This window comes from Henckelia pumila, chromosome 2 (assembly GCF_033568475.1).
Source record: "Henckelia pumila isolate YLH828 chromosome 2, ASM3356847v2, whole genome shotgun sequence".
Taxonomy (NCBI): domain Eukaryota; kingdom Viridiplantae; phylum Streptophyta; class Magnoliopsida; order Lamiales; family Gesneriaceae; genus Henckelia; species Henckelia pumila.
In genome coordinates, this window is record NC_133121.1 from 65,198,009 (window position 1) to 65,270,097 (window position 72,089).

General features: G+C 39.7%; 1 protein-coding gene across 1 annotated transcript; it reads right to left on the reverse strand.

Annotated features, from left to right (window-relative positions):
• Positions 1–21,489: 21,489 nt before the first annotated feature.
• Positions 21,490–47,971, reverse strand: LOC140877699 (uncharacterized). Its single transcript, XM_073281254.1, has 10 exons — positions 47,712–47,971; positions 47,575–47,647; positions 46,902–47,476; positions 46,674–46,776; positions 45,875–46,169; positions 45,456–45,625; positions 44,868–44,986; positions 44,548–44,664; positions 43,821–44,052; positions 21,490–21,612 (listed from the first exon to the last, which is right to left on the reverse strand). The coding sequence occupies exons 1-10, from the start codon at positions 47,969–47,971 to the stop codon at positions 21,490–21,492; spliced, it is 2,067 nt and encodes a 688-aa protein (XP_073137355.1).
• Positions 47,972–72,089: the final 24,118 nt, after the last annotated feature.

Here is a 72,089-nt window from a genome sequence, read left to right on the forward strand (position 1 = left end):
TAAACATGATTACATGATTAATATAATTATTATCGTTAATTATGGATACAAGTTACTACATTCTCCCCCACTTAAGAAATTTCGTCCTCAAAATTTAAGTCTAGAGGAAAAACATGAATAGTCAACCAAATGTTCTTTATTACAACTGAATAAGTACAAACTTGATACAAAGAAGTACAAAATCTCAAAATAACTCGGGGTGCTCGGCTCGCTTCCGGCTCTCTAACTCCCAAGTAGCTTCCTCTATACCTCTGCGCTGCCACTGTACCATCACCAATGGTATATGCTTGTTACGAAGTACCTTGTCCTTCCTGTCTAGAATCCGTAGGTGTCTTTCCACATACGATAGATCCTGATCTAATTGTACCTCGGTCAGATGCAAAATATGCGACTCATCCACCACGTACTGTGTCAACAAGGACACGTGGAACACATCGTGAATCCCCTAAAGATCTGGTGGCAATGCTAGATGATAGGCCACGTCCCCAACCTTCTCTAGAATATCGAAAGGACCAATAAATCTCGGTGTCAGCTTACCCTTGCGACCAAACCTCATCACCTTCCGGAAAGGTGATGCACGCAAGAATACATGCTCTCCTACCTCGAAATGTAACGGCCTCCGATGAGTGTTTGCGTAGCTAGCCTGTCGATCCTGGGCCGCCTTAATCTTGCATCGGATCAACTCCACTGCATCAGTCATCTGCTGAATCATCTGAGTACCCTCAACCTAACGCTCGCCAACCTCGTTCCAAAACAAAGGTGTACGACAATGAAGTCCATAAAGAGCCTCAAATGGTGCCATGCCAATGCTACGATGGAAACTATTGTTATAAGCGAACTCAAACAATGGTAAATGATCATGCCACGCTGGACCAAAATCCATCACTGCTGCGCGAAGCATATCCTCTAAAGTACGAATAGTATGCTCGGACTGTCCGTCTGTCTCTGGATGATAATCCGTACTCAAGCTCAAAGTAGTACCAAGGGCTCGCTAGAAACTACCCCAAAATCTCGAGGTGAATCTCGGATCTCTATCACTTACAATACTCAACGGAATTCCATGCAATCGAACAATCACCCGCACATACATTTGCGCCATCCTATCAAAGGTATAATCTAGGTTATAGGGAAGAAAATGCGCTGACTTCGATAATCGATCCACGATAACCCAAATAGCATCGCAATTCCTGGAATACATAGGAAAGTGGGAGACAAAATCCATCGTCACATGCTCCCACTTCCACTCAGGAATCTCTACACTGTGAAGTAACCCTCCGGGTCGTCTAAACTCTGCCTTGACTTGCTGACACACAAGGCATCGGTATACAAACTGATAGACACTGCGCTTCATCCCTTTCCACAAAAATCGTGTGCGAAGATCCTTATACATCTTCATGCTGCCTGGATGTACAGAAAATCGACTGCGGTTAGCTTGCGATAAGATCTCATCCCTCAAAGCAGAATCCTCGGGTACTACAACTCGACAAGAAAGACACAACAGACCGTCTCTTTGCAGATGAAAACCAGAAGTATTACCATCCTCAGCCAAATGGGTTAACTTCTGAGTCCTCTTATCAGAATTCTGAGCTTCCCGGATTCGTCGATACAAGGTTGGCTTTGCAAGCACAGAAGAAACACGAATCCTTTGTTTTTCTTTCTTATGACGGAATGTGAATCCCAAAGAACAACACTCCTCCACTGCCTTTGAAACTGAACTGGTACGAAGGGAACTCACATAGACTTTGCAACTAAGCGCATCAGCAACGCGGGGGTTCGATGAACCTGGCTGGTACTTGATCTCACAATCATAATCCTTCAACAGATCCATCCAACAACGCTGCCGCATGTTCAACTCAGCCTGAATGAATAGATACTACAAATTCTTATGACCGGTGAAGATCTCGAATCTTTCTCCGTACAAATAGTGACGCCATATCTTCAGAGCAAAGACAATGGCTGCAAGCTCTAGATCATGCACGGGATAGTTCTCCTCGTGAGTCTTCAACTGTCTGGAATCATACGCGATCACGTGGCCATTCTTAGTCAACACGCACCCCAAACCATGGAGAGAAGCATCAGTGTAGACTACAAACCCACCTGATCTAGACGGCAAAGAAAGAACTGGAGCTGTCGTCAATCGATGTCTCAACTCACAAACACTATCCTCACAAGCATCAGACCACACGAAAGAAGCATCTTTCTTCATCAACTGTGTCAAAGGCCTAGCTATCTGAAAGAAATTCTCCACAAAACGCCGGTAGTATCCTTCCAAACCAAGGAAACTATGAATCTCAGAAGTTGTAGTCGGACGTGGCCAATTCAGAATAGCCTCTATTTTGCTAGGGTCAACAGATACGCCCTCCTGAGAAATTACATGACTAAGGAATAAAACTCGGTAAATCCAGAAGTCACACTTGCTCAACTTCGCGTACAACTGTATCTCCCTCAAGACCTGGAGTACAGTGTAGAGATGGTAGGCATGCTCATCCATGCTGCGATAATAAACCAAGATATCATAGATGAACACTACCACGAACTTATCCAAAAATTCGCGGAACACCCTGTTCTTCAGATCCATAAAAACAGCTGGAGCATTCGTCAGACCAAACGGCATCACTAAAAACTCATAGTGTCCATACCGTGTACGAAATTCTGTCTTAGGAACATCCTCCTGTCGAATCGCAACTGATGATACCCAGACCAAATATCAATCTTCGAATAGATAGAAGTACCCTGCAACTGATCAAAGAGATGATCTATCCGCGGAATAGGATACTTATTCTTCACTGTCACTTGATTCAACTGACAGTAATTGATACAGAACCACATCGAACTGTAAGAGTGGGTGCCCAGTGAGCCAACTGTGTGGCTATGGGCTTTGTTGACTCTTTGTATAAACAATCTTTTGTTTAATATTATTTACACTTTTATGGCAATGACTTTATATTACTTCATATTGTTATATTGTGATATACTATTGTTGTTTTGATAAAGACCTTGAATATACTATAGTGTATGTAAGATGTGGTAGAACATGGAGATGTCTATCATGAAATACATCTTATAGTCACTGTATGTTCTAAAACCGTTCCTAGTCGATTGAGCCGTCCGATAATAAGGATAAGGATCGCTCGAGTTTGAGACTAGCATTTGCGATGCGGAGTACCACGTTTCATTGGTAGGGAACATGGAGATGTTCGAAGCATGCAAATGGATATTCATAGGATGAATAGTCGAACTACCCTATCCGGACTTTCCAAGTGGTTATCACTTATCGAGTGGATAAAGTCCGCGGTTTTGGTTGTACACCATTAGTCCTTACGACTTGAAACATCATGGAGACTCTATATGCTAGTACTGTGCTTTGACTCGTTTACCGACTCTGAGGGGGTCATCAGGTGTCGAGATTGGGTACAGTTACGACACATATAGGAGTCAATGCATTGTTGTCAAGGATTCACCACATACTTGCGAGTGTGGATATCCTATGCGATCTGAGGAGATATTAGTGTGACAAATCTCTGGCCAGAGTACTTGATGTGATTTAAGAAATGGTTTCTTAGTAGCACATGCGATGTCACTAATTTGATCTTCAAGATGTATTGCATAGTTATCGAATCTTGAGCGACTCTCGATATACCAATGGTTGTTGATTCGATCGGGATATTTGGATGAAGGGACCGTACTGTACGTTAACCAAAATCTACTGGTTCTTGTAGGCACTATCAGTGATACCTAGGGAATCATGGGGCGATGTTGCTAGGCGCTTTACCATGATTCGTTGGGCAAGTCGGAAAGTGTTGTTCCGAGTCACAAGGAGTTGTGAGCCCACGGCTAGCTGTATCCCTGAACCATTGAGGGTCACACAGTGTAATGGAGTTTTAATCCCCGTTGAGATAGTTAAATTTAAAGAGTTAAATTTAATGAACTAAGGAGTTGGACTTCTTAAATAAGAGTAAGGGAGTAGGATTTCCTAAAATGACATAGGGATGGACATTTTTGGAAACCACTGAATTCGGATTCAGGAAAATTTATTTTGACTTTAAAACGTGCAGAAATGGTTTCTGTGCACATTGGTGAAATCGTTTCATCAATCGGAGTCACGATGAATTTTATATTAATTTCTGAACGAGTGGGCTTTGCTTGTCGGGCCCCAGCTTATGACTAATGGGCCCTAAGGTGTTAGTGGCCTGCATTATAAATAAGTTATTTCAGTACAGAAATTACATACAAGAGGTCATAATTTTGAGAGACAAAATTTCGAAAACCCTAGCCCCTATTTCTCTCTCAATTCGGCCGATCACCCTCCCACTCTGTCAGAGAAAATTCCGGTCTGTGATTTTGAATCGCAGTAAGGAATAACGAATCAAATTCGTGTATTCTCTTCGCAGAAAACTTCTGATAGATTTTCTAGTGCAATCTATCAGAGGGATTAAACCTCTGTTCGTGGACCTGATTGAAGAGACAACAAGAGCAGAATTGTTCTGTTGGTGTCCATTAATCTCGTTGCGAGATTTGAGGTAAAATTTATTTAATTGTTATTTAAATTTTACACACACGTAATTCAATCGATGAACGGTTGATACCCATACCATGGAAACGTTCCATGAAAAATTTTTAAACTTCCGCTGCACCGGGTATCAATCGTAATTGGTCTGGGAACTCGCCAGTTTTCAACAGTGGTATCAAAGCCAGGTTGCTCAGATCAATCGATTGAATTAATCAATTGTACAAAATTTTTGAGTCTCGGTTTTTGAAACAAAATAAATATTTTAAATAAAAAAAAAAATTTTTTTTTTTCGGGGCAAAACCCGGGCAGCGATTGGATCGCTGCCCGGTGGGGCAGCAATTGTTGCTGCCCCGGGCGGCGCACGGCGCCGCCCAAAGGGGGCGCACGGCGCCGCCCAAGGCGGCGACCGTCGCCGCCCAGGGCGGCGCACGGCGCCGCCCAGGGCAGCGCTGTGCGCTGCCCAGCGCAGCGCTGGGCGCTGCGCAGGGCAGCGCTCGGCGCTGCCCAGGGGCGGCGCTCGGCGCCGCCCAGCGCAGCGCTGGGCGCTGCGCAGGGCGGCGCTCGGCGCCGCCCAGGGGCGGCGCCAGGCGCTGCCCTAAGGGGGCAGCCGGGCTGCCCCCGGCCCGCGCCCCGGGTGCGGGCCGGCCCGGGAGTGTCCCGGGCGGCCCGCGGGAAAAATTATATTTTTTATTAATTTTAATATTTAAAATTTTATTTTTGGTCCGGTCAAAAATTGTTTTTGATTGGTTCACGAGATTTCGGATCGAATTGTTCGAGTCCGTAAATTTTAAAATTGATTTTGGATAAATTTGAATATTTGGAAAATTTTAATATTTTATCCGTAAATTGAATTTTGAAATCAATTATTTTGGTACAATTGATGATAAGATATGATCTTATGATATATTAAGTAAAATATGATTTTATTTGTAAAATTGGATTTTATAGATAAAATATGATTTTATTTGATATGGAGATAAAATATGATTTTATATGTGAAATGAGATTTTATATATAAAATATGATTTTATCTTGTTTAAATTTGAATTGCCACAGCATGTTATCCAATAAATTAATTTTGAATTAAAAGTTATTGGATAAGGATGATCGATTGCCATGACCAATTTTGTAGGTGTATGTTAGGAATTTACATTTTGTCTTTATTGTTGTTGGTTTTATTAATGGGCCTGGTTTATGGCCCGATATGAATGTCATATGTAATAAAAGTGGGCTTGGTTTATAGCCCGTTCCCACCCCCTAAAAATGTATCCCCTACTTGTCATTGTTATTTATTGTAAATACATTAGATTTAGTGGGAGATCAAGATTTGAAGATGGTGGGCCCAGCAGACAATGAAGACTGAAGAAATGTAAATTGGAAGCATATGTAATAGGATTGCATTTGCATACTGCATATTACCTAGGATTGGACTAAGACCCGTGATTGGCAACCACGGGTCAATTAGAAATGGAATCGATCATCCTATATAATATGTGATATTATGATTGTATGCATGTTTAGACATAAATTGCGTGAATCCGGCAATGCATGCAATAAATTAAATATGATGAGACAAATATTTTTATAAATAAAATCCCTCATTTTAAATATGATTTAAAATTTATATCAAGATAAATAAAGGAAATTTAAATATTGTTTAAATGTTCCTACCTTCCATCAACGGTCAATGTATGTGATGCTACCTGCGGATACGGTCCGGCTCATATTATTGGGGGGGCCCGTCCGTCGGAAAGCTGTACATTGGATCGACAAATGTTGTAAGTTGGGTGGAACTCCCATGGGATCGGCTCATATTATTGGGGGATCCACATGGCGACCGTCTATCACAACTTAATATTGATGGGTCATCTTGACATGTCACTTTAAACGGCGTCATATTATTGGGCCCTTATTGGACATGAGGTAAACACATGGGGGTTGCTTTGGAAGCAATTGGGCTCTACCTTTTGAGAATTATGGTTGGCTGATATTATTCGGGACCATAAGTTTGTCAATTGGACTCCATGTTCTCACTAAGGAAAAAGTTTCCCGTTTTCACTAGAGGGTGGTGAAATCGTTAAAATAGTGGGAGTGAGATTCATAAAATTAAATTCGCCTATTTTATGTCTTAGTAAATTGTTAAACAATCATTGATATATGTCTGTTTTTCCTTTTCAGTATTTCATACAATGAATTCGCGAAATCCTTTATTCTCGATCCTCGAACAAAACAAGCTGACTGGCGCCAACTATACGGAATGGTTCCGGAAGTTGAAGATTGTCTTAACTTCGGAGAAAATGCTCTACGTGTTAGAGAAAGCACCTCCGAAGGAAGCACCAGCTGACATAAGTCCGGAGGAATTGGCCAAACTTGATACATGGTGTGACCATGACATCAAGACCAAATGCTATATGCAAGCCTCGATGTCTGATGAACTCCAGAGGCGATTTGAGGACACGGTGAATGCTGCTGACATTCACGCGCAACTCAAGGAACTTTTTGGGGCTCAGTCGAGGGCTGAAAGGTTCTCTACTGTTAAGGAGTTGATGACGTGCCGCATGCGTGAAGGGACTTCGGTCCGTGATCATGGGGTACGAGTGATTTGGCTCATACAGAAGTTAGTGACCCTTGATTTGGTGTTGGAGCATGAACTCAATGTGGACTTGCTGCTTCTATCTCTTCCTTCCTCATTTGATGGATTCGTGATAAATTTTAATATGAACAAGATAGAGGCCACCCTTGAAGAGATGGTCAATATGCTCGTTACATATGAATCCACACTTAAGAAGGATAAGCCAGCTTTCTTGGTGGGCTCCTCATCTTCTGCTAAGAAGGGGCCAAGTATGAAGGGCAAGAAACGTTCTGCCCCACCCAAGAAAGTGGAACCCGAGAAGAAGCAAAAGACAAAGGCTTCAAACAATGGAAAATCCAAGGATGTTTGCCATTACTGCAAGAAGCCGGGTCATTGGAAGCGCAACTGCAAGGAGTATCTTGAGCAGTTAGGAACTGCAAAGGGTATGTTCTATATCGAAATAAACATGTCACTTAATACAACTTCTTGGGTATTGGATACCGGATGTGGATCTCACATTTGCAATGATTTGCAGGTGATGACAAGAAGTCGCAGGCTTAGAATGGGTGAGACCCAGCTGAGGCTCGGGAATGGTTCCAGAGTTGAAGCTACGGCCATTGGAGATGTTTGTTTGATTTTGCAGAATGGTTTTAAATTATTGTTGAGAGATGTTTTATTTGTGCCAGATTTAATTAAAAACATTATTTCTATTTCTATGCTTGATAGAGATGGTTATTCTTGTAATTTTGTGAATGGGATTTGCAGTATTTACAAGAATGAATGTTTAATTGGAAATGGACAACTTGAAAACGATCTATATAATTTAAAACTAAAAGACGTTCCAGTGAATTGTATTGACAAACCGGCGACAACAAACAAAAGGAAAATCGATAGTCAAAACCCGGCAAACCTTTGGCACGCTAGACTAGGTCATATTTCCTCAAGGAGGATGAACAAGCTAGTGGGAGAGGGCATGTTTGATATGTCTGATATTAACTCTCTACCTACTTGTGAATTCTGCCTAAAAGGGAAAATGACTAAATCTCCTTTTAAGGGGAAGCCTGAGCGTAGTCAAAATCTGTTGGATTTGATCCATACAGATGTTTGTGGTCCATTTAGAGTAGGGACTCAACATGGCCACACCTACTTCATTACCTTTACTGATGATTATTCAAGGTATGGGTATTTATATTTAATGAAATATAAGTCTGAAGCATTTGAAAAGTTCAAAGAATTCAAGGCTGAAGTAGAAAACAAGCTAGGTAAAAGTATTAAAGCACTTCGATCGGATCGAGGTGGAGAATACTTGAGTACCGAGTTTTTGCACTATCTGAAAGAGAATGGGATTCTCTCTCAGTGGACTCCTCCTATGACACCACAGCTTAATGGTGTATCGGAGCGTCGTAATCGAACTTTGTTGGACATGGTTCGATCTATGATGAGCTTCACTGAGCTTCCACCTTCGTTTTGGGGCTATGCGCTTGAAACGGCGGTATTGTTGTTGAACAACGTCCACACTAAAGCAGTGGACAAAACACCATACGAGTTATGGAATGGCAAAGCTCCTAAGTATTCGTACTTGAGGATTTGGGGATGTCCTGCTTACGTGAAGCGGACAGTGGGAGATAAGTTGGATAGTCGATCCAGCTTGTGTTATTTTGTGGGGTATCCGAAGAATTCAATCGGATATTATTTCTATTATCCTGCTGAAACAAAGGTGTTTGTTTCACGGAATGCCACCTTCTTGGAGAAGGAGTTCTTATTGGATAAGAAAGGCGAGATGATGGAACTCGAAGAAGTTCGAGAAGAACCCGAAATACAAAATAACGATCCCACACCTCAGGAACCATTGCTGGACACGCCTGCACCTAGAAGATCCGAGAGGACTTCTAGACCTCCAGTTCGATATGGTCTTCTTCTTGAAGAGGGTCAAGATGAACCCGACATTGGATGTGATCCAAGAAGCTTCAAGGAAGCAATTTCTGATGCGGATTCGAATTTATGGCTTGAAGCTATGCAATCAGAATTGGATTCGATGCATACTAACCAAGTCTGGTCTTTAGTGGATCCTCCCGATGGAATTGTTCCAATAGGGTGTAAATGGATCTACAAAAGAAAGCTTGGGCCTGATGGTAAGGTATTGACCTACAAGGCGCGATTGGTGGCTAAAGGTTATACTCAAAGGCAAGGAGTTGACTATGACGAAACCTTTTCACCAGTTGCAATGTTCAAGTCCATAAGAATCCTTATTGCCATAGCTGCATGGTATGACTATGAGATATGGCAAATGGATGTGAAGACTGCTTTTCTTAATGAAGACATTAAGGAAGAAACCTATATGAAACAGCCTGAGGGGTACACATCCATGGGAAGCGAGCATAAGGTATGCAAGCTTCAGAGATCAATTTATGGTCTAAAACAAGCATCAAGAAGTTGGAACCAGAAATTTGATGAAACAATAAAAGATTTTGGTTTCATCAAGAACCCGGAGGAACCTTGCGTGTACAAGAAAGTAGTTAAGGATGCGGTGACATTCTTAGTACTTTATGTTGATGACATCCTACTCATTGGGAATGATGTAGGGATGTTACAGTCAACAAAGATATGGTTATCAGGTAGATTTTCGATGAAGGATTTGGGTGAGGCATCCTACATTCTTGGGATACAGATCTATAGGGATAGATCTAAGAGAATGATAGGACTCACTCAATCAACCTACATCGATACCATATTGAAACGGTTTTCAATGGATGGGTCCAAGAGAGGACATCTACCCATGTGTCATGGAGTTTCTCTATCCAAGTCTATGTGTCCCAAGACTGATGCAGAGATAGAGAATATGACACATGTACCATATGCGTCAGCTATAGGTAGTATCATGTATGGGATGATATCTACCAGACCGGATGTAGCATTTGCTCTGAGTGTCACGAGCAGATATCAGTCTAATCCTGGTCAGATGCATTGGAAAGCCGTGAAGGACATTCTTAAGTACTTGCGAAGGACTAAGAATATGTTCATGGTTTATGGAGGACGAGAACTCAAACTGGAAGGCTATACCGACTCTAGCTTCCAAAGTGATGTGGATGACTCGAAGTCAACCTCTGGATTTGTGTTCATGCTCAATGGTGGTGCTGTCTCTTGGAAGAGTTCCAAGCAGGACACCACAGCGGATTCCACCACTGAGGCTGAATACATTGCAGCATCAGCTGCTGCTAAAGAGGCCGTTTGGATGAGGAATTTCGTCCAAGAGTTGGGCGTCATTCCTGAATTTGTTGGTCCAGTCCCGGTGTACTGCGACAACACGGGTGCCGTTGCTCAAGCAAAGGAACCAAGGTCTCATCAAAGATCCAAACACGTACTGAGGAAATACCACATAATCCGGGAGATTGTGGAAAGAGGAGACATCAGTGTCGAACGAGTGGCCTCTGCAGACAATATCGCTGATCCACTTACTAAGCCTTTGCCAGGACCATTGTTTGACAAACATCGCGAAGCAATGGGTCTACGTAGTATGACTAGTTGGCTATAGGGCAAGTGGGAGATTGTAAGAGTGGGTGCCCAGTGAGCCAACTGTGTGGCTATGGGCTTTGTTGACTCTTTGTATAAACAATCTTTTGTTTAATATTATTTACACTTTTATGGCAATGACTTTATATTACTTCATATTGTTATATTGTGATATACTATTGTTGTTTTGATAAAGACCTTGAATATACTATAGTGTATGTAAGATGTGGTAGAACATGGAGATGTCTATCATGAAATACATCTTATAGTCACTGTATGTTCTAAAACCGTTCCTAGTCGATTGAGCCGTCCGATAATAAGGATAAGGATCGCTCGAGTTTGAGACTAGCATTTGCGATGCGGAGTACCACGTTTCATTGGTAGGGAACATGGAGATGTTCGAAGCATGCAAATGGATATTCATAGGATGAATAGTCGAACTACCCTATCCGGACTTTCCAAGTGGTTATCACTTATCGAGTGGATAAAGTCCGCGGTTTTGGTTGTACACCATTAGTCCTTACGACTTGAAACATCATGGAGACTCTATATGCTAGTACTGTGCTTTGACTCGTTTACCGACTCTGAGGGGGTCATCAGGTGTCGAGATTGGGTACAGTTACGACACATATAGGAGTCAATGCATTGTTGTCAAGGATTCACCACATACTTGCGAGTGTGGATATCCTATGCGATCTGAGGAGATATTAGTGTGACAAATCTCTGGCCAGAGTACTTGATGTGATTTAAGAAATGGTTTCTTAGTAGCACATGCGATGTCACTAATTTGATCTTCAAGATGTATTGCATAGTTATCGAATCTTGAGCGACTCTCGATATACCAATGGTTGTTGATTCGATCGGGATATTTGGATGAAGGGACCGTACTGTACGTTAACCAAAATCTACTGGTTCTTGTAGGCACTATCAGTGATACCTAGGGAATCATGGGGCGATGTTGCTAGGCGCTTTACCATGATTCGTTGGGCAAGTCGGAAAGTGTTGTTCCGAGTCACAAGGAGTTGTGAGCCCACGGCTAGCTGTATCCCTGAACCATTGAGGGTCACACAGTGTAATGGAGTTTTAATCCCCGTTGAGATAGTTAAATTTAAAGAGTTAAATTTAATGAACTAAGGAGTTGGACTTCTTAAATAAGAGTAAGGGAGTAGGATTTCCTAAAATGACATAGGGATGGACATTTTTGGAAACCACTGAATTCGGATTCAGGAAAATTTATTTTGACTTTAAAACGTGCAGAAATGGTTTCTGTGCACATTGGTGAAATCGTTTCATCAATCGGAGTCACGATGAATTTTATATTAATTTCTGAACGAGTGGGCTTTGCTTGTCGGGCCCCAGCTTATGACTAATGGGCCCTAAGGTGTTAGTGGCCTGCATTATAAATAAGTTATTTCAGTACAGAAATTACATACAAGAGGTCATAATTTTGAGAGACAAAATTTCGAAAACCCTAGCCCCTATTTCTCTCTCAATTCGGCCGATCACCCTCCCACTCTGTCAGAGAAAATTCCGGTCTGTGATTTTGAATCGCAGTAAGGAATAACGAATCAAATTCGTGTATTCTCTTCGCAGAAAACTTCTGATAGATTTTCTAGTGCAATCTATCAGAGGGATTAAACCTCTGTTCGTGGACCTGATTGAAGGCGTTCATCGGTTCCAGGGAGAGACAACAAGAGCAGAATTGTTCTGTTGGTGTCCATTAATCTCGTTGCGAGATTTGAGGTAAAATTTATTTAATTGTTATTTAAATTTTACACACACGTAATTCAATCGATGAACGGTTGATACCCATACCATGGAAACGTTCCATGAAAAATTTTTAAACTTCCGCTGCACCGGGTATCAATCGTAATTGGTCTGGGAACTCGCCAGTTTTCAACACGAACCATCCTTCTTCTTGACAAACAGCACTAGGGCTCCCAATGGCGAAACACTGGGTCGAATGTAGCCCTTATCCAGAATATCTTGCAATTGCTTCTGTAGCTCTTTCATCTCTGATGGCGCTAAACGGTAAGGAGCTTTGGAAATCGGTGTAGTCCCTGGCAGTAACTCAATGCCAAACTCGATCTCCCTCACTGGTGGTAAGCCTGGAATCTCCTCCAGAAACACATCAGGAAAATCACGAACCACTGGTATCTCCTGGATATCTGGCTCCCCTAAGGATGCGTCAATGACGTAAATAAGGTAGCCTTCCCCGCCAGACTCTAAAGCATGCCAAGCCTTCAGAGCAGAAACCACTGGCATCGGGGGTCGCGCTCCCTCACCATAGAAATACCAAGACTCGCCATCCTCTGGTCGAAAATGAACAAATCTTTTATAGAAATCCACTATCGCGCGGTAGGTAGTCAAGAGATCTATCCCAATGATGCAATCAAAATCCTCCATAGCTAGAACCATCAGGTTAGCACTAAGTTGATGCCCCTCAAAATCCAAAACACAACCCACAACTAGACTCTTGGCTAAAACCTCGCTACCCATAGGAGTACAAACTACTAGCAAGACGTCTAAAGGAATGAATGGAAACTTATACTTCTTAGCAAAACGTGCTGATATGAAATAATGTGATGCACCAGTATCAATCAAAACATATGCAAGAAATCCACATAAACTACAGATACCTGCAATCATCCAATCACTGTCAGCCTCTGCCTATTCCTTGTTAAGCGCAAAGACCTAACCCTGGGCACGTGGCCGCAAAGAAGAATGACCCCGAGAAGGAGTCTGAGCAGGCTGTCACTGAGACTGCTGCGGCTTCTAACGCTGCTACGAATACTACTGCTGATAAGGTGACTACTGATACTGATGTGGCTGAACAGATGCCTGAGAACCTCCTGAACCACCCGCTGCTCCAATCAGCATCGAACAATCCCTCTTCATGTGACCCTCCTGGACACACTGGAAACATGCACTGGTTGATCAACCACACTGTCCTGGAGGATTCCTGTGTCTGCACTGACTACATCGTTTTGGTCTCTGTCCTCCAAAATGATGCACTCCACTGGATCCAGATGAAGAAGAAGAAATACCTCCTATCTTCTTGAAAGACTGGCCCTTCGGACCCAAAGGACTAGAACTCGCTGGCCTGGAAGAAGAGAAGAGTCCCCTGTTCCTCCGAATACTATCCTTTTCTTGGCAACAACGGTCCACCAAGCCCTCGTAGGTCATATCACTGCCCACAACAACCATCCGATGAATCTCAGGTTTCAGGCCCTGAAGGAAATGGTCGTACTTCGCCATAGAACTATAAAAATGTGAGGAAAATAAGGTAGCAGAGCAAAGAATTTCTGCTGGTACTCCTCAATCGTCATCGTACCCTGTCGCAAACTCAGTAACTCACTGGCTTTCGCCTGTCGTAGAGCTGAAGGAAAATACAGTCTCTGATAAGCTGTATGGAACTCGACCCACGTAGTTGCTCCTCTCGCTGCGATGAATGATGCGGAAGTAGATCTCCACCACTTCCTCGTGCGTCCCTCAAGCATGAAGGCAAGAATCTCCATCCTATCCTCGTCTGTGCAACGGAACTCCTGAAAACACTGTCCATTCTCTCGAGCCAATCCTCCGCCTCCTCAGGAGTCTCACCTCCTGTCAAGGGCTTCGGTCTAACCTCCTTAAATCTGCGCATGCTCACTCGTCTGCGCTCCTCATGCTAGCCTCGACGATGTCTACGATCATTCGGATTGCCTCATCGACCACCGCCTCTGCTATCGTGGCTCTCATCGTACTCTGCCAACTGTTGCATAAGAATAGATAATTACTTAATCCGCTTTACTAAATTACCAGTGCAATGCGCTCTGATACCAAAAAGTGTAGTGACTCTTACCCGGATCCACTATCTAATCAGAGTTAATTAGCGCATGCAATAAAATATTAAAAGCGTAAAGAGCGGATAATCAAAATACAACAAATCCAATCGGCAGAATACAACCGACGATAACAAGAGTGTATAAATACCATTATACATACAAATCGAAGGTTCAGGGTAAACAAATCTCTACCCTCTAAAACCTCACTCTCGCGGATCCTTAATCCTGCTGAGAGCCGCCTGGACCTTCCAGCCTCAAACCTGTCCCGCCACAAGGTACACCACAATACCCAAACAAAGGGGCGTGAGAGATAACGCTCAATACATAAGCAATGATATATGTACAAATATGCGCACACAGATGATTTAAAAATCCCAGGTAAAACACTTTCTCATGGCGTCAGGAATATACAGTACCGGCTAGAGAGCGACTCCGCGGGGTTCTCATATATTCTATATCAAGGCTGAGCCAACCCATCCTGACCCGAATCCAAAACAGGATACAAGTCCTATATGAAAACTGTCATAACTGACTCGAGTCCAACATGAGATCACTGTTCCCTATGGAGACTGTCAATGAATCACATCTCTCAGGATGCAGTCACACGTAAAATCATGCATGTGCTAAGGCGGTAAAACTTGTTAAAACATGATAAAACATATAGCACATACTCATGCAACATACATGCAAATATATCATGCCGGCTATCTCGGTCAGTACTTACGTACCTCTAACACTGCTGGTCAAAACCTAGCTCCGCTGGTCTAGACTCCAAGTCTACTAGTCCAGTCTACTGCTACTCCATCCATCGTTAGCCCTTTGCTATCGATACCCTCAAAACTAGGCCACAGCTCTACTACGACGTCTAGATCGCTGCGGCACTTCCGGAATCCCGATAGGACACCTAGATCTCCCTAGATCTGAGTTAGAAGGCCTAGAAATCGAGAGAGAATAGAGGAAAGAGGTGCGAGAAATGAGCTCTCGGACCTTCTATTTATAGACACGGAACGAAACGTTCGTTCGCCATAGTTGCGTCCGTTCTGCCGAACGTTGCATCCGTTCCTCTTCTTTGCTTCCAATGTCCCATCAAGTGCGTAAGCAATGATGTCATCTTTCTAACGTCACAGATGACATCAATTGGCAGAACGTTGTTTCTGTTCCATGAACGTTGCTTCCGTTCCTGGTCACCCATCGAGCCTTTTCCGATCATTCTGAATCCTTTTTTGAAGTCCGTTAATCCAACAAAAACTTACTTAATCACGTATTAATAATTTTAAACATGATTACACGATTAATATACTTATTAATCGTTAATTATGGATACAAGTTACTACATCTGGACACCCCATTCGATGGGCCAGGTGCAGGTAGTGCGCCCAGCAACGTAGATTAGTCGGTAACTAGGGAGGATAGCAGGATTAGCTGTAGGTTTTATTGTTGATGAAATTTATTCGATTGGGTTGTATATCGAATTTATTTAACCGGTTGTATTCTACCGATCATCATTTATTTATGTTTTCCGCAGTGTATTCTGATTAGTATTAATTTCATGCTTAATTATGTTCTAATTCTCTTATTAGTGGTGGATCCGGGTTGGGTCGCTACAGGATCCTCTTGCAGATTTCCCTGGTGGTCTATGCTATACGGTGGCCTGAGAACCAAAACCATCTCCCCTAGCCTGTGGACAATCTTTATTCATATGTTCAATCTCCCTGCATCGGAAACATGCTCTTGCAGCCTTACGATACTTGTCAGTCGCATGATTCTTACCACAATGGTTACACTGACCCTTCCTTCCCAAATGCAACACTCCCCCAAATCCAAAGGAATTAGAATAAGCAGACTTCTTTAAAGACTGAGCATGGGGACCCAAAGAACTCGCGGGTCTAGACGAAGAAAAAGACATGTTACGGCGAATGCTATCCTCCGCCTGGTGACATTGACTAACCAATCCCTCATAAGTCATGTCATCACCAATAGATGCACGGTCATGGATTTCTGGATAAAGACCCTGGAGAAACAGACTGTAATTTTTCTCAGTGATGTAAAAAATCTGAGTACAATCGGGCAACAGCTCAAAGAACTTCTGCTGGTATTCGTCAATTGACAATGTGCCTTGCTTCAATCCTAGTAATTCACTCGCCTTTTTCTGTCAAAGGGTGGGAGGAAAATACAGCTTGTGAAAAGCTGTGCAAAATTCTTTCCAAGTAGCTACTCCTCGTGTCGTGATGAAGGGTGTAGATGTGGACCGCCACCATTTTTGAGCACGATCCTCTAGTAAGAAATTAAGAGTCTCCAATTTCTACTCCTCTATTTAGCGAAATTCTCAAAAATAGTTCTCCATGCGCTCTATCCAATTCTCTACATCTTCTGGAGACTTACCTCCAATGAACGGCTTATGACTCATCTACATGAATCGATGCATACTGAATTGTCTACGGTTATCATGGTGATGGTGATGACGGCCCCGACGATGCTCACGATCGTCCTCAACACCCCAACGTCTACCCACGCTCCCATGGCTGCTTGCATGATTTGAATTCTTAGGCACGAAAGGCAAACACGATTATAACAAATCGTACCCTCAATTCAATAGAAAAAGAAATCAAATAATTTGTTCCGATTTTTGAAACAAGTAAAAGGTTTTGGATCTCCACCACTAGTTTACAACGAAACTAGCAACAAATTATTAAAATAAAAAAAAACCAAAAATTCAATTGGACCTTCAAAAGAACCTGTCTTTGTCAACCCAAGTGAAAATCGATTGACAAACGCCACAAAGTTTTGACACTTTGATAAGTTTGATTTGATGCATAGAAAAAGCTTCAACAAAATTCTAGGGAGAATTTTTAATTGATGAATATAAAAAATCTGCCATTGTTCAAAATAATGAATTTATTGTATTTATATTACAACACAAAAAGCTATAAAATAATGATAAATATATAAAAAAAATATCAATTAAAAGTTTCCAAAATAACTAGGACACTTAAAATAAGTAAAAACATCAAAACATGATAAAATCCCGCACACACATATACACATCAAGTGTGTGTTATCGGCAACCCGCGCTAAATTCACGCTGTAGCGCACAGAAATAAGCTTCCTACTGGAATGAGTAGAACTCTTGTGCTGCAGCAGAAAATTGACTCGCTCGTGCGCGTGCCATGCATGTTGGTGCGCAAGTTTTCTCCTCTGGTGCGCACATGAATCTTGACATTTCTGGAATTGATGTTCGCGCTGGGGCACAATATTTATCCAATAGTGCGCGAACTGTGTCGTCTGATTCCTCCATGCATACTTCCGGTACGTTACAGCTTCCTCCAAAATGAATCCCAAACATTACATCGCCCCTTGAGTAATTAATCAACATATTTTGAAGTGCGTCTTTAAAATTCTTTCTTCCTCCCCTCATGATTGGTCCTTGCGGCATTTCTAATGGATCATTGACTTCCTTAGAAACTTGTCCCACGTGAGATCCATCCATGATTGCATCATCCTCCCCTTCTTGAAAAGGATTTGTCCTCAAATCTCGATCATCACCTACATCAAACAAAGATAAATCATCAACATTAAAAGTAGTGCTGACATTATACTCGCCTGGAAAATCTAGCTTGTAGGAATTATCGTTGATTCTTTCAATAACTTGAAATGGTCCATCACCTCGAGGTAGAAGCTTAGAACGCCTCTCTAAGGTCCGAATCCACCAAACTTGCTCACGATGATTTTAAAATAATTTTTAAATGATTTTATGCCTTAAATTGTTTAAGTTATTATTTAATGATTATGATTTCATGATTATGTTTATTTATATTTAACAATTTCGATTAAGTGTTGAAAGGAACACTCTTCTACACATTTTAAGTATAATATTGATATACTTTGAATAAACAAGTTGGGAGATAGTATTTTTATCAGTCGAGTCAAGGAAGAGTGGTAGACTACATTTTAATTATTTATCACGACGCGAATTAAGTGTTGAAAGGAACACTCTTCTACCACGTTCCCACTTCATTATGAGTTTGTCTCCCAATAATTCCCCTCCTTCACGTCTATCATATTCTTCTTTCTTTTTTTCTTTTCATCCTTATTCTCTGATTCTTCCCGGAGCACTACACGGTTCTATCAAGAAATTTCGAAGTTAAACTCCAATCTTGCTCCTCTTCGTGGTTAGTTCGTCTCCGAAAATCCGGATCATCTTAACCTCAATTCAAGGCAAGTTTTTAAAGCTTTTGAAACCACCATTCAAGGTATAATTATGTTAATATGAAATTGTGTATGTTGAGGTATATATGCATGGTTTTTTTAGAATTTCAAGAGCATGAAATTATGATGTTATGAAATCGTGAAACGTAAACCGTTCTTGACGAGTTTTTGAAGTATGGGTTTAGAAATTCTTGATAAATTCTTGATAAATAATGTGAGTTGATGGATAATATGGGTTAGAGTTGAAAAAGGAATGATTTTGAAAATATGTTTTGAATTTTAAGTGTTAGAGTTAGTTTGAATTAAAATTTTGAATTATTACATGTGTTGGGTTGTTCTGGATTAGCAACGCTCGTAACAATTTTGAGGATCAAGACTAGTGTACTAATCCAAATGAGATGAGTCTTACTTTATTTGAAATATAGTTAAATGTCTACAATTTTTATGTTTTGAGTTTTGTCAAAATCGTTTAGGATGTTTGGCCAAAATCACCCCGAAGTGTGTCGGTTGTTTTGAATTTCCTTAACTGACCCTTCTCGGGCGAATGCATATAACGTTTTACTGCAAAATCCAATTGCGGTGATGTTTTCGGCAATGGAAAGCCAAGATCAAGTTCTAAAATTTTCATGTTTACCACGTTTCCAAATTCCGACGATAAAACAGAGTTTAAGAACAAACAAACAGACCCATCAGCAGATCATGCGCACCCGCGCCCGAAAGGTGGCTCCCCCGCGCATGGCCTTCTGATTTGAAGATTGTTTTATGTTATTTTAGGGTCCTAAATTCATGGTTATGATCTTTTAAGGCTTCTAAAATATATTTAAGAGTTTTTATGCAAAAAGCTTTAAGTTTTAACTCAAGAACGAAAAGAACGACTTACGTGGACCGATTACGCTATGTGATGCATGTACATGTCTATGTTTATTCATGAAAACTATGTTTAATATGAAAGTATGATTTTTAATCATCTATGATATGCATGAAGTTATCGGGTAAGTTTTTAAGATCACGACATAAAAGTTTATGAAAGGAATCATGATGTTATGATGAAAGTTTTATGGCATACAAGTCATGCAAAGATGGAATGTTATGATGAGATGATAATGATATGATATGAAAATTTAATGACATGTTAATGTATGAAAACTCTTTTGATGTCTTATGTGTCTTTGTGGTGGAAAACACGGGATTGGTGCTTCGGTTTGGGCTCTGGAGAGAGCCTTTCCAAACATGGCTCATGAGACAGATAAGTACACGGGACTGGTACTACGGGATGAGCTCCGGAGAGGGCCTTTCCAAAGAATGAATGTTATGAGGCTTAGTGCCATATGCTTTTTGATCAACAAGAAAAGTTGAATGTGCCCATTATGGCGGTTGCCACAATTTTGTATAATTCATCACCAAATGATGAGTATATGTTATGTTATGTTACGTTTAAATGATATTTGAAATCTCACGATTTTTACTGCATATACTTGCTGAGTCTTTAGACTCACTATACTTGAATGGTGCAGGTAATGAAGATGACATTTATGCATATGTCGACGAGTTCAATGTCGGGCATGAAGAAGAGCAAGGAGTCGGACCGGCGGGCGATGCATGAGTATGTTATGTGATGAGTGTGTTATGTGATGAGTGTGCTATGTATTGAGTCATTTGCAACTTTATGAGGTATTTTAATGTTGAAAACAAGTTTTATAAATTTTAAGGTTTGGATTTGGTTTGTAAACTATTCTGAAATGATTTAAGTAAGGTTTGATGTATGCATACATCTATTGATTTTTTGTGATTCCGCTTAAATTTTAGGTCATGTTAGTCGATTAACGTTTTCATAGGTTGAGGGCATTACTATTTGGTTTCAGAGCAGTTTGCTCTGGGTTTTCATGAAACATTCATGCATACTCGCCACAACTCCAACGCTCCATCTTCATGTCTGTAAGTTATGATGTTTATTTGATTATGTGTATGATAATGCGATGAGATATTGTATGCATGTTATATGTTAAAGCATATTTACGTTTTGAATCGTGACTGAGCGGTGTGGATAATATTGGACTTTAGGACTATGACATCACGTAGGGGAAATAACACCAACGCCAATGCCAATGCCGCTAACAACAACCATAGTGATTGCGGGCCAGATAGTGAGAATAATCAAAACAACCAGTTTTTGGCGGAATTAACTGCTCTGCTTCAAGAGCAAAGCCGTGCTCAGGGAGCTCAAATCCAACAGTTGCTTCAAACCCAGACAGCTAATGCCGAAAATAACCATCCTGTAGCTAATCAAAACCCTATCTACAAAAGGTTCTTAGAGTTGGGACCACCTGAATTCAAAGGAGAGACTGATCCTTTGATTGCGGAACAATGCTTCCAAGCTATGGAGACTGCTTTTGAATTCATGCAGATCATGGATGCGGATAGATTGAGATGTGCTACCTATATGTTCCGCGATTACGCTCGTGTTTGGTGGAATGGAGCCAAAGCAGCGTTGAACCTAACAACCATTACTTGGAATGGATTCAAGGATGTGTTCTACGGCAAATATTTCACAGTGAGCACCCGAACCAGGTTGGCTAGAGAGTTTTTGGAAATCCGTCGAGGAAGCATGTCAATTTCGGAGTATGTAAAGAAGTTTGAAAGGGGAAGATACTTTGTACCGATGATTTCTGGTGATCCTGTTGAAGAATTGAAACACTTTACAGAAGGGTTGAATGCCTTCATCAGAAAGAATGTTAGACTAAGTGGAGCGAAAAATTACAAAGATGCGGTAGATCAGGCCATGCTGTCCGAAAAGGACAGAAACGATATTATCAGAGAGTCATAGGCAAAGAGATCTAGCTATCAGGGTCGAGACCAGCAAGGAAATTCTAGCAGAAAGAGGCCGTACCAAGCGCTTCCCCAACACCGACCATACCAACAACAACAGCCTCGACCTCAAGGGCAGAAACAGTTGGCTCTACCAGCACCAAAACCGGCAAGTGCTCCAACAGCTTGTCAAAAATGTGGAAAAATTCATTCATGCCAATGTATGATGGGAACTGCTGTATGTTACTTGTACAAACAACCAGGACATTTTGCGAAGGAATGTCCCCAACAAAGTGGACCGGTCAAAGGCCGAGTGTTTGCCATGACTCATGAGCAAGTGGACACAAACTCAGCCATCGTCACAGGTATGATTAATGATTCCAGTATTCCTGCTCATATCTTAATTGGTACTGGAGCTACACATTCATTCATATCTGTTGAATTTGTTAATAAATTGGGTTTGGTACCGGATAAGTCAATTTTGGGGTTTAGTATATCTTTACCTTTAGGAGAAGAATTGAGTAGTGATTTGATTATCAGAGGATGCAGTATACAGATGTAAGGTCAGGAGTTGCATGCTGATCTTATTATCCTCAAAATTTCGGGCTTTGACGTGATATTTGGTATGGATTGGTTGTCTTGTTACGAGGCTACCATAGACTGTAAACGGAGGACGATTTCTTTGAAAACTAAGAATGGAGAACCGTTTCAATTCCATGCCACAACAAAAAATAATTCTTCTCTTTTAATTTCAGTGGTAAAGCATGTCAACTGTTGAGTAAAGGATGTACAGGTTTCATTGCAAGTGTCACTTGCGACCAAGAAGTACCTCGACCGAAACTTGAAGAACTCGAGGTAGTGAGAGATTTCCCAGAAGTATTCCCTGATGATATTGCAGGATTACCTCCAGGTAGGGAGGTAGAATTTGGGATTGAATTTATGCCCGGGACCCAACCAGTTTCCAAAGCACCGTATAGGTTAGCACCGACTGAAATGAAGGAATTGAAGGAACAGTTGCAAGAATTTCTTGAAAAAGGCTTTATTAGACCGAGTGTGTCACCTTGGGGTGCACCGGTATTGTTTGTCAAGAAGAAAGACGGGTCTATGAGACTGTGCATCGATTACAGGGAGCTGAACCGGGTAACAGTGAAGAACAAATATCCACTGCCAAGAATAGATGATTTGTTTGATCAATTACAAGGGGCAGTAGTGTTCTCCAAGATCAATCTGAGATCAAGTTACCTCCAATTGAAAGTAAAAGATGAAGATACTTAGAAAACAGCTTTCAGGACTCGGTATGGCCGCTACGAGTTCTTAGTCATGCCATTTGGAGTAACCAATGCACCGGTAGTATTCATGGATCTTATGAACAGTGTCTTCCAACCTTTTTTAGATTAGTTTGTCATAGTATTCATAGATGACATATTGATCTACTCTCGTAGTTTTGATGAGCATCGCCCGCATCTAACTACGGTTTTACAGATTTTGAAGGATAAACAGTTGTTTGCTAAGTTCAGTAAGTGTGAATTTTGGCTTGAAAAGATTGCATTTTTGGGACACTTAGTTTCAGCGAAGGGAATAGAAGTTGATCCGTCAAAAATAGAAGCAATAAAAAATTGGGTTACTCCAAAGAATGCTACAGAGATACGGAGTTTCTTGGGATTAGCGGGCTAATATAGGAGTTTATTCAGGATTTCTACAAGATAACACTGCCACTGACATTATTAACTTGCAAAAGTGTGAAGTTTGAATGGTCAGATCAGTGTGAGAAAAACTTTCTGGAGTTGAAGGAAAAGTTGATGACAGCACCAGTACTAGCCATACCGAAAGGCACCAGTTGATTCGTAATTTATACAGATGCTTCCAAGTATGGATTAGGTGCTGTTTTGATGCAAGATGGAAAGGTAATAGCATATGCTTCACGAAAGATGAAGATTCATGAAAAGAATTGCCCTACCTATGATCTTGAATTGGCAGCAGTTGTATTCGCACTGAAACTATGGAGACATTACCTTTATGGTGAGAAGTGTCAGATTTTCACCGATCATAAGAATTTGAAGTATTTATTCACCCAAAAGGAGTTGAACATGAGGCAGAGAAGATGGCTCGAATTGGTGAAAGATTATGACTGTGATATTAGCTACCATCCAGTTAAAGCTAATGTAGTAGCTGATGCTTTGAGTCGTAAATCTGCGGCTTTGAACATAATGACAACTCAACAAGAGATGATTGTAGATTTTGAACGACTCAGATTGGAAGTGATTGAACCTATGGAGATGTGTACAATATCAGCTCTAACAATGGTTCCAAGTTTGCTCGACAAGATTCGAACAGGTCAGGCTTTAGACCAGCAATTATTAACTTGGAAACAAAAAGATGAAACCAAGGGTGGTGTCTAGTACACAGTGAAGGATGGGATCGTACATCACAAAGAGCGAATATGGGTACCAGCAGTAGATTCACTGAGGAAATATGTGATGACTGAGGCCCACACTGTGCCGTATTCCATTCACCCAGGGAGTACGAAGATGTTCAAGGATTTACAGATGCTATACTGGTGGCCAGGTATCATGAAACACATCTTATAGTCACTGTATATTCTAAACTGTTCCTATTCGATTGAGCCGTCCGATAATAAGGATAAGGATCGCTCGAGTTTGAGACTAGCATTTGCGATGCGGAGTACCACGTTTCATTGGTAAGGAACATAGAGATGTTCGAAGCATGCAAATGGATATTCATATGATGAATGATCGAACTACCCTATCCGGACTTTCCAAGTGGTTATCACTTATCGAGTGGATAAAGTCCGCGGTTTTGGTTGTACACCATTAGTCCTTACTACTTGAAACATCATTGAGACTCTATATGCTAGTACTGTGCTTTGACTCGTTTACCGACTCTATTGGGGTCATCAAGTGTCGGGATTGGGTACAGTTACAACACATATAGGAGTCGATGCTTTGTTGTCAAGGATTCACCACATACTTGCGAGTGTGGATATCCTATGCGATCTGAGTAGATATTAGTGTGACGAATCTCTGGCCAGAGTACATGATGTGTTTTAAGAAATGGTTTCTTAGTAACACATGCTATGTCACTATTTGATCTTCAAGATGTATTGCATAGTTATCGAATCTCGAACGACTCTCGATATACCAATGGTTGTTGATTCGATCGGGATATATGGATGAAGGGACCGTACTGTACGCAAACCAAAATCTATTGGTTCTTGCAGGCACTATCAGTGATACCAAGGGAATCATGGGGCGATGTTGCTAGGCGCTCTTACCATGATTCGATGGGCAAGTCGAAAATTGTTGTTCCGAGTCACAAGGAGTTGTGAGCCCACGGCTAGCTGTATCCCTAAACCATTGAGGGTCACATAGAGTAATGGATTTTTAATCCCCGTTGAGATAGTTAAATTTAAAGAGTTAAATTTAATGAACAAAGAAGTTGGACTTCTTAATTATGAGTAGAGGAGTAAGATTTCCTAAAATGACATAGGGATGGACATTTTTGGAAACCACTGAATTCGGATTCAGAAAAATTTATCTTGACTTTAAAAGGTGCAGAAATGGTTTCTGTGCACATTGGTGAAATCGGTTTATCAATCGGAGTCACGATGAATTTTATATTAATTTCTGAACATGCGGGCTTTGCTTGTCGGGCTTGAACTTATGACTAATGGGCCCTAAGCTGTTAGTGGCCTACATTATAAATAAGTTATTGCAGTACAGAAATTACACACAACAGGTCACAATTTTCGAAAAACCTAGTTATTTTCTCTCAGTAGTGGCCGCCCCCCTTCTCCCCTCTGCTCGGAAAATCCAGTCTGTGAATTTTGAATTGCAGTCTGGTTTAACGGATCAAATTCGTTAATCTCTTCGTAGAAACTTCTGATAGATTTTTTAGTGCAATCTATCAGAGGGATTAAATATCCGTTCGTGGACCTGATTGAAGAACAGTTCGTCCATCAGTTCCAGGGATATACAACAAGAGCAGAGAAATCTGTTGGTGTCCATAATCTCGCTTCGAGATTGGAGGTAAAAATTTTATAATCGTTATTTAATTTTTACACACACAATTTAATCGTAAGGTTGATACCCATTATGGAATCGTTCCATATAAAAATTTTAAACTTCCGCTGCACCGGGTATCAATCCTAATTGATCTGATCGCCAAGTTCTCCAACAGTGGTATCAGAGACAGGTTGCTCAGATCAAGCGATTAAATTAATCGATTGTACAAAAATTTTTTAGGCCTCGGTTTTTGAAACAAAATAAATATTTTAAAATAAAATTTTTTTTTTCGGGCAAAAACCCGGGCAGAGATTGGATCGCTGCCCGGGGGGGGGGGGCAGCGATGGTCGCTGCCCAGCGCTGCGCAGGGCGCAGGGCGCAGGGCGGCGTACGGCGCTGCCCTAGGGGCAGTCGGGCTGCCCGGCCCGACCTCCTTAGGGCGCGGGCAGCCCGGGAATGTCCCGGGCGGCCCGCGGGAAAAATTAATTTTTTAATTTTTAAATTAAATTTTAATATGTTAAAATTCTATTTTTGGTCCGATCGAAAATTGTTTTTTGATTGGTCCACGAGGCGTCGGATCGAATTGTTCGAGTCCGAAAATTTAAAAATTGATTTTTGGATAAATTTGAATTTTTGGAAAATTTAAATATTTTATCCGTTAAATTGAATTTTGAAATTAATTATTTTTGGTACAATTGATGATAAGATATGATCTTATGGATATATTGAGTAAAATATGATTTTATGTATAAAATTGGATTTTATAGATAAAATATGATTTTATTTGATAAAAAGATAAAATATGATTTTGTATATAAAATAAGATTTTATGTATGAAATATGATTTGATCCTTTTAAATTTAAATTACCATTGCATGTTATCCAATAAATTAATTTTGAATTAAATGTTATTGGATAAGGATGATCGATTGTCATGACCAAGTTTTTAGGTGTATGTTAGGAATTTACATTTGTTTTTATTGTTGTTGGTTTTATTAATGGGCCTGGTTTATGGCCCAATATGAATTGTCAAATGTAATAAAAGTGGGCTTGGTTTATGGCCCGTTCCCACCCCTTGAAAATGTATCCCCTACTTGTCATTGTTATTTATTGTAAATACATTAAATTTAGTGAGAGATCAAGATTTGAAGACGGTGGTGGGCCCAGCAGACAATAAAGACAGAAGAAATGTAAATTGGAAGCTCAATGTAATAGGATTGTATTGCATACTGCATATTACCTAGGATTGGACTAAGACTCGTGATTGGCAACCACGGGTCGATTAGAAATGGAATCGATCATCCTATATAATATGTGATATTATAGTTGTATGCATGTTTTAGACAAAATTGTGTGAATCCGACAAGCATACAAAATTTTAAAATGATGAGAAAAATTTTTATAATTAAAATCCCTCATTTTAAATATGATTTAAAATTGATATCAAGATAAATAAAGGAAATTTAAATTTGTTTAAATGTTCCTACCTTCCATCAACGATCAATGTATGAGATGCTACCCGCGGATACGGTCCGGCTCATATTATTGGGGGGGCCCGTTCGTCGGAAAGCTGTACATTGGATCGACACATGTTGTAAGTTGGGTGGAACTCCCATGGGATCGGCTCATATTATTGGGGGATCCACATGGCGACCGTCCATCACAACTTAATATTGATGGGTCATCTTGACATGTCACAATAAACGGCGTCATATTATTGGGCCCTTATTGGACATGAGGTAAAAACGTGGAGGTTGCTTTGGAAGCAATTGGGCTCTACCTTTTGAAAATTATGGTTTGCTGATATTATTCGGGACCATAAGTTTGTCAATTGGACTCCATGTTCTCACTAAGGAAAACAGTTTCCCGTTTTCACTAGAGGGTAGTGAAATCGTTAAAATAGTGGGAGTGAGATTCATAAAATAAATTTCGCCTATTTTATGTCTTAGTAAATTGCTTAAACAATCACTGATATTTGTCTGTTTCTTTTCAGTATTTCATAAGATGAATTCGCGTAATCCACTTTTCTCGATCCTCGAACAAAATAAGTTGACTGGCGCAAACTATACGGAATGGTTCCGTAAGTTGAAGATTGTCTTGACTTCGGAGAAGATGCTCTACGTGTTAGAAAAATCTCCTCCGAAGGAAGCACCAGATGACGTAAGTCCGGAAGAGTTAGCCAAACTTGATACATGGTGGGACCATGATATCAAGACCAAATGCTATATGCAAGCCTCGATGTCTGATGAACTCCAGAGGCGATTTGAGGACACCGTGAATGCTGCTGACATTCACGTACAACTCAAGGAACTTTTTGGGGCTCAATCGAGTGCTGAAAGGTTCGCTACTGTAAAGGAGCTAATGGCGTGTCGCATGCGTGAAGGGACTTCGGTCCGTGATCATGGGGTACGAGTGATTTGGCTCATACAGAAGTTGGTAACCCTTGATTTGGTGTTGGAGCATGAACTCAACGTGGACTTACTACTTCTGTCTCTTCCTTCTTCGTTTGACGGATTTGTGGTGAATTTCAATATGAACAAGATAGAGGCCTCCCTTGAAGAGATGGTCAATATGCTTGTGACATATGAATCCACATTAAAGAAGGATAAACCGGCTTTCTTGGTGGGCTCCTCTTCTTCTACTAAGAAGGGGCCAAGTACAAAGGGTAAGAAACGTTCTGCCCCACCCAAGAAAATCGAACCCGTGAAGAAGTACAAGACAAAGGCTTCAAACATGGAAAAATCCAAGGATGTTTGCCATTACTGCAAGAAGCCCGGTCATTGGAAGCGTAACTGCAAGGAATATCTAAAGCAGTTGCGAACTGCTAAGGGTATGTTCTATATTGAAATAAATGTTTCACTTAATACTACTTCTTGGGTATTGGATACCGGATGTGGATCTCACATTTGCAATGATTTGCAGGTGATGACAAGAAGTCGCAGGCTTAGAATGGGTGAGACCCAGCTGAGGCTCGAAAATGGTTCCAGAGTTGAAGCTAAAGCCGTGGGAGATGTTTATTTAATTTTGCAGAACGTTTTTAAGTTAATTTTAAGAGATGTTTTATTTGTTCCGGATTTGATTAAAAACATTATTTCTGTTTCTATGCTTGATAGAGATGGTTATTCTTGCAATTTTGTGAATGGGATTTGCAATATTTACAAGAATGAATGTTTAATTGGAAATGGACAACTTGAAAACGATCTATACAACTTAAAACTAAAAGACGTTCCAATAAATTATGTTGATAAACCGGCAACAACAAACAAAAGGAAAATCGATAGCCAAAACCCGGCAAACCTTTGGCATGCTAGGCTAGGTCATATTTCCTCAAGGAGGATGAACAAGCTAGTGGGAGAGGGCATGTTTGATAAGTCTGATATTAACTCTCTACCTACTTGTGAATCCTGCCTGAAAGGAAAAATGACTAAATCTCCTTTTAAGGGGAAACCTGAGCGTAGTCAAAATCTGTTGGATTTAATCCATACAGATGTTTGTGGTCCATTTAGAGTTGGTACTCAATATGGCCACACCTACTTCATTACCTTTACTGATGATTATTCGAGGTATGGGTATTTATATTTAATGAAATATAAGTCTGAAGCATTTGAAAAGTTCAAAGAATTCAAGGCTGAAGTAGAAAACAAGCTAGGTAAAAGTATTAAAGCACTTCGATCGGATCGAGGTGGAGAATACTTAAGTACCGAGTTTTTGGACTATCTAAAAGAGAATGGGATTCTCTCTCAGTGGACTCCTCCTATGACACTACAGCTGAATGGTGTATCGGAGCGTCGTAATCGAACTTTGTTGGACATGGTTCGATCCATGATTAGCTTCACTGAGCTTCCACCTTCGTTTTGGGGCTATGCGCTTGAAATGGCAGTATTGTTGTTGAACAACGTCCACACTAAAGCAGTGGACAAAACACCATACGAGTTATGGAATGGCAAAGCTCCTCAGTATTCGTACTTGAGGATTTGGGGATGTCCTGCTTACGTGAAGCGGACAGTGGGAGATAAGTTGGATAGTCGATCCAGCTTATGTTATTTTGTAGGGTATCCGAAGAATTCAATCGGATATTATTTCTATTATCCTGCTGAAACAAAAGTGTTTGTTTCAAGGAATGCCACCTTCTTGGAGAAGGAGTTCTTATTGGATAAGAAAGGCGAGATGATGGAACTCGAAGAAATTCGAGAAGAACCCAAAATACAAAATAACGATCCTACACCTCAGGAACCATTGATAGACACGCCTGTACCTAGAAGATCCGAGAGGACTTCTAGACCTCCTATTCGATAAGGTCTTCTTCTTTAAGGGGATCAAGATGAACCCGATGTTGGATGTGATCCAAGAAACTTCAAGGAAGCAATTTCTGATGCGGATTCAAATTTATGGCTTGAAGCTATGCAGTCGGAAATAGATTCGATGCATACAAACCAAGTTTGGTCTTTAGTAGATCCTCCCGATGGAATTGTTCCAATAGGGTGTAAATGGATCTACAAGAGAAAGCTTGGGCCTGATGGTAAGGTATTGACCTACAAGGCGCGATTGGTGGCAAAAGGTTATACTCAAAGACAAGGAGTTGACTATGATGAAACCTTTTCACCAGTTTCAATGTTCAAGTCCATAAGAATCTTTATTGCCATAGCTACATGGTATGACTATGAGATATGACAAATGGATGTGAAGACTGCTTTTCTTAATGGAGACATTAAGGAAGAAATCTATATGAAGCAGCCTGAGGGGTACACATCCATGGGAAGAGAGCATAAGGTATGCAAGCTTCAGAGATCAATTTATGGTCTAAAACAAGCATCAAGAAGTTGGAACCAGAAATTTGATGAAACAATAAAAGATTTTGGTTTCATCAAGAACCCGGAGGAACCATGCGTGTACAAGAAAGTAGTTAAGGATGCTGTGACATTCTTAGTACTTTATGTTGATGACATCCTACTCATTGGGAATGACGTAGGGATGTTGCAGTCAACAAAGATATGGTTATCAGGTAGATTCTCGATGAAGGATTTGGGTGAGGCATCCTATATTCTAGGGATACAGATCTATAGAGATAGATCTAAGAGAATGATAGGACTCACTCAATCAACCTACATCGACACCATATTGAAACGATTTTCAATGGATGGGTCCAAGAGTGGACATCTACCCATGTGTCATGGAGTTTCTCTATCCAAGTCTATGTGTCCCAAGACTGATGAAGAGATAGAGAAAATGACACATGTACCATATGCGTCAGCCATAGGTAGTATCATGTATGGGATGATATCTACCAGACCGGATGTAGCATTTGCTTTGAGTGTCACGAGCAGACATCAAGCTAATCCCGGTCAAATGCATTGAAAAGCCGTGAATGACATTCTTAAGTACTTACGAAGGACTAAGAATATGTCCATGGTATATGGAGGAAGAGAACTAAAATTGGAAGGCTATACCGACTCTAGCTTCCAAAGTGACGTGGATGACTCGAAATCAACCTCTGGATTTGTGTTCATGCTCAATGGCGGTGCTGTCTCATGGAAGAGTTCCAAGCAGGACACCACAGCGGATTCCACCACTGAAGCAGAATACATTGCAGCATCAGCTGCTGCTAAAGAGGCCGTTTGGATGAGGAATTTCGTCCAAGAGTTGGGCGTCATTCCTGAAGTTGTTGGTCCAGTCCCGGTGTACTGTGACAACACGGGTGCCGTTGCTCAGGCAAAGGAACCAAGGTCTCATCAAAGATCCAAACACGTACTGAGGAAATACCACATCATCCGGGAGATTGTGGAAAGAGGAGACATCACTGTCGAAAGAGTGGCCTCTGCAGACAATATCGCTGATCCACTTACTAAGCCCTTGCCAGGACCATTGTTTGACAAACATCGCGAAACAATGGGTCTACGTAGTATGACTAGTTGGCTTTAGGGCAAGTGGGAGATTGAAAGAGTGGGTGCCCGGTGAGACAACTTGTGGCTAAGGGCTTTGATGACTCTTTGTATAAACAATCTTTTGTTTAATATTATTTACACTTTTATTAATGGCAATGACTTTATCTTTCTTCATATTGTTATATTGTGATATACTATTGTTGTTTTGATAAAGACCTTGAATATACTATAGTGTATGTAAGATGTGGTAGAACATGGAGATGTCTATCATGAAACACATCTTATAGTCACTGTATATTCTAAACTGTTCCTAGTCGATTGAGCCGTCCGATAATAAGGATAAGGATCGCTCGAGTTTGAGACTAGCATTTGCGATGCGGAGTACCACGTTTCATTGGTAAGGAACATAGAGATGTTCAAAGCATGCAAATGGATATTCATATGATGAATGATCGAACTACCCTATCCGGACATTCCAAGTGGTTATCACTTATCGAGTGGATAAAGTCCGCGGTTTTGGTTGTACACCATTAGTCCTTACTACTTGAAACATCATTGAGACTCTATATGCTAGTACTGTGCTTTGACTCGTTTACCGACTCTATTGGGGTCATCAGGTGTCGGGATTGGGTACAGTTACAACACATATAGGAGTCGATGATTTGTTGTCAAGGATTCACCACATACTTGCGAGTGTGGATATCCTATGCGATCTGAGGAGATATTAGTGTGACGAATCTCTGGCCAGAGTACATGATGTGTTTTAAGAAATGGTTTCTTAGTAACACATGCGATGTCACTATTTGATCTTCAAGATGTATTGCATAGTTATCGAATCTCGAATGACTCTCGATATACCAATGGTTGTTGATTCGATCGGGATATATGGATGAAGGGACCGTACTGTACGCTAACCAAAATCTATTGGTTCTTGCAGGCACTATCAGTGATACCTAGGGAATCATGGGGCGATGTTGCTAGGCGCTCTTACCATGATTCGATGGGCAAGTCGGAAATTGTTGTTCCGAGTCACAAGGAGTTGTGAGCCCACGGCTAGCTGTATCCCTGAACCATTGAGGGTCACACAGAGTAATGGATTTTTAATCCCCGTTGAGATAGTTAAATTTAAAGAGTTAAATTTAATGAACAAAGAAGTTGGACTTCTTAATTATGAGTAGAGGAGTAAGATTTACTAAAATGACATAGGGATGGACATTTTTGGAAACCACTGAATTCGGATTCAGAAAAATTTATCTTGACTTTAAAAGGTGCAGAAATGGTTTCTGTGCACATTGGTGAAATCGGTTTATCAATCGGAGTCACGATGAATTTTATATTAATTTCTGAACATGCAGGCTTTGCTTGTCGGGCTTGAACTTATGACTAATGGGCCCTAAGCTGTTAGTGGCCTACATTATAAATAAGTTATTGCAGTACAGAAATTACACACAACAGGTCACAATTTTCGAAAAACCTAGTTATTTTCTCTCAGTAGTGGCCGCCCCCCTTCTCCCCTCTGCTCGGAAAATCCAGTCTGTGAATTTTGAATTGCAGTCTGGTTTAACGGATCAAATTTGTTAATCTCTTCGTAGAAACTTCTGATATATTTTCTAGTGCAATCTATCAGAGGGATTAAATATCCGTTCGTGGACCTGATTGAAGAACAGTTCGTCCATCAGTTCCAGGGATATACAACAAGAGCAGAGAAATCTGTTGGTGTCCATAATCTCGCTTCGAGATTGGAGGTAAAAATTTTATAATCGTTATTTAATTTTTACACACACAATTTAATCGTAAGTTTGATACCCATTATGGAATCGTTCCATATAAAAATTTTAAACTTTCGCTGCACCGGGTATCAATCCTAATTGATCTGATCGCCAAGTTCTCCAACAGCGGGCTTTGCTTGTCGAGCTTGAACTTATGACTAATGGGCCCTAAGCTGTTAGCGGCCTACATTATAAATAAGTTATTGCAGTACAGAAATTACACACAACAGGTCACAAATTTTCGAAAACCCTAATTATTTTTCTCTGAAGTGGCCGCCCCCTTTTCCCCTCTGCTCGGTAAAATCCAGTCTGTGAATTTTGAATTACAGTCTGGTTTAACGGATCAAATTCGTTAATTCTCTTCGTAGAAACTTCTGATAGATTTTCTAGTGCAATCTATCAGAGGGATTAATTATCCGTTCGTGGACCTGATTGAAGAACAGTTCGTCCATCAGTTCCAGGGATATACAACAAGAGCAGAGCAATCTGTTGGTGTCCATAATCTCGATTCGAGATTGGAGGTAAAAATTTATAATTGTTATTTAATTTTTACACACACAATTTGATCGTAAAAGTTTTGATACCCATTATGGAATCGTTCCATATAAAAATTTTAAACTTCCGCTGCACCGGGTATCAATTCTGATTGATCTGATCGTCGCGTTCTCCAAACAGTGGTATCAAAGCCAGGTTGCTCAGATCTAGCGATTAAATAAATCGATTGTACAAAAATTTTTAAGCCTCGGTTTTTGAAACAAAATAAATATTTTAAAAATAAAAATTTTTTTTTTTCGGGCAAAACCCGGGCAGCGATTGGATCGCTGCCCGGGGGGGCAGCGATGGTCGCTGCCCGGCCCGAGCCCTTTGGGGCGCGGGCAGCCCGGGAGTGTCCCGGGCGGCCCGCGGAAAAATTAATTTTTTAATTTTAAAATTAAATTTTAATATGTTAAAATTCTATTTTTGGTCCGATCGAAAATTGTTTTTGATTGGTCCACGAGGCATCGGATCAAATTGTTCGAGTCCGAAAATTTTAAAATTGATTTTTGGATAAATTTGAATTTTTGGAAAATTTAAATATTTTATCCGTTAAATCATATTTTATGAAATTAATTATTTTTGGTACAATTGATGATAAGATATAATCTTATGGATATATTGAGTAAAATATGATTTTATGTATAAAATTGGATTTTATAGATAAAATATGATTTTATTTGATAAAAAGACAAAATATGATTTTGTATGTAAAATAAGATTTTATATATGGAATATGATTTTATCCTTTTAAATTTAAATTGCCATTGCATGTTATCCAATAAATTAATTTTGAATTAAATGTTATTGGATAAGGATGATCGATTGCCATGACCAATTTTGTAGGTGTATGTTAGGAATTTACATTTGATTTTATTGTTGTTGGATTTATTAATGGGCCTGGTTTATGACCCAATATGAATTGTCATATGTAATAAAAGTGGGCCTGGTTTATGGCCCGTTCCCACCCCTTGAAATGTATCCCCTGCTTGTCATAGTTATTTATTGTAAATACATTAGACTTAGTGGGAGATGAAGATTTGAAGATGGAGGTGGGCCCAGCAGACAATAAAGACAGAAGAAATGTAAATTGGAAGCTCAATGTAATAGGATTGCATTGCATACTGCATATTACCTAGGATTGGACTAAGACTCGTAATTGGCAACCACGGGTCGATTAGAAATGGAATCGATCATCCTATATAATATATGATATTATCGTTGTATGCATGTTTTAGACAAAATTGTATGAATCCCGCAAGCATACAAATTTATAAAATGATGAGACAAATTTTCAAAATTAAAAATCCCTCATTTTAAATATGATTTAAAATTGATATCAAGATAAATAAAGGAAATTTAAAATTGTTTAAATGTTCCTACCTTCCATCAACGATCAATGTATGAGATGCTACCCGCGGATACGGTTCGGCTCATATTATTGGGGGGGCCCGTTCGTCGAAAAGCTGTACATTGGATCAACACATGTTTTAAGTTGGGTGGAACTCCCATGGGATCGGCTCATATTATTGGGAGATCCACATGGCGACCATCCATCACAACTTAATATTGATGGGTCATCTTGACATGTCACAATAAACGGCGTCATATTATTGGGCCCTTATTGGACATGAGGTAAAAACGTGGAGGTTGCTTTGGAAGCAATTGGGCTCTACCTTTTGAAAATTATGGTTGGCTGATATTATTCGGGACCATAGTTTGTCAATTGGACTCCATGTTCCCACTAAGGAAAACAGTTTTCCGTTTTCACTAGAGGGTAGTGAAACCGTTAAAATAGTGGGAGTGAGATTCATAAAATAAATTTCGCCTATTTTATGTCTTAGTAAATTAATTAAACAATCATCGATAATTGTCTTCATCTCAGTATATCATTATGATGAATCTTCGTAATCCACATGTCTCAATTCTCTAACAAAACAAACTTACTGGCGCAAACAATACAGAATGATTCCATAGGTTAAGATTGTCCTAAGTTCGGAAAAGATTTTCTAAGTGTTAGAAAAGGCTTCTCCAAAAACAGCCCCGGCTGATGTAACTGCCAAAAGGTTGGCCGAACTAGAGAAATGGTTAGACCATGATCTTAAGGCCAAATGTTACATGCAAAAATTGGACAAGTCTAAACAAGTTTGCCATCACTGCAAGAAACCCGGTCATTGGAAACGTAACTGCAAGGAATATCTAGAGCAGTTGCGAACTGCGAAGGGTATGTTCTATATTGAAATAAATGTTTCACTTAATACTACTTCTTGGGTATTGGATACCGGATGTGGATCTCACATTTGCAATGATTTGCAGGTGATGACAAGAAGTCGCAAGCTTAGAATGGGTGAGACCCAGCTGAGGCTCGGAAATGGTTCCAAAGTTGAAGCTAAAGCTGTGGGAGATGTTTATTTAATTTTGCAGAACGATTTTAAGTTACTTTTGAGAGATGTTTTATTTGTTCCAGATTTGATTAAAAACATTATTTCTGTTTCTATGCTTGATAGAGATGGTTATTCTTGCAATTTTGTGAATGGGATTTGCAATATTTACAAGAATGAATGTTTGATTGGAAATGGACAACTTGAAAACGATCTATATAACTTAAAATTAAAAGACGTTCCAATAAATTATGTTGATAAACCGGTAACAACAAACAAAAGGAAAATCGATAGTCAAAACCCGGCAAACCTTTGGCATGCTAGGCTAGGTCATATTTCCTCAAGGAGGATGAACAAGCTAGTGGGAGAGGGCATGTTTGATATGTCTGATATTAAATCTCTATCTACTTGTGAGTCCTGCCTGAAAGGAAAAATGACTAAATCTCCTTTTAAGGGGAAACCTGAGCGTAGTCAAAATCTGTTGGATTTGATCCATACAGATGTTTGTGGTCCATTTAGAATTGGTACTCAATTTGGCCACACATACTTCATTACCTTTACTGATGATTATTCAAGGTATGGGTATTTATATTTAATGAAATATAAGTCTGAAGCATTTGAAAAGTTCAAAGAATTCAAGGCTGAAGTAGAAAACAAGCTAGGTAAAAGTATTAAAGCACTTCGATCGGATCGAGGTGGAGAATACTTAAGTACCGAGTTTTTGGACTATCTGAAAGAGAATGGGATTCTCTCTCAGTGGACTCCTCCTATGACACCTCAGCTAAATGGTGTATCGGAGCGTCGTAATCGAACTTTGTTGGACATGGTTCGATCCATGATGAGCTTCACTGAGCTTCCACCTTCGTTTTGGGGCTACGCGCTTGAAACGGCGGTGTTGTTGTTGAACAACGTCCACACCAAAGCAGTGGACAAAACACCATACGAGTTATGGAATGGCAAAGCTCCTAAGTATTCGTACTTGAGAATTTGGGGATGTCCTGCTTACGTGAAGCAGACAGTGGGAGATAAGTTGGATAGTCGATCCACCTTATGTTATTTTGTAGGGTATCCGAAGAATTCAATCGGATATTATTTCTGTCATCCTGCTGAAACAAAGGTGTTTGTTTCAAGGAATGCCACCTTCTTGGAGAAGGAGTTCTTATTGGATAAGAAAGGCGAGATGATGGAACTCGAAGAAATTCGAGAAGAACCCGAAATACAAAATAACGATCCTACACCTCAGGAACCATTGATAGACACGCCTATACCTAGAAGATCCGAGACGACTTCTAGACCTCCTATTCGATATGGTCTTCTTCTTGAAGGGGATCAAGATGAACCCGACGTTGGATGTGATCCAAGAAACTTCAAGGAAGCAATTTCTGATGCGGATTCAAATTTATGGCTTGAAGCTATGCAGTCGGAAATAGATTCGATGCATACAAACCAAGTTTGGTCTTTAGTAGATCCTCCCGATGGAATTGTTCCAATAGGGTGTAAATGAATCTACAAGAGAAAGCTTGGGCCTGATGGTAAGGTATTGACCTACAAGGCACGATTGGTGGCGAAAGGTTATACTCAAAAACAAGGAGTTGACTATGATGAAACCTTTTCACCAGTTGCAATGTTCAAGTCCATAAGAATCCTTATTGCCATAGCTGCTTGGTATGACTATGAGATATGGCAAATGGATGTGAAGACTGCATTTCTTAATGGAAACATTAAGGAAGAGATCTATATGACGCAGCCTGAGGGTTACACATCCATGCGAAGCGAGCATAAGGTATGCAAGCTTCAGAGATCAATCTATGGTCTAAAACAAGCATCAAGAAGTTGGAACCAGAAATTTGATGAAACAATAAAGGATTTTGGTTTCATCAAGAACCCGGAGGAACCGTGCGTGTACAAAAAAGTAGTTAAGGATGCTGTGACATTCTTAGTACTTTATGTTGATGACATCCTACTCATTGGGAATGATGTAGGGATGTTGCAGTCAACAAAGATATGGTTATCAGGTAGATTCTCGATGAAGGATTTGGGTGAGGCATCCTATATTCTAGGGATACAGATCTATAGAGATAGATCTAATAGAATGATAGGACTCACTCAAGCAACCTACATCGACACCATATTGAAACGGTTTTCAATGGATGGGTCCAAGAGAGGACATGTACCTATGTGTCATGGAGTTTCTCTATCCAAGTCTATGTGTCCCAAGACGGATGAAGAGATAGAGAAAATGACAACCATATGCGTCAGCCATAGGTAGTATCATGTATGGGATGATATCTACCAGACCGGATGTAGCATTTGCTCTGAGTGTCACGAGCAGATATCAAGCTAATCCCGGTCAAATGCATTGGAAAGCCGTGAATGACATTCTTAAGTACTTACGAAGGACTAAGAATATGTTCATGGTATATGGAGGAAGAGAACTAAAATTGGAAGGCTATACCGACTCTAGCTTCCAAAGTGACGTGGATGACTCGAAGTCAACCTCTGGATTTGTGTTCATGCTCAATAGCGGTGCTGTCTCTTGGAAGAGTTCCAAGCAGGACACCACAGCGGATTCCACCACTGAGGCAGAATACATTGCAGCATCAGCTGCTGCTAAAGAGGCCGTTTGGATGAGGAATTTCGTCCAAGAGTTGGGCGTCATTCCTGAAGTTGTTGGTCCAGTCCCGGTGTACTGTGACAACACGGGTGCCATTGCTCAGGCAAAGGAACCAAGGTCTCATCAAAGATCCAAACACGTACTGAGGAAATACCACATCATCCGGGAGATTGTGGAAAGAGGAGACATCACTGTCGAAAGAGTGGCCTCTGCAGAAAATATCGCTGATCCACTTACTAAGCCCTTGCCAGGACCATTATTTGACAAACATCGCAAAGCAATGGGTCTACGTAGTATGACTAGTTGGCTTTAGGGCAAGTGGGAGATTGAAAGAGTAGGTGCCCGGTGAGCCAACTTGTGGCTAAGGGCTTTGATGACTCTTTGTATAAACAATCTTTTGTTTAATATAATTTACACTTTTATTAATGGCAATGACTTTATCTTTCTTCATATTGTTATATTGTGATATACTATTGTTGTTTTGATAAAGACCTTGAATATACTATAGTGTATGTAAGATGTGGTAGAACATGGAGATGTCTATCATGAAACACATCTTATAGTCACTGTGTATTCTAAACTGTTCCTAGTCGATTGAGCCGTCCGATAATAAGGATAAGGATCGCTCGAGTTTGAGACTAGCATTTGCGATGCAGAGTACCACATTTCATTGGTAAGGAACATAGAGATGTTCGAAGCATGCAAATGGATATTCATACGATGAATGATCGAACTACCCTATCCGGACTTTCCAAGTGGTTATCACTTATCGAGTGGATAAAGTCCGCGGTTTTGGTTGTACACCATTAGTCCTTACTACTTAAAACATCATTGAGACTCTATATGCTAGTACTGTGCTTTGACTCGTTTACCGACTCTATTGGGGTCATCAGGTGTCGGGATTGGGTACAGTTACAACACATATAGGAGTCGATGCTTTGTTGTCAAGGATTCACCACATACTTGCGAGTGTGGATATCCTATGCGATCTGAGGAGATATTAGTGTGACGAATCTCTGGCCAGAGTACATGATGTGGTTTAAGAAATGGTTTCTTAGTAGCACATGCGATGTCACTATTTGATCTTCAAGATGTATTGCATAGTTATCGAATCTCGAACGACTCTCGATTTACCAATGGTTGTTGATTCGATCGGGATATATGGATGAAGGGACCGTACTGTACGCTAACCAAAATCTATTGGTTCTTGCAGGCACTATCAGTGATACCTAGGGAATCATGGGGAGATGTTTCTGGGCGCTCTTACCATGATTCGATGGGCAAGTCGGAAATTGTTGTTCCGAGTCACAAGAGTTGTGAGCCCACGGCTAGCTGTATCCCTGAACCATTGAGGGTCACACAGAGTAATGGATTTTTAATCCCCATTGAGATAGTTAAATTTAAAGAGTTAAATTTAATGAACAAAGAAGTTGGACTTCTTATTTAAGAGTAGAGGAGTAAGATTTCCTAAAATGACATAGGGATGGGCATTTTTGGAAACCACTGAATTCGGATTCAGAAAAATTTATCTTGACTTTAAAAGGTGCAGAAATGGTTTCTGTGCACATTGGTGAAATCGGTTTATCAATCGGAGTCATGATGAATTTTATATTAATTTCTGAACATGCGGGCTTTGCTTGTCGGGCATGAACATATGACTAATGGGCCCTAAGCTGTTAGCGGCCTACATTATAAATAAGTTATTGCAGTACAGAAATTACACAACAGGTCTCAAATTTTCGAAAACCCTAATTATTTTTTTCTGAAGTGGCCGCCCCCTTTTCCTCTCTCCTCAGTAAAATCCAGTCTGTGAATTTTGAATTACAGTCTGATTTAACGGATCAAATTCGTTAATTCTCTTCGTAGAAACTTCTGATAGATTTTCTAGTGCAATCTATCAGAGGGATTAATTATCCGTTCGTGGACCTGATTGAAGAACAGTTCGTCCATCAGTTCCAGGGATATACAACAAGAGCAGAGCAATCTGTTGGTGTCCATAATCTCGATTCGAGATTGGAGGTAAAAATTTATAATTGTTATTTAATTTTTACACACACAATTTAATCGTAAAAGTTTTGATACCTATTATGGAATCGTTCCATATAAAAATTTTAAACTTCCGCTGCACCGGGTTTCAATTCTGATTGATCTGATCGCCGCGTTCTCCAACATTGATATGATATCAAAAATTAGAGACAGGATGTTGACAGCACAGAGCCATCAAAAAAGCTATGCCGATCGGAGGCGTAGGTAATTGTAGTTCCAGGTAGGTGATCACGTGTTCTTGAAGGTGTCACCTTGAAAAGAAGTCTTGAGATTTGGGAATAAAGGGAAGCTGAGCCCGAGATATATAAGGCCTTTTGATATCCTAGACAAGATTGTAACAAGAGCTTACCGAATAGCATTTCCTCCAAGTCTGGAAGGAGTACACAATGTCTTCAATGTCTCAATGTTGAGAAATTATATCTCAAATCCTTCGCACGTCATTCGCCATGAACCAGCTCAATGGACGCCCGACTTTTCTTATGAGGAGGTACCTATTCAAATATTGGATAGGAAAGTCCGAATGTTGAGGAACAAAGAAATCAAGATGGTAAAAATTTTGTGGCGAAATCAATTGGTGGAAGAAGATACTTGGGAAACCGAACAGGATATGCGTAGTCGATACCCGGAACTTTTTGGTAAGTCGAATTTCAAGGACAAAATTCTTTTAAGGAGGGTAGAGTTGTAAGGTCCGAATCCACCAAACTTGCTCACGATGATTTTAAAATAATTTTTAAATGATTTTATGCCTTAAATTGTTAAAGTTATTATCTAATGAATATGATTTCATGATTATGTTTATTTATATTTAACAATTTTGATTAAGTAAATGATTCCAGGTTGAGTTTGATTCTGGACTCGTGGGACGAGGCTAACTTACGAACGAAGTATTAGAACGTATTTTCACGAGTATTTTAAGTATAATATTGATATACTGTGAATAAACAACTTGGGAGATAGTATTTTTATCAGTCGAGTCAAGGAAGAGTGGTAGACTAAATTTTAATTATTTACCACGACGCGAATTAAGTGTTGAAAGGAACACTCTTCTACCACGTTCCACATTTCATTATGAGTTTGTCTTCCAATAATTCCCCTCCTTCACGTCTATCTTATTCTTCTTTATTTTTTCTTTTCATCCTTATTCTCTGATTCTTCCTGGAGCACTACACTGTTCCTTCAAGAAATTTCGAAGTTAAACTCCAATCTTGCTCCTCTTCGTGGTTAGTTCCATCTCCGAAAATCCGGATCATCTTAACCTCAATTCAAGGCAAGTTTTTAAAGCTTTTGAAACCACCATTCAAGGTATAATTATGTTAATATGAAATTATTTATGTTGAGGTATATATGCATGATTTTTTTATAATTTCAAGAGCATGAAATTATGAGGTTATGAAATCGTGAAACGTAAACCATTCTTGACGAGTTCTTGAAGTATGGGTTGAGAAATTCTTGATATATTCTTGATAAATAATGTGTGTTGATGGATTATTATGGGTTAGAGTTGAAAAATGAATGATTTTGAAAATATGTGTTGAATTTGAAGTGTTAGAGTTAGTTTGAGTTAAAGTTTTGAATTATTACATGTGTTGGGTTGTTTTGGATTAGCGACGCTCGTCATGATTTTGAGGATCAAGACTAGTGTAGTAATCCAAATGAGATGAGGCTTACTTTATTTGAACGCTAGTTTAAATGTCTACAATTTTTGTGTTTTGAGTTTTGTCAAAATCATTTTGGATGTTTGGCCAAAATCTCCCCGAAGTGTGTCGATTGTTTTGAATTTCCTTAACTAACCCTTCTTGGGAGAATGCGTATAATGTTTTAATGCAAAATCCAATGGAGGTGAGGTTTTCGGCATTGGAAATCCAAGATCAAGGGCTACAACTTGCATGTTTAATTCCTTTCCAAATTCCGAATGAAAAACAGAGTTTAAGAACAAACAAGCAGACCCATCAGCAGATCATGCGCGCCCGCGCCCGAAAGGTGGTGCCCCCGCGCATGGCCTTTTGATTGGAATATTTTTGTATGTTATTTTAGGGTCATAAATTAATGTTTATGATCTTTTAAGGCTTCTAAAATATATTTAAGAGTTTTTATGCAAAAATCTTTAAGTTTTAACTCAAGAACGAAAAAAATGACTTACGTGGACCGATTACGCTATGTGATGCATGTACATGTCTATGTTTATTCATGAAAGCTATGTTTAATATGGGAGTATGATTTTTAATCTTCAATGATATGCATGAAGTTATCGAGTAAGTTTTTAAGAACACGACATAAAAGTTTATGAAAGGAATCATGATGTTATGATGAATGTTTTATGGCATACAAGTCATGCAAAGATGGAATGTTATGATGAGATGATAATGATATGATATGAAAAATGAATGACATGTTAATGTATGAAAATGCTTTTCATGTCTTATGTGTCTTTGTGGTGGCAAACACGGGATTGGTGCTCCGGTTTGGGCTCCAGAGAGGGCCTTTCCAAACATGGCTCATGAGACGGATAAGTACACGGGACTCGTGCTCCGGGATGAGCTCCGGAGAGGGCCTTTCCAAAGAACGAATGTTATGAGGCTTAGTTCCATATGCTTGTTGATCAACAAAAAAATATGAATGTGCCCATTATGACGGTTGCCACAATTTCGCATAGTTCGTCACCAAATGATGAGTATATGTTATGTTATGTTACGTTTAAATGATATTTGAAATCTCACGATTTTTACTGCATATACTTGCTGAGTCTTTAGACTCACTATACTTGAATGGTGCAGGTAATGAAGATGACATTTATGCATATGTTGACGAGTTCAATGTCGGGCATGAAGAGGAGTAAGGACTCGGACAGGCGAGCGATGCATGAGTGTGTTATGTGATGATTGTGCTATTTATTGAGTCATTTGCAACTTTATGAGGTATTTTAATGTTGAAAACAAGTTTTATAAATTTTAAGGTTTGGATTTGGTTTGTAAACTATTCTGAAATGATTTAAGTAAGGTTTGATGTATGTATACATCTATTGAATTTTTGTGATTTTGCTTAAATTTTAGGTCATGTTAGTCGAGTAACGTTTTCATAGGTTGAGGGCGTTACAGCCTCTTTTCCGGAAATTGCTAATTTCTCAAGTGCAACCACACCCAATCACCTGGTTCAAAAAAACCTTCTTTTTCCCCTTAATTGCTTGCGTAATGTAATGCAAATTATTCTTTTCAATATTCGCCTTCACCTTCTCATGCAAATTTCTCACAAACTCCGCCTTATTCTTTTTATCCATGTTAATCCTTTCACTCATAGGCGAAGACATCAAATCTGATGGAGTTAACAGATTAAAACCATACACAATTTCAAATGGAGAAAAATGTGTGTTAGAATGCACACTACGATTATATACAAATTCAACAAAAGGAGAACAATCCTCCCAACTTTTCAAATTTTTCTTAATTATAGTACGCAACAAAGTTCCTAACGTCTTATCAAAAACTTAAGTTTGACCATCCGTTTGAGGATGACATGTAGTCGAAAACTGTAATTTAGTACCAAGTTTGCATCATAAAGTTTTCCAAAAGTAGCTCAAGAAACGAGTATCTCTATCAAACACAATACTCCTTGGCATGCCATGCAATCTCACAATTTCACCAAAGAATAAATCAGAAACATGCGAAGCATCGTCAATTTTATGACACGCAATAAAATAAGTCATATTCAAAAATCGATCAACCACAAAAAATATAGAATCTATCCCCTTCTTAGATCTCAGTAGTCCTAGAACAAAATACATATAAATATCTACCCACGGTTCACTAGGAACAGGAAGTGGAGTATAAAGTCCATGTGGTTGTTGTCTAGACTTAGCTTTTTTACACGTCACACACCTTTCACACACTTTCTCTACATCATGCTTCATGTGAGGCCAATAAAAATGTTTACGCAAAGTTTGATAAGTTCTAGCCACACCAAAGTGCCCCATTAAACCTCCTCTATGTGATTCCCTAACAAATAATTCATGAATAGAAGATTTAGGAATATACAACTTATCTTCCTTAAACAAGTACCCATCATGAATGAAAATTTTATCTTTGGGACACACATACATTACTCATAGATTTCACCAAAATCAATATCACTAGCATACGACTCTTTAACATGTTCAAATCCTAAAAATAGAGAATCTAAAGTGGACAAGAGTACGTACCTCCGTGACAACGTATCAACCACAATATTTTCCTTACCTTGATTATACTTGATTATGTAGGAAAAAGTCTCCATGAACGCTACACACTTAGCATGTCTCTTGTTCAGCTTCTGTTGTCCCTGAGATGTTTCAAAGATTCATAATCCATATGAATCCCAAACTCTGTAGGCCTCAAGTAATGCTGGCAAGTCTCAAGCACTCGAACCAATGCATAGAACTCCTTATCATAGGTCGGTAGTTCAAAGCCGCTCCGCTCAATTTCTCACTAAAATATGCGACTGGTCGTCCACCTTGAATCAAAATGCCTCCAATCCCTATACCTGATGCATCACATTCAATTTCAAAATTAATAGCAAAATCAGGTAAAACAAGTAAAGGAGAATTAATTAATTTTTTCATTATAATATTAAAAGACTTCTCTTGCTCCTCGCCCCAATGGAATGAAATGTTCTTGTTGATCACTGCAGTCATAGGTGCCGCCAAAGTGCTGAAATCTTTCACAAATCTCCTATAGAAACTTGCAAGACCATGAAAACTTCGAACATGAACAATAGAAGTAGGCGTTGGCCAATCTCAAATTTCACTTACCTTTTCCTCATCAACTTTCACCCCTTGAGCACTCACAACAAAATCGAGGAATACAAGTTTTTTTGTACAAAAAACACACATTTTCAAGTTAGCATATAATTTCTCAGCTTTTAATGTGATTAGAACAATTTTCAAGTGTTCCACATGCAAATTCAAATTCTTATTATACACTAATATATCATCAAAATAAACCAACACAAATTTTCCAATATGTGCACGCAACACATTATTCATCAAACTCATAAAAGTACTAGGTGCATTAGTTAATCCAAAATGCATAACCAACCACTCATACAAACCATATTTTGTATTAAAAGCAGTTTTCCATTCATCACCCTCTCTCATCATAATTTGATGGTAACCACTTTTAAGATCAATTTTACTTAAAATACTAAAACCATGAAATTCATCCAACATACCATCTAGTATAGGTATGAAATGCCTATACTTGATGGTAATGTTATTAATGGCTCTACAATCCACACGCATACGCCATGAACCATCTTTCTTAGGTACTAACAACACATGCACTGCACAAGGTGGCATGGATTCACGCACAAAACCTTTATCTAAAAGTTCACTTACCTGCCTTTGTAGTTCCTTAGTCTCCTCCGGGTTACTTCTATAAGCTGGATGATTTGGCAATGCACTTCCGGGTACCAAATCAATTTGATGTTCAATTCCCCTCAAAGGTTGTAATCCTTGAGGCAGCTCCTACGGAAATAATTCTTCAAATTCATGCAAAAGAGAAATTTTATTGCTCGGAAGATTTTCGACTATATCACTTGTGTTTAGGAGAATCTCCTTATGGAAAATTAACACAAGTGGAGTATGAGTATGCGAGATCTCTTGCAACTCACTCTTTTGTGTCATATATATTTTTTTGTCGGCCTCTTTTTATTCAATCTTTTTTTCTCTCATTTTTTTAACAAGGTCATCTAACTTTTTTTATCACTCTTTTTTCAGCCTCTTCTCTCTTTTTCTTTTTTAAATGATCCTCCACACTTGCTTTGGAGTCATAGGTAACAATACAATAGGCTAATTTTTAAAAGTAAATAAATAACGATTTTTAAAGTCATCATGAACGACCCTCCTATCAAATTGTCATGATCTACCCAACAAGATATGACAAGCTTTCATAGGCACCACATCACACAATACTTCATACACATAATTTCCAATAGAAAACGATACCACAACTTGCTTGGCTACCCTTACCTCAGAACTATCATTGAACCACTTCAATTTATAAGGTTGAGGATGCTTTATAGTAGGCAAACTCAACTTCTCCACAAGCTCATAACTCAAAACAATAGTGCAACTACCACCATAAAAAAAACATTACACACTTTATTATTCACAAAGCATCTAGAATGGAATAAATTTTCTCTTTGATTTTCTTCCTCCTCCTTTTGTTGCACATTCAAAATTCTCCTAGTCACCAACAATTCATCAACAACTGCATCATATCCCTCATCATCGGGATCCTCCAACGCAGACATATCATCATAATTTTCCACATCCTCCTCACTTTCAGATACAATCTCACCACAAGCACTCATAATCATAATTCTTTTATTTGGGCATTGGCTAGCAATATGACCAACACATTCACACCTAAAGCATTTAATATCTCTAGAACGATTACTAGGAGTTTCAGATTTATCTTGCACTCCTTGATTTGGTGTTCCTTGCTTGATGTCGCTTTTTGGCTTGGACACCGGTTTGACATCCTCTCGTTTGACAATGTTTGGATGCCAAGGAGTAAAAGATCCTCCACCCGAGGAAACTCGACCCATGCCTCTTATTTTGAGCTGTTGCTCCACTTTCATAACCAATTGCACCATCTCCTCAAGATCCACACAATGTCGAAGCTCCACTTGGTCTTGAATATCCCTATTCAAACCGCATAAAAATCTGGACATGTTTGCTTCACGATCTTCCTCAATGTTAGCTCGAATCATAGTAACTTCCAACTCCTTGAAGTAGTCTTCTACACTCCTCGAACCTTGCTTCAAATTCTGCAATCACCTAAACATGTCACGATAATAGTAATTAGGTATGTACCTCTTTCTCATGATTTGCTTCATCTCATCCCACGTCTCAATAGGCCTCTCACAATTTCTCCTCCAAGAAATAACAAATTGATCCCACCAAATAATTGCGTAATCCACAAACTCAACCACCGCCAACTTTATTTTTTTCAAATCATTGTAGTAGTGACAATCAAATAAAGATTTCACCCTCATCTCTCACTCTAAATAAGCCTCCGGATCAGATTTCCCATGAAACGAAGGGATCTTCATCTTAATACCACTAATGTTTCCATCCTCTCTACCCCTTTCAACGTATTTCCCACGCCTCGCTTCCCTTCTATTTCTTACACCCTCTTGATCTCGCCTACTTGTACCCCAATTATCACCAAAACTCTCATCATCATCACTAGCACCAACTTCAATTTTACTAATTCTCTCATGCACTGTCTCCAACTCGGCCCTCGTCGCTTCCCTCACCATCTTAGACAAATCATATATTTGTTTCTTAGAAAATCATTGGCAAGAACTATCCCCTCCTTCTTTATTAGAACTCATTGTAACTTCAAGAAATGATTAGTAAAAAAATAATATTTTTCCTCACCCAAAAATCTCACAAGTCACTCCAAAGAAAAACACTCAAACACTCTTTTACTTTTCACTCAAACTTTATGGAAGGGATTTTTCTTTTGGACGTAAATATCAAACACTGAAGTTCAAGACTTGTAGACGCTTGAAAATTAACTCACAAGAGTTGCACAAAAACAAGAAGAAGAAATTTTAGTGGACAACTTTGAGATGTTTTTTACTTGCACCCAAAGATGAACAAAGAAAAATTTACCACAAGTTATCTTGTTTCTTCTAATTTTTTTTTCAAGCTTTCGATCCTTTCTATTTTTTTGACCGATTTTTTTCTCTCTTTTGTTAGATAACTTTTAGCAGAAGACACAAAAAACTTGGGCAACAAGATTGACAGAAAATGACTCATAAATTTAAAGAAGTAAGACATAGACGATGAACAAAGGATGAAAAATGAAGAACACGAAGAACGGATAAGATAAAAGAATTGAAACGATACTTACTTGTCTCAAAACCTTGCCCTTGATACCAACTGATATGAATTCTTATGCACGCAAGGCAAACACGATTATTACGAATCGCACCCTCAATTCGATAAAAAAATAAATCAAAGAATTTGTCTCGACTTTTGAAAGAAGTAAAATGTTTTGGATCTCCACCTCTAGTTTACAACAAAACTAGCAATAAATGATCACGATAGAAAACAACTAACAATTCAATTGGACCTTCAAAGGAATCTATTTTTGACAACCCAAGTGAAAATAGATTGTCAAACGTCACAAAGTTTTGACATTTTGATAAGTTTGATTTGATGCAAAGCAAAAGCCTCAACAAAAATCTAGAGAGAATTTTTAATTGATGAATATAAAAAATCTACCATTGTTCAAAATAATGAATGTATTGTATTTATATTACAACCCAAAAATTTAAAAAATAATGATAAAGATATCACAATATATCAATTAAAAGTTTCCAAAATAACTAGGAAACTTAAAATAAGTAAAAATATCAAAACATGATAAAATCCCACACACACACATACACAACAAGTGTGTTATCAGTGACGCACGCTAGAGCTCAAGAAATTCACGCTGGAGCACACAGAAATAAGCTTCCTACTGGAATTTGTAGAACTTTCACGCTGGAGCGGAAAATTGACTCCCTCGTGCGCGTGCCATGGGCGCTGGTGCGCACAAGAATCTTGATGTTTCAGGAATTGATGTTCGCGTTGGGGCGCAATATTTATCCGCTAGTGCGCGAGATGTGTCGTCTGATTCCTCCATGCATACTTCTAGTACGTTACAACTTCCTCCAAAATGAATCCCAAACATTAGATCGCCCCTTGAGTAATTAATCAAAATATTTTGAATTGTGTCTTTAAACTTATTGCTTTATCCCCTCATCATTGGTCCTTGCAGAATTTCTAATGGATCCTTGACTTCCTTAGAAACTTGTCCCACTTGCGAGCCATCCATGATCACATCATTTCATCATCATATCCCGCCATATACACGATGATCAAAAGGTTAATACCCAAGAAAATTTCTAGATACCAATATTTCTATGCATGCTCTGATACCATAAATGTAGTGACTCGCACCATGATCACCTACTAATCAAGAGCTTAAGCATGCATTATAACTTAAATAAACAGAGATCATAATTAAACAACGGAAAACATAACCAAATACAATCCCAAGGAAAGGAATCTGTAAATACTTAAGTTATACAACCATATCGAAATAACTGTATCAAAACATAATACTTAAAACCCCACTGGAATCTAACTCCACCACTGCTGCCATCCTACAACTACGGTGTCCCAGAGCCTCCTGCTCCATCAAGTCAGAGACCTGTTCCGTGGAATAGGGTGTCCAAAAATAGTACGAGAACGTGAGCATAAAATACTCAGCACGAGAGTATGAGTATACAAATATTATATGTGCATGTATGCAAGTGTAAGTGTACGAAGACTCAAGGTCAAGAAATCCTGTTCACAGACCGGGCCCAGGGTATATAGCACGCTGCGTCATAGCATCAGTAGGTGGCTCCTATACCAGTGTATAATTGTGACCTGATCACGAGTCCATGTGTCCAACCATCCACTACATATAGGGTGAGCAACCTACCACTGACTATCTAAAGAATACATACTCGATATGATCATGCATGAAGCATAATAACGTGACAAAATATATGCAGATAAAATCATGACATATAAACAATGCAACACATAATACATGCATACTCAGTCAGGGTATCTCAAACAGTACTTTCGTACCTTAATTCTACTAGGCAAGCTACACCAGCTCTATGTACAAACCTATAGTCTGCACTACAATGCAAAATACTCGTGCATCATAGTCTTATTCTAAAAGTTTTAACTAAGCTATAGAATACTCCCTATTTTCTATAAGGATCTAGAGTTATACCTTCGTCCATCGTCAGCCCTCTGATGACGATTGCCTTAGATAATGGGCATTACTCCACTGTGACTCTGGAGCACCTTGCCAACTCCCGAACCAAGCCTAGGAAGGCTGGAAAATGACCCAAACACTTAGAGAATGAGAGAAAACTTGAGAATTGGTGTGAAAATGTGATCCTCAAATGGCCTATTTATAGACCACGATCGAAAGCTCCGAGCGCCAGATCGGAAGCTCCGATCTGCGCATGCATGTCACGTTCCAAACGGCTATGATCGAAAGCTCCGATCTGCACTTTGGAGGTTCCAATCTCCATGCATGTAGCTACATGTTCAAGCCTCATTGCCACATCCTATACATGACGATCGGAAGCTCCGATCCCTCTTCAAAAGCTCTGATCGTCTCGTGACTTCCGATCTAGCTTCGTTGGTTCTGATTTGTTCGGACCATTCAAACTAGTTTAGACCCAATCAAGTCGATCAACCATTTTTCGGACGTTCTGAATCATATTTCTTGGTCCGTTTGATCATATAAAAATATCTTAATCATATTTTACTTAATCTAAACATGATTATACAACTTAATATTATAAAATGGAATCGGGCTACTACACATTCTCAATAAGATAATGCATACAACATAATATCTTGTCAGAATATATATAGAGAAAATCATGCCATATAAATAATGCAACACATAGAACATGCATACTCAATTAGGATATCTCGAACAGTGCTTTCGTACCTCAATTATACCAGTCTATCTGTAGTGACCCTTACCTGGATCACCTACTAAACAGAACTTAGGCATGCAATTAACTTAATAAATAGATATCAGAAAAAACTGCGAAAACATTACTAAAATTACAATCCTAAGGCAAGGAATCTATAAATATCCAAAATAAATTATACAACCAAATCGAAAGCTGTATCAACCCAAAACAACAGAAATAAACCTAGACGAAGCTCCAGCTGGCCAACCACTGCCTAGCCCCTCTTGGAACCACCCGCCTCGTCCAATCGCAAACCTGCCCCATGGAATAGGGTGTCCAGAAACACAGAGTACGAGACATGAGCATAAAATGCTCAGCACGAGAGTATGAGTATACATGCATGCAAAGTGAACTCCCAACAAACTCGAGGTCAAGGATCAGATAACAAAGACAGACCGGGCCCTGGTATGTAGCATGTTGTGCCGTCGCTTCAGGAGGTGGCTCCCATACCATAATACAAGTGGATATGCCAGACCCAAATCGATGGAAGTCCAACCACTAACAGGATAGGGAAAAACCTTACTAACAGACATCTCGAAGGAGATAGCTCAGTATGCAAATGAATGCAGCATAAATCAATGACATATAAACCATGCAGTCACATAATACATGCATACTCAGTCAGGATATCTCGAACAGTACTTTCGTACCTCAAATCAGTGCAAGCTCTACCAACTCTAGGTCCATGCCTATAGTCTGCTCTACACTGCCAAATGATACTACTATCATTAATAGTGCTCTAAAATCCTTATCTAAGCTATTGCATACTCCTAAATATTTATAGGAAGCAAAAGCTATATCTTCGTCCGTCGTTAGACCTTTGATGTCGATGCCTCCAGAACTTGGGCATAACTCCGCTACGACTATCGAACGCCTCGATGACTCCCGGGTCAAGCCTAGGAAGGCTAGAACAACTCGAATACGACTAGAGCAGAGAGGAAATCCGGAATTGGCAATTGAAAATGAATTCTCGGCCTTCTATTTATAGACAACGATTGGAGCCTCCGATACTTGATCGGAACGTCCGAACCTCGATCAGAACGTCCGATCCTGCCATCGGAGCTTTCGAAGATCCTGATCTGCCATGTGTCAAAATATCACTTGTTGACTTCGGATAGGGGTGATCGGAGCTTCCGATCTTGATCGGAGCTTCCGATCTAGCCACACGTCATGCCTGACGTAATACCATCGGAGCATTCGATCCTGCATCGGAGCTTCCGATCCTGTTCGGAGCTTCCGAACTCACCTTCGGAACTTCCGAACTCTTCCCAAGTAATAATGATTAATTCCTTAATTACTGATTTTGGTTACGGGCTACTACATTCTCCCCCACTTAAGATATTTCGTCCTCGAAATCAGATCTTAAGTACTGAATGTAATACAGAAATCAGAAACATTCTTTATTCAAATCAAACGTTTACAGAGTTTGCAACTGAATACAACTTAAAGAATGAAATCAAAACAACTCAGGATGGTCTTCACGCATCCTGTCCTCAAGCTCCCATGTAGCTTTCTCAGTGCCTCGGCGCTGCCAATGAACTAAAACCAAAGGAATGACTTTGTTCCGCAAAACCTTATCCTTATAATCCAGGATACGAATAGGTTTCTCAACATAAGTCAAATCCTTGCTCACCTAAACCTCAGACCGCTGCAAAATATGAGACTCATCCGCCACATACCGTTGCAACAGAGATACGTGGAACACGTCGTGAATACTGGAAAGATGCGGTGGCAAAGCTAGTCGATAAGTCAAATCGCCAATGCTCTCCAAGATCTCAAACGGACCGATAACCTGGGAGATAACTTGCCCTTAAGGCCAAATTTGAGAATCTTGCGAAAAGGTGACACTCTCAGAAACACTTTCTCCCCGACATCGAACTGCAAAGGCCTACGCTTAGTATTAGCATAGCTGGCCTGACGATCTTGTGCAGTCTTAATCCATTTCTTGATCTGATCAACAATTTCTATCGCTTGCTGGATAAACTCTGGTCCCTCAGCCTGTCTCTCCCCCACTTCTTCCCAGAAGATTGGAGTACGACAACGTCGCCCGTACAATGCCTCAAAAGGTGCCATCCCAATACTAGTATGATAGCTGTTGTTGTACGCGAACTCGATCAATGGCAAATGATCCTGCCAGGCTGAACCAAAATCCATGACGCACGCACTAAGCATATCCTCCAAAGTACGGATAGTGCGCTCTGACTGACCATAAGTCTCCGGATGATAGGCAGTACTCAAACTCAGAGTAGTACCCATCGCACGCTGAACGTTCCCCTAGAATCTAGAAGTAAACCTGGGGTCCCGATCGCTGACAATGCTCACAAGCACTCCATGAAGTCGAACGATCTCCTGAATGTACAACCGAGCCATACGATCCTCATTGTACTCCCGGCTATAGGCAATGAAATGCGCTGACTTAGTGAGTCGGTCCACCACAACCCAGATAGCATCACAGTTCCTCGGGGATACCGGAAAATGGGTCACAAAGTCCATTGTGATAAACTTCCATTTCCATTCGGGAATAGGTAGACTGTGAAGCAATCCTCCAGGTCGTCGGTGCTCTGCCTTGACCTGTTGACACACCAAACATCTCGAAACAAACTGATAAACAATGCGTTTCATTCCTTTCCACCAGAAACGAGTACGTAGATCCTTGTACATCTTGTTGCTCCCAGGATGAATACTCAACTTAGTGCGATGCGCCTGAGACAAAATCTCCTCTCGCAACTCTTCATCCTGCGAAATCACAAGTCTACCAGACAAACACAGAAAGCCATCTGACTGATAATGACATCCAGATGAGCTACCCTCGTTAGCTAGACGAGCTAAACGCTGGGTCTTCGAATCAGACATCTGAGAATCTCGAATCCGCGAATACAAAGTTGGCTCAGATAATATCGCAAACATCTGGATACTCTGCATATCTTTCTTATGCTTGAAGGTATGTCGCGAAGTACAACAGTCACTGATTGCACTAGACATCGAACAAGTTTGAAGTGCGGATAGTCGCACCTTGCAACTCAAAGCATCAGCGGTGAGATTAGCAGCTCCCGGATGGTACTTAATCTCGCAATCATATTCCTTAAGCAAGTCCATCCAACGTCTCTGCCTCATGTTCAACTCCGCCTGAGTGAACAAATACTTGAGACTCTTATGGTCGGTGAAGATCTCAAATTTCTCGCCATACAGATAGTGACGCCAGATCTTCAAAGCGAACACAATGACTGCTAACTCCAAATCATGGACTGGGTAGTTGTCCTCGTGAAGCTTCAGCTGTCTAGAAGCGTATGCGATCACATGCCCATTCTAAGTCAGGACACAACCTAACCTCTGAAGAGAAGCATCAGTGTATACCACATACCCTCCAAATCCTGATGGTAATGTCAACACAGGCGCAGAAGTCAACCGCCGTCGAAGCTCACAGAAATTCTCCTCACACTCGGAGGACCACTCGAAATCCACACCCTTGCGGGTAAGCTGCTTCAAAGGTCGAGCTAGTTGAGAGAAGTTCAGAATGAAGCGACGATAATATCCTGCTAGACCCAAAAAGCTACGGATCTCAGCAACCATCGTCGGACGTGACCAATTAAGTACCACTTCAATCTTGCTTGGATCAACAGAAATCCCCTCCCTGGATATGATATGGCCAAGAAAGACCACTCGATCCATCCAGAACTCACACTTGCTCTGTTTGGCATACAACTGCTCATCTCGAAGAGCCTGCAGTACCAACCGCAAGTGAGAAACATGCTCTTCCGTATTACGCGAATACACCAAGATGTCGTCAATGAAGACCACGACAAACTTGTCCAAATACTCCCTAAAGACAAGGTTCATCAGATCCATGAATATAGCCGGCGCATTAGTCAAACCAAATGGCATCACTAGAAACTCGTAATGCCCATAGCGAGTATGGAATGCAGTCTTGGCTACGTCCTGATCATGGACTCTCAATTGATGATACCTAGATCTCAAGTCAATCTTGGAGTAAACTGACGTGTCCTGCAGCTGATCAAACAAGTCATCAATACGAGGCAACGGATACTTGTTCTTCACAGTGACCCAATTCAGCTGCCGATAGTCAATGCACAGCCGCATCGACCCATCTTTCTTCTTTACAAAAAGAACAGGAGCTCCACAAGGAGATACACTAGGACGAATGTACCCCTTGTCCAAAAGATCCTGTAGCTGATTCTTCAATTCACGCATCTCTGATGGAGCCAGACGATACGGTGCTCGAGAAATAGGTGAAGTACCCGACATCAACTCTATGCCAAACTCGACTTCCCTAGCAGGAGGAAAACCCAGAATCTTATCAAGAAAAACATCTGGGAATTCATCTACAACAGGAATACTCTCTATCCCAATGCTCTCAGTGAACAAATCAACTGCATAGATAAGGTAGCCTTCCCTGCCAGACTCTAGAGCTCGACAGGTTCTCAAAGCTGATACCAAGGGCATCGGGGGTCGCGCTCCCTCACCATAGAAAAACCAGCTCTCACTCCCTTCCGGATGAAATCGTACTAATCTCTGATAGCAGTCCACTGAAGCTCGATAGTTAGTCAACATATCTATTCCCAGAATGCAATCAAAGTCGTCCATCGCCAGGACCATGAGATTTGCTAACAGAATGTTCCCTTCGAACTCTAAAGGGAAATCCATCACTAGACGCTTAGCCAAAGCATATTGGCCCGTCGGAGTAGAAATAGACATCAATACGTCTAGTGCAATGCATGGTAACTTATGCCTCTTAACAAAACGTGCAGAAATGAAGGAATGAGATGCACCTGTGTCAATAAATACAAGAGCAGGTATACCATAAAGCAAAAATGTACCTGCAATGACTTTCTCATTCTCCTCCACTGCCTGATCATGTCTCAGGGCAAACACCTGGCCAGAAGCTCGTGGCCTCAAATGAGAACTCCCAACAAGCTGTCCCTGCGTCCTCTGCTGAACAGTAGCCTGAGAACCAGATCCTGAACCAGAACCAGAACCTCCTCCCCCAGATAGTGGACAATCCCTCCGGATATGACCAGTCTCTCCACAACGGAAACAAGCTCCAGAAGCTCTACGGTACTTGTCGGATGTATGGTTCTTCCCACAGTGATCACACTTGTCCTTCTTACCAAAATGTACAACACCGCCAGAACCAGAGGAAGAAGTAGATCCAGACTTCTTAAATGATTGGGCACAGAGACCCAAAGAACTAGCAGGCCTCGACTGAGGGAAAGACCTGTTCCGCCGAATGCTGTCCTCCGTCTGGTGACAACGGCTCACCAAACCCTCATAGGACATGTCGTCGCCAACCGCCACACGGTCATGGATCTCAGGTTTAAGGCCCTGAAGGAATAGATTATACTTCATCCCAGAGCTGTCAGCAATCTCGGGACAATAGGATAGCAGATCAAAGAACTTTTACTGATACTCATCAATAGACATGGCTCCTTGTCGCAGACTCAGAAGCTCGCCTGCCTTCGACTGACGGAGTGCAGGAGGAAAATACAGCTTCTGAAAAGTTGTGTGGAACTCGGTCCCAGGTGGCCACTCCTCTCGCCGCAACAAAAGGTACAGAAGTAAACCTCCACCACCTGCGCACACTCCCATCCAGAATATAGCCAAGGGTCTCCATATTTTGATCCTCGGTGCAGTGGTAAGTCTGAAAATTCGTCTCCATATGGTCTAACCAGTTCTCCGCATCCTCCGGAGACTCACCTCCAACAAGGGGCTTAGGACCCATCTGCAGAAATCGCCGTACAGTGAAACGATCCTCATCACGACGACGCTCACGATCGTCATCTCCCCAGCGTCCACCTCCACTACCATGGCTACTCTGGTCATCGTAGTTCGCCATCTACAAAAGCACCTCACGGTTACCTTATGTAGAGTCTAAATCCCAAGAATACTATGCATGCTTTGATACCATAAATGTAGTGACCCTTACCTAGATCACCTACTAAACATAATTTAGGCATGCAATTAACTTAATAAAAAGATATCAAAAAAAACTGCGGAAACATTACTAAAATTACAATCCCAAGGCAAGAAATCTGTAAATATCCAAAATAAATTATACAACCAAATCGAAAGCTGTATCAACCCAAAAAAACAGAAATAAACCTAGACGAAGCTCCAGCTGGCCAACCACTGCCTAGCCCCTCTTGGAATCACCCGCCTCAACCAATCGCAAACCTGCCCAATGGAATAGGGTGTCCAGAAACACAGAGTACGAGACGTGAGCATAAAACGCTCAGCACGATAGTATGAGTATACATGCATGCAAAGTGAACTCCTTATAAACTCGAGGTCAAGGATCAGATAACAGAGACAGACCGGGCCCTGGTATGTAGCACGCTATGCCGTCTCTTCAGTAGGTGGCTCCCATACCATAATACAAGTGGATATGCCAGACCCAAATCGATGGAAGTCCAACCACTAACAGGATAGGGAAAAACCCTACTAACAGACATCTCGAAAGAGATAGCTCAGTATGCAAATGAATGCAGCATAAATCAATGACATATAAACCATGCAGTCACATAATACATGCATAATCAGTCAGGATATCTCAAACAGTACTTTCGTACATCAAATCAGTGCAAGCTCTACCAACTCTAGGTCCACGCCTATAGTCTGCTCTACACTGCCAAATGATACTACTATCATTATAGTGCTCTAAAAGCTTTAACTAAGCTATTGCATACTCCTAAATATTTATAGGAAGCAAAAACTATACCTTCGTCCGTCGTTAGTCCTTTGATGTCGATGCCTCCAGAACTTCGGCACAACTCCGCTACGACTATCGAACGCCTCGACGACTCCCGGGTCAAGCCTAGGAAGGCTAGAACAACTCGAATACGACTAGAGTAGAGAGGAAATCCGGAATTGGCAATTGAAAATGAATTATCGGCCTTCTATTTATAGACAATGATCGGAGCCTCCAATCCTCGATCGGAACGTCCGAACCTCGATCGGAACGTCCGATCCTGCCATCGGAGCTTTCGAAGATCCTGATCTGCCACGTGTCAAAATATCACTTGTTGAATTCGGATAGGGGTGATCGGAGCTTCCGATCCAACCACACGTCATGCCTGACGTAATACCATCGGAGCTTTCGATCCTGCATCGGAGCTTCCGATCCTGTTCGAAGCTTCCGAACTCACCTTCGTAGCTTCCGAACTCTTCCCAAGTAATAATGATTAATTCCTTAATTACTGATTTTGGTTACGGGCTACTACACTATCTACTCCGGCTCTACTGATCCAAGACTATAATCATAACATTACTATATCACTAAACATCATCTAAAAGCCTAAACCAAGCTAATACATACTCTCAAAATATTTATAGGAACTCGGATAATACCTCCGTCCATCGTCAGCCCTTTGATGTTGATAGCCCCAGAACTTGGGCACAACTCCGCCACGACTCCGGAGACTCCTTGCCAAAGCTCGAACTATGCCAAAGAAGGATAAAAACCTCTAAAACCACTCAGAAGTTAAGAGATTGGTAAATTGGTGCCAAATTATGAATCTCGGATGCCTTATTTATAGGCAACGATCGGAAGTTTCAAACACCGAATCAGACGTTCCAATCTTTGCATGTGTGCCACATTCCGAACTGCCCCGATCGAAATCTCCGATCTCTTCTTCGGAAGTTTCGATCCAATGCATGCGTCCGTGTGTTGAGACGCTGATGACACGTCACTATTGCGCATGGACTAAGTATTCGGAAGTTACGATCTCACTTTCGGACGTTCTGAACTCACCCAAAGCTTCCGAACTGGATTCTTTCTTCCGAAGTGTTTGGGTTTTCTAAAATTTTTTCGGACCTTACGAACTCGCTAGGTACAAAAATTCCAGAAATTCATATTTAATCCCAATTAAGACCTTAATCAATCTTTAATGATATTAAACCCCTTAATCTTGTAAAATGAGACTGAGTTACTACAATTTTTTTTATCTCACTCCTTGGGTAGTCCTCTCATCACTTTCAAAATAACCTCTTTGTTAGGTTATATATGTCTTTCCAAGAGCAGATAACTCAATGACTATGCTGCTGAATCATTCATAGAATTCAGTCATCCTCTCACCAGCCTTCATTTTGATATTGTCAAACTTTTGATTAGCAACAGAAAATGTCTTCTCTTTTATATGCTCGTTGCCTAGGTTTCCATGTATGTTTTACACATATTTATCTTTCTAAATGTGCTATTGTAGAAAGTTTTGTATAATATGTCCTTAGCAATATCATCCAAAATTTCTTTCTTCTTCTCTTTTGTTGTCCACTCTCTTTGGTGTTTTTATATCATCCGTTAAGCCCCAATACAGATAGCAGTGGATGTATTGGCTTCAGTTATGACAAACCATTCATGGGAATTTTACTAAATGAAGTCATCTTGAAATATGTGTTCAAAGCATAAAATATTTATTTCTATGATACCACATATATGTTGGATCGTTTAGTGCACGTAGGAGGGGATGAATACACCACTTCAAATTTTTCTTCTCAAATAACGAGTTCATTTGTGATGGAAACTGAACTACCAGCTCTTTCTTCATTTTCGATGTCAATCAACCAACAAATTTAATGTACGGAAGGAGGTTGACTGAAAGATTGAACACAACTATAATAGCTTGGCTGAAATAAATTACACCAGATGTTTTTGGATGTTCGGATATTAAATACTCCTAAATCACCCCTTTTTTCTTTTAGCATGTATTCCTGACTATAATATTTGAGTATTAAATGGGATTTGCAAGACCCCGATTAATTCAGAACTTAATAATTCCTCGACTAAAACTCTTAATACTTAACTCAAATGTAATACACGATCCTCGACTAGTTTTACAAGTACAAACTTTACACATAAGATCTTAGCAAAAATTTATCCTAACTGATGAGATAATAACTTGAATGAGTGTGCTACATGAGTTGTTCAAAACTTGTGATATTTGAATGTACGACTGAAAGCTTGAATACAAATATAACTTAGAATGCGTAGAATGTTCGAGAGGATTCTTTAACTAGTTTTCTTGTCTATTTATATGCAATGATCTTCAAAGATAAAAAATATGTTCCTCACAAAATTATTCATTTCCTTATTAGATAGTATTTAGGAGAAAAATTGAATTCTGTCCAGTAACGCTGTTTCAGTGTCTGAAATGTACCATTGTACTTTTTCCAGAAATAGCTAAAATCCAACTTTGAGGAACTTTGATGGAATTGGGAAAGTTTAGGAACCGAGAATGATATTCTTGAATATAATTGTTATGTATTAGTCGTTCTTCATTTCAGTTGAGCAACCTTGAATAGTCGAGAAAGTCTTTCCGTCAATGGTTTGGTCAAGGTTCTATGATCAGTGCTAGTTTTCAGCTTTCAAATTCTCTGTTGTACCCAGTCTTGGATTCCTTGATATTTTTAGTCATCTAGTCCACTTGAGTAACTCCAGTGGCAGTTGAAAGACTAGTTTACTGACTTTAATAGATTGTCCAGTTGAGTAACTCTAGTTGTTGTTGAAAGACTAGTTTATTGAATTTAATATACCGTCGAGTTAAGTAACTCTGGTTAAGTTGTCTAACTTTTATCCAGTTGAGTTACTCAACTTAATATCTTATTTTTGCCTTTGATTTAATTTTTTTTATCACCAGAACTCAATAATTGGTTTTTCAACAAAAGTCTTCTAGTCAAATTCTTTCGGTGAGTGGAAGAAAGAGTGACATATGAGTATTTAAATCACCAAACATATAGAAACATATTCTTACCTACATACATTCAGTCGATATTATTTTCAAACCATGTATTCAGTTGTTATAATCTATCATTCGAATTTTTTCCGTACACAACGTACTGGATAACTAATATTGTCAATGAAGAAAAACTGTAGTTTAGTTGAAATCTCAGCTGAATTGATTTGAAGAAAGATCTTTGTTTTTAGTGTGTATTCACCCCCTCTACACACTAGACTAAAGGTGTCAAGATGGGTTAGGTCCGTCGCGTTGGTCCATCCGTCATACAAAATAAGTGAGTGAGGAATAAGGAAGTAATTTATCGGCTTATCTACAGATTAAATAAAAAAAACAACAAACAATCAAAAACAAAAATTTTATAGTTAAACATGCAAGTTTTCTTCTAGTACATCTACTAAGATCTGGATTGATCTCAATATTAGTGTCTAAAACCTATAAATTTAGTGGGCCAGTAAATTCAAGAAATGTTGACATTTTTTTTTGCTAACGCTGAATATGGAAAGTTAAATATATGTTGTTATTCATTATTGTGAGACCAGAGGTACGTATATCATTATATGCATAACATTTTAATTAATTAATTAAATTAAACAATACTTTTTAATTTTTATAACCAGCTGTTATTTAGAAAAACGGCTTATGATCGATATATCACTTTTATGTGATTTCGGATAAAATGTTATGTATCAAACGACAAGACCACATAAAATAGTTAATTTGTTCTTTTAAGTCTTAATTAACGTTGCATTATATCTTCTCCTTTTCTTTAAAAAATAAAAATAAAAATCGTGATTACTATTGTCCTGATCGACCAGCTTCCACAAAGTCTAACAGATCATTTTCAATCTCACGAGCTCTAATTACGTTTGGGGGGATGCCCATGTTGCAACTTTGGTAAATAATATTAAGTATTGGTCGTATTCTAATTATGTTTTGCATCACATCAAGAATATTTAATGAAAAATTTAAAAAAAGAAAAAAGTAACGGTCAGTTTAATTTTGTGCAGTTGTAGTGTAGCACTAAATACATCAATATTTTTCGATACCACACCACGTCAGCACTCCGTAAAAAATTACCAAAAACTAAAACATGACATAATATACTAGATGAAAACACAAAATAGGCAAACATAGATGATCATTTTAGCAACTTTTCCCTAATTTTAATTATGAAAACTTATTGATATTTTCAAAACATGCTTAATTACACTAGTTTGAGGACCACTATAGAAGATTACACAATATGGTTGAATTTGGGCGCACACTAGCTTATGTAGGCCGCAATATGGTTGAATTTGGGCGCACTCTAGCTTGAGGGCCACTAAAGAAGACTACCCAAGAGTTTCGAGTCGGTCTTTTGAAAAATCGATCCAATCGTTTGAGCAGTTGCGTGATGGAGGAGCAAAATACGTATTTCATTTATTTAGATGATTCTTTATTAGCTAATATACTCAACCAAACACAATCTTATTCATAATTAAACCATTATAAAGAAATATTTAAATAAATGACAATTTATAAGCTGCTTTTAAAACATTTGAGATGACCAATATTTTTTTAAAAAATAAAAACTTTTTTTAATATTTTATTTCATCAAAACATCCTTATTTATCGTCGTAAATTCTCATCATATCCTCCAACCGTTTTGGACAAAATTTAAATTAGGCAAATTTAAATCCAATGTTTTTAAAACTAGATCGGCTGGTTCGACCTCGAATCGGTCACGAAACTTATCCGAAATAATCCCAAAAACCTTTTCGATTAAATAATTAGGAATCGGTCAAACCTGGTCAAAAACCGGTTTGACAGGTTCACCTAATTTTTTTAAAAGTTTAATTTTGTAAAAAAAGTTTAAATTTTTTTATATTTAGTTATTTCTTATTTCTCATAATAAAAGGTATTTACTGAATTTATAGTTTAATGTTTTTATTTTTTGTTACATATACATGATCATTTGATTTTAATTTTTTTCAAAATAATATGTCAGTATTATTTGAGCGTATTTTGATTTATTTTTTGTTTATAAAATATATAATAATTATGATTAATATTTTGATCATATATATATTTATATATATATATATATGTTGTTGTTTAGATTTTAATCTTTTAACTATATATATTATTATATGTATATATATATATATATATATTTATGTTTATAAAATTTAAAATATGTCAAGATCGGGACGAATCGAATTCGTTTTTTCCAGCCAGTGAGTCACATCTGTGAGGACTATTTTTCAAGTATATTGCGTTTTAGCAATGGACAAAGGATGGATGTGTGATAGGTAGCTAGTGATGATAGTGTTATCAAAGAATCCGATGTGAGTTATACCTGGTGCAATGACTGTCGAGTTTCGAGATGGAATAGGAAGCGTTTTTATATGTCTATGCACTGTGGAATGTTCCAGTCGAGCATATTGGTGGGAGCTTGCCTTAGTCTTGATGTGTGTACAGTGATTGCAAGTATGTATAACTATCAGGTGGATGTCCATCGATTGAATTCATGGGTGAAAAACCTATGGTCAAGATGATGCAGATCATCAGAGGCGCGATGATTTCCATTGCGGAATATTCGTATGACTTCGCAGACCAATGGTTCAAGGGAGGATTTTGTGACATGATTGTCATGTGATGAGAGTTTTTTCATGGCACAGTGTTGGGATCGATATTTTTTGACTAGAGGTGTTATGCACCAAGAGCTTTTGGAATCATTTGATGGTTAGGTTCAGTTAGTGATTTGACGAATGTCGTAAGCCAGTTAGGTTATGACTTGGTATTCATCAGTCTAAGATTTTCTTTGGGATGATGATCTAGATCAAGCTAGTATTTGTATCCTTCGTGATCAGTGAGATCTTGGTCAGGATGTAAGATATAATCAGTGTTGTGATACATTAGTGCCAGAGAAGTTTGAATATCGACAAGTAGCGAAGTAGTTCTCAGTTGGAAGAATGCTAATGCGGTTCATCATTAATGGATCTTGCAGGAATCCTAACAAGTGTCTGAGTGTGTCGGAAGCTATTTCGACCAGACACTCGAACAAGGGTCTCTAGTACGTTCTCGAGGTTTATCTTAGATTTCTAGGATGAAATCTTTTAAGAGGGGGAGAATGTAGTGACCCATATCCAGAATTAATGATTAAGAAGTAATTAATCAAGTGATCATATTTAGATTTAGTAAAACATGGTTAAGGAAATTCCAAATGGTTTAACGGAGTCCGGAAATGGATTCAGAACACTTGAATTATGCCAAGAAGGTTCCGAAGGATCGGGCGATCCAAACCAGGTTCGAAGGATCCAAACTGTGAACGGAGCCAATGATCGGAGGATACGAGAAATTCGGACGCTCCGAAGTCGAGTTTGGACGATCCAAACTAGAGCAAGGACACGTGTCTTCATATCATCGGATGGCTGACATCACGGATGACGTAATATTGAGTTCGGATGATCCGAAAGGCAAGATCGGACCATCCGAATAGTGTTCGGGATAGGTGCATGGTTGCATGCATTTGGATTGACGCGTGACGGAGATCGGACAATCCGATGAGGTGATCGGAAGGTCCGATGCAGATCGGACGCTTCGAAGGCGTGATCGGACGACCTGATCGTGTTCTATAAATAGAAGGTCGCGGTGAATCATTGTGTGAATTCCGAAGTCCTCTCCTTCACTCACGTGGCTCTATTTTAGTGCTTTGGGTACTCTTATTTTAGATTTGAAGTAGGGAATATATTTTAGCATAGTCAGACATTGTCTTACATAGTAGCGGAGCAGTGCTTGTATAGTGGAGCCGTGCTCAAGGCTGTGGAGCTGCAGCAGGGGTGTGCCCTAGTTGCGGGATAGTCGCCATCAGTGGGCTGACGACGGACGCAGGTATAACTATGGTCTTCTTAAATTATTTAGGATGCAATAGCTTAGTTAAGGCTTTTAGAGCATAATGAATTATGCATGGGTATTTGTATTGTAGAGCTGATGATAGGCTTGGAACCTAGAGTGGCACTACTAGGATTGCCTGTAGTAAGGTACGTAAGTACTGACTGAGATGACCAGCATGATATATATTATATGTGTTTCATGAGTATGTGCTACTTGTTTATATGTTTTACGGCTTTAGCACATGCATGTTTTTCCGATATACTGCATCTGGTATGATGTGAGTCTAGACAGTTTCCATTGGTGATGAGTTGCTCCTTATGGATTCGTGTCTGGGGACACTCAGCCCCTAGATTTTGCTATCACTAGGAGCGACCACGAAGGTGGGGCAGACGCTATAGTTGATAGGTGAATATAGGAGCGGCACCGCGGACTTGCTATCCGACATTGCCCTGTATATTTATGGCGCCTCTAAGTACTTTTTTTACCCTTGTTTTAAATAAACTTATGTGCTGCATATATTATATATATCATTGCTTTAGTATTGAGCTTAGAGCTCACATCCAGTATTTTTTGTATGTCTGGACACCCCATTAGACGGGGCAGGCGTAAGTGCAGGATTGAGCACCAAGAGCTTGAAGTAGCCAGTGACCAGTGACCAGTGAAGATAACAGGATTAGCTGTAGGTCTCTACCCTTAGGATTATTTGTAATTCGATTGGGTTGTATATTGGCTTATTTAACCGATTGTATTCTGCTGGTCTGCTTATTTTTAAGTCTTCCGCAGCGATTTATTTTAAATGCATGCTTAATTATGCTCTAACTTTGATTTGGTTGTGGATCTGGGTTGGTTCGCTACACATCTTCTTCACGAACTCTCAGCTGATGATATCCCGACCTCAGATCAATCTTCAAATAAACACAAGAACCCTGCAGTTGATCAAAAAGGTCATCTATTCAAGGTAACAGATACCTGTTCTTTACCGTCGCTTGATTCAGTTGGAGGTAATCAATATAGAGTCGCATAGAGCCATCTTTCTTCCGAAAAGAGAACACGAGCACCCCAAGGAGACACACTAGGTCGGATGTATCTCTTGGCAATCAAATCTTCAAGCTGCTCCTTTAACTCTCTCAGTTCGACCGAAGCCATTCGGTAAGAAGATTTAAAAATCGGTTGCGTACCTGAGGTCAACTCAATGCTGAATTAGACTTCGCGAATAGGTGGCAAACCTGGAATCTCATCCGTGAAAACATCAGAAAACTCCCTGACCACTGGTATCTTACATAGCTCAGGGCTAGACTTCAGGACATCAATAGCATAAACCAAGAATCCCTCTACTCCTTTCTGTAACAGACGAGTAATATAAAAAACATATATTAAAGGGATCCTGGATCGAGAACCCTTACTAAAGAATTTTCACTCTTCTGCCATTTTGGGTCGAAATCTGACCACCTTCTGAAAACAATCTACTGTAGCCCTATACTTGGTCAAAACATCAATACCAATAATACAGTCAAATTTTGACAACCCAAGTACAATAAAATCAAATCCAATCTCATTACCTTCGAATTGCAGTTCACAGTTTCGAACCAATTTTACGGACACAATTCCCCACCTAAAGGTGAAGTAACAGCTACTACAGCAGGCAAAGGCTCAGTAGGAAAGAAATGAATCAAAACAAATTTCTCAGATATAAAAGAATGAGATGCACCCGTATCTATCAATACATGAGCAGAATAACCAAAAATCGAACAGTTACCTACTATAACATCATCAGGTGCATCCTGAGCGTGGTCCTCAGTCAGAGCAAAAACTTGTGCCTACTATCTTGGAGGCTGGTTTGCATTTTGGTTACCTCCTTGTCTATTCTGCTACTGAGGCTGGAAGGAGTGAACCACAGAAGTTGGCCTCTCAAGATGAGCTGTCGGTCTAGAATAACTCCCACTTTGAGCTTGTTCATTACCTCGTTGAGTACACACCTTAGCGAAGTGTCCGGGCTGCTGATAGATATTGCAGTTCCCAAAAACTCCTCTACACTGTTTTTGGGGGTGTCTACCTCCACATTTGTTGCAAAACATAGATGAAAATCTAGAACTCTTCCCTGAACCGAACTGCTTGGAGCCACTGGAGCTACAAGAACTTCTCCTTGGCTTCTTGAACTGTTTCCCCTTTGTTCTGAAGTGATCCGTTCTGTTACCTCCACTGCTTCCTCCTTCAAACCTCGGTGGTTGGTTCTGATACTGAGATGGTTGGTTCTAATACTGTCTCGGCTGCTGAGGCACCAACTGAGCTCCTCTCTGTCTCATCAAACCTGCTTCAGCTCCCTTTGTATGATTCATAGCATCCGCAAAATTATCACGTCTACCAGTGTTTACCAACGTAAAGATATCGGGGTTCAAGCCATTAATGAATTGGTCGGCTTTTGCTTCTTGGTTTTCGGCAAAGTGTGTTTAAAGTATTTGAGAGATAAAAATTAAAAGTTAGTATTTTTATTAATGGGCCAGTTCAGCCCATCAGCTTTATAAAATAGGAGTTGGCATCTTTTGAGGGAGAAACCTCATCTTCCCTAGCCGCCAAGACCCATCCCCTTCTCCCCCAATTTTTGAGCCGCACTTATGGAGAAATATCGCTCAACGATCCATTCGTGGCAGGGCTAGATCGAGCTCTTGGGGTATCGATTACTCCCTACCAAGAAGAAAGACAATTTTTAAACTCTTTTGAAACCACCATTCGAGAATATATGTATTTTGATATGAAAAATCTTGTATGTTGATGTGTATGTAATGTATATTGCATTGATTTTGAGATATTTTGAAGAGAAAGTTGTAGAACTGTGAAACGTGAATCGTTCTTGACGTTTTGTGTAAAGATTTTGAGATTTGATGAGAAAATATGTGTGGATCTGAGAATTTTGGTGTGTGTTTGTGATATGAAAAATTTTGGTGCAAATCTTTTGACGATGGTTGTTTTTGGAGTTTTTGAATTTTTTCATGTGTTTGATCATAAGTTTCAATGGATGTGTGAGTAGGTGATAAGTGCATTTTGTGCACTTAATTTGTATATGATTTTACTTGACTTTTGTGAGTTATTGGTAGATATTGCGTGAATTGTTGTTGTTTTTGTATTTGTAGGATGTAATGGAGTATGATGCGTTTATGTGGAATTAAGCCTAAAAGATCGAAGTTTAAAGGAAAAATCAAGAGTTGAAAAAGAGAAGAAAAACCTCAAATTCAAGGCGAAGGCGCGCCCGCTCCTAATGAGGGGCGCCCACGCTGTCTGAGAAGAATTAGAGAGAAAAGTGCGAGGAAGAAGCGCGCCCACGCCATCTGGGGAGTTTTGAAGAAATTTTGTGCGAACTGAAGGCGCGCCCGCGCGTGTCCACACAGCGCCCGCGCCGTCATATTTTCAGAAGTGAAGAGTCTGAGTTTATTTGAGATAATCGGAGATTACAGAGTTCAAGAGCCGACTTGATTTTGATCAGGGTCTTTTTTGCAAATTTTGGATTTTTCAAGGACTAAAATGCAAATAGTGGATTTATTAGATATTTAAGGCACTTGGACTTGTCCTCTTCACCACTTCTTATCCCTTGCACGCCTCTCCTCCATTAGATCCGACCCATTTGAGTTCCAAGTTTCCTGATTTCTTCCCGAGCTCGATCCGTCCGTTAGAATTTATTTATGAATGCAGATTAGCGATCATGGCAGCGAGAGCTTCGTTCTATCGTAAGTTTTTCTACGATCAGATACATTCTATTTTTTGGATGTTGTTAGAATTGATTGAGTTTCGAGTATGTTTTCTTGGCAGAGTTCTGGTCGTTTATTCTTTGTCGGTTTTGAAATAGAGCGTCGTTCGGAATTGTTATTATTTTTGGAAGCCTATTTTTGAAAATGAGGTTTTGAGATGTGTTGGAATTGCTTTGTTATTGTTGTCTTAGCATTGATACGAGATGATATCGATAATGTACTGTTGTCTGCATTTCCGGTTTGTTCAGTTTATAGCCGTTATGCCGCCGGTTTGAGTTGAGGGCTATAGTTTGGTTTGAGTTGATTGAGCCGTTTTCAGTCGAGTTGTATTGTCGATTTTGATCTCGAGCCTTTATTACTTCTTTTGCAGATTATTTTGAAGGTCGTTGAGTTGCGAGGTTGCAGGAGTTGTATCGTTTTAGAGATTGTAGTCGGTTGGAGCATTGACGTTTGAAAAAGGTATAAGACGACTTAGACTGGAATGGAACGAGTGACTCGAATCCGACGTGATTCGAGTGTTCTAAAGAAATCACATACTTTCATGTTAATTGAATTACTTGAACTTATTGAATAAGTTATGATTTGCATTACATTCATCTTGAGCAAAAATCCTTGATTTCAGCGGGCAAAATGACCCTTTTGAGTAGACGTTTTGGGGGCTTTTAAGAGAATGGTCTAGGCGTAGAGGTTCGCAAAGTGTCAGCATACTCCTTATGGTCGCACCAAATTCTAGAGGATGGAGATACGTAGCACCACCTCGATCGGGAGAGTCGGTGAGTTGTTTACGTGATCTCATCCTCGGGATCCCAAAAGCAGAGCAACAATTTCTTGATTATCCGGACTTGATAATCCAAGAGTTTTAAAGACATGCATTTCATTCTGATTTCTCTTGGAATTGCATGGTTGATATTTGAATATCTGGAAATGGATGTATTTCGTTTTGAGTTGCTTATCTGATATTGCATGACAGTCTCTTTTACTGGGAATATTATTCTCACCGGATTATCCGGCTGTTTTCTTGTCTTTGTATGTGTTCTTGGCAACAGGTGGGGCAGGACCTAGTCAGAGGCAGAATGGCAAAGGTTTGAGTCGATTATAAGTGAGACTTGGTGTTTTGGAAGTCGAATTTGTAATCGAACTTAGATTGTATTCGAACTCGTGTTGTTTTGAATAAGTTAGATTGAAGCATGTTCTACTAGTTTGAGATTGTATAACTTTATAACTACCTTGTATTGGATTTATGCATGTTGTATGTTGAAATAATGGATTTGAATTGGGATTTGAATGCATGTCGAAAGCGAACTCGGAAGAATTTTTATTGTCCTTATCTTGTTTTTCTGCCCAGGCTACCCGTGCGTGGGCGAGATGGAATCTGGCAAAAGAGCGGGCAGAAACTCTAGGGGCTCTGGATTGGTGGCCCACGCGCAAGAGAGATTCCATATCGCACGGGCGCGAGCCATCGGTTGGGGCTCTGGACGTTAAGCCTGCGCGCGTGCGAGAGGTTCATCTCGGGCGAGCGCGTGGCTTTTGAAAAAAAAATTATTTATTGTTTTGACCTTGGATTATTGTATGCTTTATTATAAGTATTATCCGATATTAGATGTTTAGAACCGAGGTCTCACACCAAAGCCTTTCCCTTGGTGGTTTTTCAGCAAAGTTGAAGATCCGTTCGTCCCGGAGCCCCGTACGCGCGATATGGTTTCGTTTCTTTCAAATCTTCAACAAAGGCATGTCGAATTCTCTTCTTTAATACCATATAAGCTATATATTTTGTTTTTAATCTAGAACATCAGATTTGTATGAAATACATTCATGTTAATGACATAAACCATATTTTGTGCATGGTTCACGCTATGGCCTTGTTTGATGCATCTATACTTCACATGTTCTGAGCATTCACGCTAGACTGTTGGGTCAAGTTCTAGGGGCGTCTTAGGGTCCTTAGGGTCTGGTTGGCTCGTGGCTTAGGGCTGGAGATGGCTATGATCGAAGCTTCTTCCTTTATTGCATAGTAGATCACGACAGTTTTGGGATTCCCAAAAGCGTGGTTCGTCGGGGCTGTGTGAGGATCGGTTGGGACCGTGGTTGGTCTCGTTGGAACCGCCCAGATGTCGGCTACGTTTGGGCGGTGGAGATTTGGCCGATGGGTGGCCAGATCTGGCCAGCAGTAGGCCACAAAGCCTGCTGCTGCATGGCCGAGGCATGCACAAAATTGTGCATGTCACGTAAGTATGTTGGGGGGGATCGGGTTTGGGGGGCTGGGGCGGTTGGGCTGGGTCTTGGGGGGTCCGGGTTGGGTCAGACGGGTCATGGGTAAAGTTAGATGGGTCTGGGTCCGAGTTTTTTTAGTCGAACTCGGGTATTTTTATTTTTAGTTAATTATTAGTTTAAGTGTATTTTTGGGAGAAATTAAATGTTGAAAATTAATTGGGCTTTTAAATATTTTAATTAGGCCTTAAAAATAGTTATTTAAGTAAGCCCAATAATTTTCATGGTCTTGGGAGCCAATGAGAATTATCAGGCCAGTCTGTGAATTTTTGGGCCTGTCAGAGATTATTGTTGGGTTTAATTAAGTTATTGGGCTTAAATATTTTATTTGGGCCCAATTATGTTTAAGTATTTTATTTGGGTCAAACTATGATGTTTGGACTTAAATTAAGTTATTGGGCTTAAATATTCTATTTGGGCTCAATTATGTTTAAATATTTTATTTGGGTCAAATTATGATGTTTGGGCAATAATTAAGTTATTGGGCTTAAATATTCTATTTGGGCTCAATTATGTTTAAGTATTTTATTTGGGTCAAATTATGATGTTTGGGGTTAAATTAAGCTAATGGGTCAGTCTTAGAATTTATGGACTTAAGTCTAGGGGACCAGCAGTCTGGACAATCCCATTAAAAATTATCAAGACCGGAATATATATTTAATTTATTTTATGCATGAAGTTTATTTTAAGTATAAGTATACATATTATGAAAATTAATTAAATATATATTACGGATATATTTTAAGTGCATGCATACATGAAATAAATTTTATTATGTGTTTATTTTAAGGTTGAGCATGGAAAATATTTTATGAAAATTGAAGTGATGTGGCGGCACAGAGGTGGTTTACCACCTGCACAGATGTAGTTTTACTACCGGCATAGGGGTTGTTTTACCACTGGCACAGAGGTAGTTTACTACCGGCATAGAGGTGATTTATTCACCGCCACGTACATTGGTTTTTTTTAAGCTGATCAGTCGGCATGATTACGAGTCACATTCATGGATATGACCTACACAGTTTTATGATTATGACATGCTCAATTATGTTATGTATCTTAAGATATAGCTCAGATTTATTTATTTATGATGAAAGTTATGACACAGAAGATTTTATTATGATGCATTATTTTAAGTTCATGCATGCATGCTCAAGATGAATATATGTATTAGTATTATTATGTGCTTATGTGTGA

Coding starts and splice junctions, on each gene's coding strand:
- LOC140877699 (XM_073281254.1), bottom strand. CDS start 47,971: ATGGTGAGGGAAGCGACGAGGGCCGAGTTGGAGACAGTGCATGAGAGA. Junction 47,648..47,711: donor GATCCGGAGGCTTATTTAGA/GTGAGAGATGAG, acceptor AAAAAAATAAAG/TTGGCGGTGGTTGAGTTTGT. Junction 44,987..45,455: donor TGAAAGTTGATGAGGAAAAG/GTAAGTGAAATT, acceptor GAAACATCTCAG/GGACAACAGAAGCTGAACAA.